The sequence below is a fragment of the Anas platyrhynchos genome, chromosome 4 (assembly GCF_047663525.1).
Source record: "Anas platyrhynchos isolate ZD024472 breed Pekin duck chromosome 4, IASCAAS_PekinDuck_T2T, whole genome shotgun sequence".
In the NCBI taxonomy this organism is placed as follows: Eukaryota; Metazoa; Chordata; class Aves; order Anseriformes; family Anatidae; genus Anas; species Anas platyrhynchos.
This window is the reverse complement of record NC_092590.1, coordinates 656,467-727,978: the sequence shown is the minus strand read 5'-3', so window position 1 is coordinate 727,978 and position 71,512 is coordinate 656,467.

Below are 71,512 nucleotides of genomic sequence, written 5' to 3'. Positions count from 1 at the left end.
ATTGCTGATGTCCTGTTTCTCAGGTCACAATTCTGAGGTCACTATGATGCGGTCACAATCCTTAGGTCCTATTTCTGAGGTCCTATTGCTGAGGTCACAATGCTGAGGTCCTATTGCTGAGGTCCTATTGCTGAGGTCCTATTTCTGAGGTCCTATTTGTGAGGTAACAATGCTGAGGTCCAATTGCTGAGGTCCTATTGCTGATGTGCTATTGCTGAGGTCCTACTGCTGAGGTCGTATTGCTGAGATCACAATGCTGAGGTCCTATTGCTGAGGTCCTATTTCTGATGTCACAATGCTGAGGTCCAATTGCTGAGGTCCTATTGCTGAGGTCACAATGCTGAGGTCCTATTGCTGAGGTCGTATTGCTGAGATCACAATGCTGAGGTCCTATTGCTGAGGTCCTATTGCTGAGGTCCAATTGCTGAGGTCCTATTGCTGAGGTCACAATGCTGAGGTCCTATTGCTGAGGTCCTATTGCTGAGGTCCTATTCCTGAGGTCCTATTGCTGAGGTCACAGTGCTGAGGTCCTATTGCTGAGGTCCTACTGCTGAGGTCACTATGCGGAGGTCCTGTTGCTGAGGTCACAATGCTGAGGTCACAATGCTGATGTCCTATTGCTGATGTCCTATTGCTGAGGTCACAGTTTTGAGTTCCTATTGCTGAGGTCACAATGCTGAGGTCACAATGCTGAGGTCACAATGCTGAGGTCCTATTGCTGAGGTCCTATTGCTGAGGTCACAATGCTGAGGTCCTATTGCTGAGGTCCTATTGCTGACGTCCTATTGCTGAGGTCCTATTGCTGAGGTCAAAATGCTGAGGTCACAATGCTGAGGTCCTGTTGCTGAGGTCACAATGCTGAGGTCACAATGCTGAGGTCCCATTGCTGAGGTCCTACTGCTGATGTCCTATTCCTGAGGTCACAATGCTGAGGTCCTCTTGCTGAGGTCCTATTGCTGAGGTCACAATTCTGAGGTGACAATGCTGAGGTCCCATTGCTGAGGTCCTATTGCTGATGTCCTATTTCTTCTGTCCTATTGCTGAGGTCACAATGTTGAGGTCACAATGATGAGGTCCTATTGCTGAGGTCCTATTGCTGAGGTCCTATTGCTGAGATCCTATTTCTGAGGTCACAGTGCTGAGATCCTATTGCTGAGGTCACAATGCTGAGGTCCTATTGCTGAGGTCACAATGCTGAGGTCACAATGCTGAGGTCATATTACTGAGGTCCTATTGCTAAGGTCACAATGCTGAGGTCCTATGGCTGAGGTCTTTTTGCTGAGGTCACAATGCTGAGGTCCTATTGCTGAGGTCCCAATGCTGAGGTCTTATTGCTGAGGTCCTATTGCTGAGGTCAGAATTCGGAGGTAAAATTTCTGTGGTGCTAGTGCTGAGGTACTATTGCTGAGGTCACAAAGCTGAGGTCCTCTTGCTGAGGTCCTATTCCTGAGGTCACAATGCGGAGGTCCTGTTGCTGAGGTCCTGTTGCTGAGGTCCTGTTGCTGAGGTCCTATTGCTGAGGTCACAATGCTGAGGTCACAATGCTGAGGTCCTATTGCTGAGGTCACATTTCTGAGGTCACAATGCTGAGGTCCTATTGCTGAGGTCACAATGCTGAGGTCACAATGCTGAGGTCCTATTGCTGAGGTCACATTGCTGAGGTCACAATGCTGAGGTCCTATTGCTGAGGTCACAATGCTGAGGTCACAATGCTGCGGTCACAATGCTGAGGTCACTATGCTGAGGTCCTATTGCTGAGGTCACAATGCTGAGGTCACAATGTTGCGGTCACAATGCTGAGGTCACTATGCTGAGGTCCTATTGCTGAGGTCACAGTGCTGAGGTCCTATTGCTGAGGTCACAGTGCTGAGGTCACAATGCTGAGGTCACAATGCTGAGGTCCTATAGTTGAGGTCCTCTTGCTTAGGTCATAGTGCTGAGGTTCTATTACTGAGATCACAATGCTGAGGTCCTATTGCTGAGGTCAAAATGCTGAGGTCCTATTGCTGAGGTCACTATGCGGAAGTCCTGTTGCTGAGGTCACAATGCTGAGGTCACAATGCTGATGTCCTATTGCTGAGGTCACAATGCTGAGGTCCTATTGCTGAGGTCCTATTGCTGAGGTCCTATTGCTGAGGTCAAAATGCTGAGGTCACAATGCTGAGGTCACAATGCTGAGGTCCTGTTGCTGAGGTCACAATGCTGAGGTCACAATGCTGAGGTCACAATGCTGAGGTCCTATTGCTGAGGTCACAATGCTGAGGTCACAATGCTGAGGTCACAATGCTGAGGTCCTATTGCTGAGGTCACAATGCTGAGGTCCTATTGCTGAGGTCCTATTGCTGAGGTCCTATTGCTGAGGTCAAAATGCTGAGGTCACAATGCTGAGGTCACAATGCTGAGGTCCTGTTGCTGAGGTCACAATGCTGAGGTCACAATGCTGATGTCCCATTGCTGAGGTCCTACTACTGATGTCCTATTGCTTCTGTCCTTTTGCTGACGTCACAATGCTGAGGTCACAATGCTGAGATCCTATTGCTCAGGTCCTATTGCAGAGGTCACAATGCTGAGGTCCTATTGCTGAGGTCCTATTGCTGAGATCACAATGCTGAGGTCCTATTGCTGACGTCCTACTGCTTAGGTCCTATTGCTGAGGTCAGAATGCTGAGGTCCTATTGCTGAGGTCCTATTGCTGAGGTCCTATTGCTGAGGTCACAGTGCTGAGGTCCTACTGCTGAGGTCACAATGTGGAGGTCCTTTTGCTGAGGTCCTATTGCTGAGGTCACAATGCTGAGATCCTATTGCTGAGGTCACAGTGCTGAGGTCCTATTGCTGAGGTCACAGTGCTGAGGTCCTATTGCTGAGGTCCTATTGCTGAGGTCTCAATGCTGAGGTCACAATGCTGAGGTCCTATTGCTGAGGTCCTATTGCTGAGGTCAAAATACTGAGGTCACAATGCTGAGGACCTATTGCTGAGGTCTCAATGCTGAGGTCACAATGCTGAGGTCCTATTGCTGAGGTCCTATTGCTGAGGTCAAAATGCTGAGGTCACAATGCTGAGGTCACAATGCTGAGGTCCTGTTGCTGAGGTCACAATGCTGAGGTCACAATGCTGAGGTCACAATGCTGAGGTCCTATTGCTGAGGTCCTACTGCTGAGGTCCTATTGCTGAGGTCCCAATGCTGAGGTCCTATTGCTGAGGTCCTATTGCTGAGGTCACAATGCTGAGGTCCTATTGCTGAGGTCACAATGTTGAGGTCCTTTTGCTGAGGTCCTATTGCTCAGGTCATATTGCTGAGGTCCTATTGCTGATGTCCTGTTTCTCAGGTCACAATTCTGAGGTCACTATGATGCGGTCACAATCCTTAGGTCCTATTTCTGAGGTCCTATTGCTGAGGTCACAATGCTGAGGTCACAATGCTGAGGTCCTATTGCTGAGGTCACAATGCTCAGGTCACAATGCTCAGGTCACAATGCTGAGGTCCTATTGCTGAGGCCCTATTGCTAAGGTCCTATTGCTGAGGTCACAATGCTGAGGTCCTATTGCTGATGTCCTATTGCTGAGGTCACAATGCTGAGGTCCTATTGCTGATGTCACAATGTTGACGTCCTATTGCTGAGCTCCTTTTGCTGAGGTCACAATGCTGAGGTCCTATTGCTGAGGTCACAATGCTGAGGTCCTATTGCTCAGGTCCTATTGCTGAGGTCACAGTTTTGAGGTCCTATTGCTGAGGTCACAATGCTGAGGTCACAATACTGAGGTCAAAATGCTGAGGTCCTGTTTCTGAGGTCCTATTGCTGTGGTCTTATTTCTGAGGTCCTATTTCTGAGGTCCTATTGCTGAGGTCAAAATGCTGAGGTCCTATTACTGAGGTCACAATGCTGAGGTACTATAGTTGAGCTCCTATTGCTGAGGTCACAATGCTTAGGCCTTATTGCTGAGGTCACAATGCTGAGGTCCTATTGCTGAGGTCAAAATGCTGAGGTCACAATGCTGAGGTCACAATGCTGAGGTCCTATTGCTGAGGTCCTACAGCTGAGGTCACTATGCGGAGGTCCTGTTGCTGAGGTCCCAATGCTGAGGTCACAATGCTGATGTCCTATTACTGATGTCCTATTGCTGAGGTCACAGTTTTGAGGTCCTATTGCTGAGGTCCTATTGCTGAGGTCCTCTTGCTGAGGTCCCAATGCTGAGGTCCTATTGCTGAGGTCCTGTTTCTGAGGTCACAATACTGAGGTCCTATTGCTGAGGTCCTGTTGCTGAGGTCCTGTTGCTGAGGTCCTATTGCTGAGGTCCTATTGCTGAGGTCACAATGCTGAGGTCCTATTGCTGAGGTCCTATTGCTGAGGTCCTATTTCTGAGGTACTATTTGTGAGGTAACAATGCTGAGGTCCAATTGCTGAGGTCCTATTGCTGATGTGCTATTGCTGAGGTCCTACTGCTGAGGTCGTATTGCTGAGATCACAATGCTGAGGTCCTACTTCCTAGGTCCTATTTCTGAGGTCACAATGCTGTGGTCCAATTGCTGAGGTCCTATTGCTGAGGTCACAATGCTGAGGTCCTATTGCTGAGGTCGTATTGCTGAGATCACAATGCTGAGGTCCTACTGCATAGGTCCTATTGCTGAGGTCACAATGCTGAGGTCACAATGCTGAGGTCCTATTGCTGAGGTCCTATTGCTGAGGTCCTATTGCTGAGGTCACAGTGCTGAGGTCCTATTGCTGAGGTCCTACTGCTGAGGTCACTATGCGGAGGTCCTGTTGCTGAGGTCACAATGCTGAGGTCACAATGCTGATGTCCTATTGCTGATGTCCTATTGCTGAGGTCACAGTTTTGAGGTCCTATTGCTGAGGTCCTATTGCTGAGGTCAAAATGCTGAGGTCACAATGCTGAGGTCACAATGCTGAGGTCCTGTTGCTGAGGTCACAATGCTGAGGTCACAATGCTGAGGTCCCATTGCTGAGGTCACAATGCTGAGGTCCTATTGCTGAGGTCCCAATGCTGAGGTCCTATTGCTGAGGTCCTATTGCTGAGGTCACAATGCTGAGGTCCTATTGCTGAGGTCACAATGTTGAGGTCCTTTTGCTGAGGTCCTATTGCTCAGGTCATATTTCTGAGGTCCTATTGCTGAGGTCCTGTTTCTCAGGTCACAATGCTGAGGTCACTATGCTGCGGTCACAATCCTTAGGTCCTACTTCTGAGGTCCTATTGCTGAGGTCACAATGCTGAGGTCACAATGCTGAGGTCCTATTGCTGAGGTCCTATTGCTGAGGTCACAATGCTCAGGTCACAATGCTGAGGTCCTATTGCTGAGGTCCAATTGCTGAGGTCCTATTGCCGATGTGCTATTGCTGAGGTCCTACTGCTGAGGTCGTATTGCTGAGATCACAATGCTGAGGTCCTATTGCTGAGGTCCTATTTCTGAGGTCACAATGCTGAGGTCCAATTGCTGACGTCCTATTGCTGAGGTCACAATGCTGAGGTCCTATTGCTGAGGTCGTATTGCTGAGATCACAATGCTGAGGTCCTACTGCATAGGTCCTATTGCTGAGGTCACAATGCTGAGGTCACAATGCTGAGGTCCTATTGCTGAGGTCCTATTGCTGAGGTCCTATTGCTGAGGTCCTATTGCTGAGGTCACAGTGCTGAGGTCCTATTGCTGAGGTCCTACTGCTGAGGTCACTATGCGGAGGTCCTGTTGCTGAGGTCACAATGCTGAGGTCACAATGCTGATGTCCTATTGCTGAGGTCCTATTGCTGAGGTCACAGTTTTGAGGCCCTATTGCTGAGGTCACAATGCTGAGGTCACAATGCTGAGGTCCTATTGCTGAGGTCCTATTGCTGAGGTCCTATTGCTGAGGTCACAATGCTGAGGTCCTATTGCTGAGGTCCTATTGCTGAGGTCAAAATGCTGAGGTCACAATGCTGAGGTCACAATGCTGAGGTTCTGTTGCTGAGGTCACAATGCTGAGGTCCCAATGCTGAGGTCCTACTGCTGATGTCCTATTGCTTCTGTCCTTTTGCTGACGTCACAATGCTGAGGTCACAATGCTGAGGTCCTATTGCTCAGGTCCTATTCCTGAGGTCACAATGCTGAGGTCCTATTGCTGAGGTCTTATTGCTGAGGTCACAATGCTGAGGTCCTCTTGCTGACGTCCTACTGCTTAGGTCCTATTGCTGAGGTCAGAATGCTGAGGTCCTATTGCTGAGGTCCTATTGCTGAGGTCCTAATGCTGAGATCACAGTGCTGAGGTCCTATTGCTGAGGTCCTACTGCTGAGGTCACAATGCGGAGGTCCTGTTGCTGAGGTCCTATTGCTGATGTCACAATGCTGAGGTCCTATTGCTGAGGTCACAGTGCTGAGGTCCTATTGCTGAGGTCACAGTTTTGAGGTCCTATTGCTGAGGTCCTATTGCTGAGGTCACAATGCTGAGGTCACAATGCTGAGGTCCTATTGCTGAGGTCCTATTGCTGAGGTCCTATTGCTGAGGTCAAAATGCGGAGGTCCTTTTGCTGACGTCACAATGCTGAGTTCCTATTGCTCAGGTCCTATTGCTGAGGTCCCAATGCTGAGGTCCCAATGCTGAGGTCCTATTGCTGAGGTCCTATTGCTGAGGTCACAATGCTGAGGTCCTATTGCTGAGGTCACAATGTTGAGGTCCTTTTGCTGAGGTCCTATTGCTCAGGTCATATTGCTGAGGTCCTATTGCTGAGGTCCTGTTTCTCAGGTCACAATGCTGAGGTCACTATGCTGCGGTCACAATCCTTAGGTCCTATTTCTGAGGTCCTATTGCTGAGGTCACAATGCTGAGGTCACAATGCTGAGGTCCTATTGCTGAGGTCCTATTGCTGAGGTCCTGTTTCTCAGGTCACAATGCTGAGGTCACTATGCTGCGGTCACAATCCTTAGGTCCTATTTCTGAGGTCCTATTGCTGAGGTCACAATGCTGAGGTCACAATGCTGAGGTCCTATTGCTGAGGTCCTATTGCTGAGGTCACAATGCTGAGGTCCTATTGCTGAGGTCACAATGTTGACGTCCTATTGCTCAGGTCCTATTGCTGAGGTCACAGTTTTGAGGTCCTATTGCTGAGGTCAAAATGCTGAGGTCACAATGCTGAGGTCACAATGGTGAGGTCCTGTTGCTGAGGTCACAATGCTGAGGTCACAATGCTGAGGTCCCATTGCTGAGGTCCTACTGCTGATGTCCTATTGCTTCTGTCCTTTTGCTGACGTCACAATGCTGAGGTCACAATGCTGAGCTCCTACTGCTCAGGTCCTATTCCTGAGGTCACAATACTGAGGTCCTATTGCTGAGGTCACAATGTTGAGGTCCTTTTGCTGAGGTCGTATTGCTGAGCTCCTAATGCTAAGGTCCTATTGCTGAGGTCCTACTGCTGATGTCACAATGCTGAGGTCCTATTGCTGAGGTCTTGTTTCTGAGGTCACAATGCTGAGGTCCTACTGCTTAGGTCCTATTGCTGAGGTCACAATGCTGAGGTCACAATGCTGAGGTCCTATTGCTCAGGTCCAATTGCTGAGGTCCTATTGCTGAGGTCCTATTGCTGAGGTCACAATGGTGAGGTCCTATTGCTGAGGTCACAGTGCTGAGGTCACAGTGCTGAGGTCCTATTGCTGAGGTCCTACTGCTGAGGTCCTACTGCTGAGGTCACAATGCGGAGGTCCTGTTGCTGAGGTCCTGTTGCTGAGGTCCTATTGCTGAGGTCACAATGCTGAGGTCCTATTGCTGATGTCCTATTGCTGAGGTCACAGTTTTGAGGTCCTATTGCTGAGGTCACAATGCTGAGGTCACAATGCTGAGGTCAGAATGCTGAGGTCCTATTTCTGAGGTCCTATTTCTGAGGTCCTATTGCTGAGGTCCTATTGCTGAGGTCCTATTGCTGAGGTCACAATGCTGAGGTCCTATTGCTGAGGTCACAGTGCTGAGGTCCTATTGCTGAAGTCACAATGCTGAGGTCACAATGCTGAGGTCCTATTGCTGAGGTCAGAATTCGGAGGTATAATTGCTTAGGTGCTAGTGCTGAGGTACTATTGCTGAGGTCACAATGCTTAGGTCTCAATGCTGAGGTCCTATTGCTGAGGTTACAATGCTGAGTTCTCAATGCTGAGGTCCTATTGCAGAGGTCGTATTGCTGAGGTCACAATGTTGAGGTCCTATTGCTGAGGTCCTAATGCTGAAGTCCTATTGCTGAGGTCACAATGCTGAGGTCCTATTGCTGATGTCCTATTGCTGAGGTCACAGTTTTGAGGTCCTATTGCTGAGGTCACAATGCTGAGGTCACAATGCTGAGGTCAGAATGCTGAGGTCCTATTTCTGAGGTCCTATTTCTGAGGTCCTATTGCTGAGGTCCTATTGCTGAGGTCCTATTGCTGAGGTCACAATGCTGAGGTCCTATTGCTGAGGTCACAGTGCTGAGGTCCTATTGCTGAAGTCACAATGCTGAGGTCACAATGCTGAGGTCCTATTGCTGAGGTCAGAATTCGGAGGTATAATTGCTTAGGTGCTAGTGCTGAGGTACTATTGCTGAGGTCACAATGCTTAGGTCTCAATGCTGAGGTCCTATTGCTGAGGTCCTATTGCTGAGGTTACAGTGCTGAGTTCTCAATGCTGAGGTCCTATTGCAGAGGTCGTATTGCTGAGGTCACAATGTTGAGGTCCTATTGCTGAGGTCCTAATGCTGAGGTCCTATTGCTGAGGTCACAATGCTGAGGTCCTATTGCTGAGGTCCTATTGCTGAGGTCAGAATGCTGAGGTCCCATTGTTGAGGTCCTATTGCTCAGGTCACAATACTGAGGTCCTAAATCTGAGGTCCTATTGCTGAGGTCCTATTGCTGATGTCACAATGCTGAGGTCCTATTTCTGAGTTCCTATTGCTGAGATCCTATTGCTGAGGTCACAGTGCTGAGGTCCTATTGCTAAGGTCACAATGCTGAGGTCACAATGCTGAGGTCCTATTGCTGAGGTCAGAATTCGGCGGTATAATAGCTGAGGTGCTAGTACTGAGGTACTATTGCTGAGGTCACAATGCTGAGGTCACAATGCTGAGGTCCTATTGCTGAGGTCACAATACTGAGGTCCTATTGCTGAGGTCACAATGCTGAGGTCCTATTGCTGAGGTCCTATTGCTGAGGTCACAATGCTGAGGTCCTTTTGCTGAGGTCCTATTGCTCAGGTCACAATGCTGAGGTCCTATTGCTGAGGTCCTATTGCTGATGTCACAATGCTGAGGTCCTATTTCTGAGTTCCTATTGCTGAGGTCCTATTGCTGAGGTCACAGTGCTGAGGTCCTATTGCTGAGGTCACAATGCTGAGGTCACAATGCTGAGGTCCTATTGCTGAGGTCAGAGTTCGGAGGTATAATTGCTGAGGTGCTAGTGCTGAGGTACTATTGCTGAGGTCACAATGCTGAGGTCACAATGCTGAGGTCACAATGCTGAGGTCCTATTGCTGAGGTCCTATTGCTGAGGTTACAATGCTGAGTTCTCAATGCTGAGGTCCTATTGCAGAGGTCGTATTACTGAGGTCACAATGTTGAGGTCCTGTTGCTGAGGTCCTATTTCTGAGGTTACAATGCTGAGGTCCTATTGCTGAGTTCACAATTCTGAGGTCACAATTCTGAAGTCCTATTGCTGAGGTCCTATTGCTGAGGTCCTATTGCTGAGGTCCTTTTGCTGAGGTCCTATTGCTGAGGTCACAATGCTGAGGTCACAATGCTGAGGTCCTATTGCTAATGTCCTATATCTTAGGTCCTATTTCTGAGGTCCTATTTCTGAGGTCACAATGCTGAGGTCCAATTGCTGAGGTCCTATTGCTGATGTCCTATTGCTGAGGTCCTACTGCTGAGGTTGTATTGCTGAGATCACAATGCTGAGGTCCTATTGCTGAGGTCCTATTTCTTAGGTCACAATGCTGAGGTCCAATTGCTGAGGTCCTATTGCTGATGTCCTATTGCTGAGGTCCTATTGCTGAGGTCGTATTGCTGAGATCACAATGCTGAGGTCCTATTGCTGAGGTCCTATTGCTGATGTCCTATTGCTGAGGTCCTATTGCTGAGGTCGTATTGCTGAGATCACAATGCTGAGGTCCTATTGCTGAGGTCCTATTGCTGAGGTCCTATTGCTGAGGTCCTACTGCTTAGGTCCTATTGCTGAGATCACAATGCTGAGGTCCTATTGCTGAGGTCACAATGCTGAGGTCCTATTGCTGAGGTCCTACTGCTTAAGTCGTATTGCTGAGGTCATAATGCTGAGGTCACAATGCTGAGGTCCTATTGCTGATGTCCTATTGCTGAGGTCCTATTGCTGAGGTCACAGTGCTGAGGTCCTATTGCTGAGGTCCTACTGCTGAGGTCCTACTGCTGAGGTCACAATGCGAAGGTCCTGTTGCTGAGGTCCTCTTACTGAGGTCCTACTGCTGAGGTCACAATGCTGAGGTCCTATTGCTGAGGTCCTACTGCTTAAGTCGTATTGCTGAGGTCATAATGCTGAGGTCACAATGCTGAGGTCCTATTGCTGATGTCCTATTGCTGAGGTCCTATTGCTGAGGTCACAATGCTGAGGTCCTATTGCTGATGTCCTATTGCTGAGGTCCTATTGCTGAGGTCACAGTGCTGAGGTCCTATTGCTGAGGTCCTATTGCTGAGGTCCTACTGCTGAGGTCCTATTGCTGAGGTCACAGTGCTGAGGTCCTATTGCTGAGGTCCTACTGCTGAGGTCCTATTGCTGAGGTCACAATGCTGAGGTCCTATTGCTGATGTCCTATTGCTGAGGTCACAGTTTTGAGGTCCTATTGCTGAGGTCACAATGCTGAGGTCACAATGCTGAGGTCCCATTGCTGAGGTCCTATTGCTGAGTTCCTATTGCTGAGGTCACAATGCTGAGGTCCTATTGCTGAGGTCCTATTGCTGAGGTCACAATGATGAGGTCCTATTGCTGAGGTCCTATTGCTGAGGTAACAGTGCTGAGGTCACAATGCTGAGGTCACAATACTGAGGTCCTATTGCTGAGGTCACAATGCTGAGGTCCTATTGCTGATGTCCTATTGCTGAGGTCCTATTGCTGAGGTCACAATGCTGAGGTCCTATTGCTGATGTCCTATTGCTGAGGTCCTATTGCTGAGGTCACAGTGCTGAGGTCCTATTGCTGAGGTCCTATTGCTGAGGTCCTACTGCTGAGGTCCTATTGCTGAGGTCACAGTGCTGAGGTCCTATTGCTGAGGTCCTACTGCTGAGGTCCTATTGCTGAGGTCACAATGCTGAGGTCCTATTGCTGATGTCCTATTGCTGAGGTCACAGTTTTGAGGTCCTATTGCTGAGGTCACAATGCTGAGGTCACAATGCTGAGGTCCCATTGCTGAGGTCCTATTGCTGAGTTCCTATTGCTGAGGTCACAATGCTGAGGTCCTATTGCTGAGGTCCTATTGCTGAGGTCACAATGATGAGGTCCTATTGCTGAGGTCCTATTGCTGAGGTCACAGTGCTGAGGTCACAATGCTGAGGTCACAATACTGAGGTCCTATTGCTGAGGTCACAATGCTGAGGTCAAAATGTTGCGGTCACAATGCTGAGGTCACAATGCTGAGGTCCTATTGCTGAGGTCACAATGCTGAGGTCACAGTGCTGAGGTCAGAATGCTGAGGTCACAATGTTGCGGTCACAATGCTGAGGTCACAATGCTGAGGTCACAATGTTGCGGTCACAATGCAGAGGTCACAGTGCTGAGGTCCTATTGCTGATGTCCCAATGCTGAGGTCTTACTGCTGAGGTCACAATGCTGAGGTCCTATTGCTGAGGTCCTATTGCTGAGGTCCTACTGCTTAGGTCCTATTTCTGAGGTTCCTATTTCTGAGGTCACAATGCTGAGGTCCTATTGCTGAGGTCACAATTCTGAGGTGACAATGCTGAGGTCCCATTGCTGAGGTCCTATTGCTGATGTCCTATTCCTTCTGTCCTATTGCTGAGGTCACAATGTTGAGGTCACAATGCTGAGGTCCTATTGCTGAGGTCCTATTGCTGAGATCCTATTGCTGAGGTCACGGTGCTGAGATCCTATTTCTGAGGTCACAATGCTGAGGTCCTATTGCTGAGGTCACAATGCTGAGGTCACAATGCTGAGGTCACAATGCTGAGGTCCTATTACTGAGGTCCTATTGCTAAGGTCACAATGCTGAGGTCCTATGGCTGAGGTCTTTTTGCTGAGGTCACTATGCTGAGGTCCTATTGCTGAGGTCACAGTGCTGACGTCCTATTGCTGAGGTCACAGTGCTGAGGTCACAATGCTGAGGTCCTATTGCTGAGGTCCCAAAGCTGAGGTCTTATTGCTGAGGTCCTATTGCTGAGGTCAGAATTCGGAGGTAAAATTTCTGTGGTGCTAGTGCTGAGGTACTATTGCTGAGGTCACAATGCTGAGGTCACAATGCTGAGGTCCTATTACTGAGGTCCTATTGCTGAGGTCCTATTCCTGAGGTCACAATGCTGAGGTCCTCTTGCTGAGGTCCTATTGCTGAGGTCACAATGCGGAGGTCCTGTTGCTGACGTCCTGTTGATGAGGTCCTGTTGCTGAGGTCACAATGCTGAGGTCCTATTGCTGAGGTCCTATTGCTGAGGTCACAATGCTGAGGTCACAATGCTGAGGTCCTATTGCTGAGGTCACAATGCTGAGGTCACAATGCTGCGGTCACAATGCTGAGGTCACTATGCTGAGGTCCTATTGCTGAGGTCACAATGCTGAGGTCACAATGTTGCGGTCACAATGCTGAGGTCACTATGCTGAGGTCCTATTGCTGAGGTCACAGTGCTGAGGTCCTATTGCTGAGGTCACAGTGCTGAGGTCACAATGCTGAGGTCACAATGCTGAGGTCCTATAGTTGAGGTCCTCTTGCTGAGGTCACAGTGGTGAGGTTCTATTACTGAGATCACAATGCTGAGGTCCTATTGCTGAGGTCAAAATGCTGAGGTCCTATTGCTGAGGTCACTATGCGGAGGTCCTGTTGCTGAGGTCACAATGCTGAGGTCACAATGCTGATGTCCTATTGCTGAGGTCACAGTTTTGAGGTCCTATTGCTGAGGTCACAATGCAGAGGTCACAATGCTGAGGTAACAATGCTGAGGTCCTATTGCTGAGGTCACAATGCTGAGGTCACAATGCTGAGGTCCTATTGCTGAGGTCCTATTGCTGAGGTCAAAATGCTGAGGTCACAATGCAGAGGTCCTGTTGCTGAGGTCACAATGCTGAGGTCACAATGCTGAGGTCCCATTGCTGAGGTCCTACTGCTGATGTCCTATTGCTTCTGTCCTTTTGCTGACGTCACAATGCTGAGGTCACAATGCTGAGGTCCTATTGCTCAGGTCCTATTCCTGAGGTCACAATGCTGAGGTCCTATTGCTGAGGTCTTATTGCTGAGGTCACAATGCTGAGGTCCTATTGCTGAGGTCCTATTGCTGAGATCACAATGCTGAGGTCCTATTGCTGACGTCCTACTGCTTAGGTCCTATTGCTGAGGTCAGAATGCTGAGGTCCTATTGCTGAGGTCCTATTGCTGAGGTCCTATTGCTGAGGTCACAGTGCTGAGGTCCTACTGCTGAGGTCACAATGTGGAGGTCCTGTTGCTGAAGTCCTATTTCTGAGGTCACAATGCTGAGGTCCTATTGCTGAGGTCACAGTGCTGAGGTCCTATTGCTGAGGTCACAGTTTTGAGGTCCTATTGCTGAGGTCTTATTGCTGAGGTCACAATGCTGAGGTCACAATGCTGAGGTCCTATTGCTGAGGTCCTATTGCTGAGGTTAAAATGCTGAGGTCACAATGCTGAGGTCACAATGCTGAGGTCCTTTTGCTGAGGTCACAATGCTGAGGTCACAATGCTGAGGTCACAATGCTGAGGTCCCATTGCTGAGGTCCTACTGCTGAGGTCCTATTGCTGAGGTCCCAAAGCTGAGGTCCTATTGCTGAGGTCCTATTGCTGAGGTCACAATGCTGAGGTCCTATTGCTGAGGTCACAATGTTGAGGTCCTTTTGCTGAGGTCCTATTGCTCAGGTCATATTGCTGAGGTCCTATTGCTGAGGTCCTGTTTCTCAGGTCACAATGCTGAGGTCACTATGCTGCGGTCACAATCCTTAGGTCCTATTTCTGAGGTCCTATTGCTGAGGTCACAATGCTGAAGTCCTATTGCTGAGGTCCTATTGCTGAGGTCACAATGCTCAGGTCACAATGCTGAGGTCCTATTGCTGAGGTCCTATTGCTAAGGTCCTATTGCTGAGGTCACAATGCTGAGGTCACAATGCTGAGGTCCTATTGCTGATGTCCTATTGCTGAGGTCACAATGCTGAGTTCCTATTGCTGAGGTCACAATGTTGACGTCCTATTGCTGAGCTCCTATTGCTGAGGTCACAATGCTGAGGTCCTATTGCTGAGGTCACAATGCTGAGGTCCTATTGCTCAGGTCCTATTGCTGAGGTCACAGTTTTGAGGTCCTATTGCTGAGGTCACAATGCTGAGGTCACAATACTGAGGTCAAAATGCTGAGGTCCTGTTTCTGAGGTCCTATTGCTGTGGTCTTATTTCTGAGGTCCTATTTCTGAGGTCCTATTGCTGAGGTCAAAATGCTGAGGTCCTATTACTGAGGTCACAATGCTGAGGTACTATTGTTGAGCTCCTGTTGCTGAGGTCACAATGCTTAGGTCCTATTGCTGAGGTCACAATGCTGAGGTCCTATTGCTGAGGTCAAAATGCTGAGGTCACAATGCTGAGGTCACAATGCTGAGGTCCTATTGCTGAGGTCCTCTTGCTGAGGTCCCAATGCTGAGGTCCTATTGCTGAGGTCCTGTTTCTGAGGTCACAATACTGAGGTCCTATTGCTGAGGTCCTGTTGCTGAGGTCCTATTGCTGAGGTCACAATGCTGAGGTCACAATGCTGAGGTCACAATGCTGAGGTCACAATGCTGAGGTCCTGTTACTGAGGTCCTATTGCTGAGGTCAAAATGCTGAGGTCCTATTGCTGAGGTCACAATGCTGAGGTCACAATGCTGAGGTCACAATGCTGAGGTCCTATTGCTGAGGTCACAATGCGGAGGTCCTGTTGCTGAGGTCCTGTTGCTGAGGTCCTGTTTCTGAGGTCACAATAGTGAGGTCCTATTGCTGAGGTCCTCTTTCTGAGGTCACAATACTGAGGTCAACATGCTGAGGTCCTGTTTCTGAGGTCCTGTTTCTGAGGTCCTATTGCTGTGGTCTTATTTCTGATGTCCTATTGCTTCTGTCCTTTTGCTGACGTCACAATGCTGAGGTCACAATTCTGAGGTCCTATTGCTGAGGTCCTATAGCTGAGGTCCTATTGCTGAGGTCCTATTGCTGAGGTCACAATGCTGAGGTCACAATGCTGAGGTCACAATGCTGAGGTCCTATTTCTGAGGTCCTCTTGCTGAGGTCCCAATGCTGAGGTCCTATTGCTGAGGTCCTGTTTCTGAGGTCACAATACTGAGGTCACAATGCTGAGGTTCTGTTTCTGAGGTCCTATTGCTGAGGTCCTATTGCTGAGGTCCTATTGCTGAGGTCACAATGCTGAGGTCACAATGCTGAGGTCACAATGCTGAGGTCCTATTGCTGAGGTCCTCTTGCTGAGGTCCCAATGCTGAGGTCCTATTGCTGAGGTCCTGTTTCTGAGGTCACAATACTGAGGTCACAATGCTGAGGTCCTGTTTCTGAGGTCCTATTGCTGAGGTCCTATTGCTGAGGTCCTATTGCTGAGGTCACAATGCTGAGGTCACAATGCTGAGGTCACAATGCTGAGGTCCTATTCCTGAGGTCACAATGCGGAGGTCCTGTTTCTGAGGTCCTGTTGCTGAGGTCCTATTGCTGAGGTCACAATGCTGAGGTCACAATGCTGAGGTCCTATTGCTGAGGTCCTATTGCTGAGGTCACAATGCTGAGGTCACAATGCTGAGGTCCTATTGCTGAGGTCCTATTGCTGAGGTCACAATGCTGAGGTCACAATGCTGAGGTCACAATGCTGAGGTCACAATGCTGAGGTCCTATTACTGAGGTCCTATTGCTGAGTTCTCAATGCTGAGGTCCTATTGCTGAGGTCACAATGTTGAGGTCACAATGTTGAGGTCCTACTGCTGAGGTCCTATTGCTGAGGTCACAATGCTCAGGTCACAATGTTGAGGTCCTATTGCTTTGGTCCTATTGCTGAGGTCCTATTTCTGAGGTCCTATTTCTGAGGTCACAATGCTGAGGTCCTATTGCTGAGGTCACAATGCTGAGGTCCTATTGCTGAGGTCCTATTGCTGAGGTCTTTTTGCTGAGGTCCCAATGCTGAGGTCCTATTGCTGAGGTCCTACTACTGAGGTAACAATGCTGACGTCACAATGCTCAGGTCCTAATGCTGAGGTCCTATTGCTGAGGTCCTATTGCTGAAGTCACAATGCTGAGGTCCTATTGCTGAGGTCCTAGTGCTGAGGTCTTTTTGCTGAGGTCCCAATGCTGAGGTCCTATTGCTGAGGTCCTACTACTGAGGTAACAATGCTGAGGTCACAATGCTCAGGTCCTATTGCTGAGGTCCTATTGCTGAGGCCCTATTGCTGAGGTCAGAATTCGGAGGTATAATTGCTTAGGTGCTAGTGCTGAGGTACTATTGCTGAGGTCACAATGCTTAGGTCTCAATGCTGAGGTCCTATTGCTGAGGTCCTATTGCTGAGGTTACAATGCTGAGTTCTCAATGCTGAGGTCCTATTGCAGAGGTCGTATTGCTGAGGTCACAATGTTGAGGTCCTATTGCTGAGGTCCTAATGCTGAGGTCCTATTGCTGAGGTCACAATGCTGAGGTCCTATTGCTGAGGTCCTATTGCTGAGGTCAGAATGCTGAGGTCCCATTGTTGAGGTCCTATTGCTCAGGTCACAATACTGAGGTCCTAATGCTGAGGTCCTATTGCTGAGGTCCTATTGCTGATGTCACAATGCTGAGGTCCTATTTCTGAGTTCCTATTGCTGATGTCACAATGCTGAGGTCCTATTTCTGAGTTCCTATTGCTGAGGTCCTATTGCTGAGGTCACAGTGCTGAGGTCCTATTTCTGAGGTCACAATGCTGAGGTCACAATGCTGAGGTCCTATTGCTGAGGTCAGAGTTCGGAGGTATAATTGCTGAGGTGCTAGTGCTGAGGTACTATTGCTGAGGTCACAATGCTGAGGTCACAATGCTGAGGTCACAAAGTTGATGTCCTATTAGTGAGGTCCTATTGCTGAGGTCCTGTTCCTGAGGTAACAATGCTGAGGTCCTCTTCCTGAGGTCCTATTGCTGAGGTCACAATGCGGAGGTCCTGTTGCTGAGGTCCTGTTGCTGAGGTCCTATTGCTGAGGTCACAATGCTGAGGTCACAATGCTGAGGTCCTATTGCTGAGGTCCTATTGCTGAGGTCCTATTGCTGAGGTCCTACCGCTGAGGTCACAATGCTGAGGTCACAATGCTGAGGTCACGAAGCTGAGGTCCTATTGCTGAGGTCCTATTGCTGAGGTCGTATTGCTGAGGTCACAATGCAGAGGTCCTATTGCTGAGGTCCTCTTGCTGAGGTCACAATGCAGAGGTCACAATTCTGAGGTCCTATTGCTGAGGTCCTACTGCGGAGGTCACAATGCTGAGGTCCTATTGCTGAGGTCCTATTGCTGAGGTCCTATTGCTGCGGTCCTATTGCTGAGGTCAGAATGCTGAAGTCCTATTGCTAATGTCCTATATCTGAGGTCCTATTTCTGAGGTCCTATTTATGAGGTCACAATGCTGCGGTCCAATTGCTGAGGTCCTATTGCTGATGTCCTATTGCTGAGGTCCTACTGCTGAGGTCGTATTGCTGAGATCACAATGCTGAGGTCCTATTGCTGAGGTCCTATTTCTTAGGTCACAATGCTGAGGTCCAATTGCTGAGGTCCTATTGCTGATGTCCTATTGCTGAGGTCCTATTGCTGAGGTCGTATTGCTGAGATCACAATGCTGAGGTTCTATTGCTGAGGTCACAATTCTGAGGTCCTATTGCTGAGGTCCTACTGCTTAAGTCGTATTGCTGAGGTCACAATGCTGAGGTCACAATGCTGAGGTCCTATTGCTGAGGTCCTATTGCTGAGGTCACAGTGCTGAGGTCCTATTGCTGAGGTCCTGTTGCTGAGGTCCTACTGCTGAGGTCACAATGCAAAGGTCCTGTTGCTGAGGTCCTATTACTGAGGTCCTATTGCTGAGGTCACAATGCTGAGGTCCTATTGCTGATGTCCTATTGCTGAGGTCACAATGCTGAGGTCCTATTGCTGATGTCCTATTGCTGAGGTCACAGTTATGAGGTCCTATTGCTGAGGTCACAATGCTGAGGTCACAATGCTGAGGTCCCATTGCTGAGGTCCTACTGCTGATGTCCTATTGCTTCTGTCCTTTACTGACGTCACAATGCTGAGGTCACAATGCTGAGGTCCTATTGCTGAGGTCCTATTGCTGAGGTCACAATGCTGAGGTCCTATTGCTGAGGTCGTCTTGCTGAGGTCACAATGCTGAGGTCCTATTGCTGAGGTCTTATTGCTGAGGTCACAATGCTGAGGTCCTATTGCTGAGGTCCTATTGCTGAGATCACAATGCTGAGTTCCTATTGCTGACGTCCTACTGCTTAGGTCCTATTGCTGAGGTCAGAATGCTGAGGTCCTATTGCTGAGGTCCTATTGCTGAGGTCCTATTGCTGAGGTCACAGTGCTGAGGTCCTACTGCTGAGGTCACAATGTGGAGGTCCTGTTGCTGAGGTCCTACTGCTGAGGTCACAATGCTGAGGTCCTATTGCTGAGGTCACAGTGCTGAGGTCCTATTGCTGAGGTCACAGTTTTGAGGTCCTATTGCTGAGGTCTTATTGCTGAGGTCACAATGCTGAGGTCACAATGCTGAGGTCCTATTGCTGAGGTCAAAATGCTGAGGTCACAATGCTGAGGTCACAATGCTGAGGTCCTGTTGCTGAGGTCACAATGCTGAGGTCACAATGCTGAGGTCCCATTGCTGAGGTCCTACTGCTGAGGTCCTATTGCTGAGGTCCCAATGCTAAGGTCCTATTGCTGAGGTCCTATTGCTGAGGTCACAATGCTGAGGTCCTATTGCTGAGGTCACAATGTTGAGGTCCTTTTGCTGAGGTCCTATTGCTCAGGTAATATTGCTGAGGTCCTATTGCTGAGGTCCTGTTTCTCAGGTCACAATGCTGAGGTCACAATGCTGCGGTCACAATCCTTAGGTCCTATTTCTGAGGTCCTATTGCTGAGGTCACAATGCTGAGGTCACAATGCTGAGGTCCTATTGCTGAGGTCCTATTGCTGAGGTCACAATGCTCAGGTCACAATGCTGAGGTCCTATTGCTGAGGTCCTATTGCTGAGGTCACAATGCTGAGGTCACAATGCTGAGGTCACAATGCTGAGGTCCTATTGCTGATGTCCTATTGCTGAGGTTACAATGCTGAGGTCCTATTGCTGAGGTCACAATGTTGACGTCCTATTGCTGAGCTCCTATTGCTGAGGTCACAATGCTGAGGTCCTATTGCTGAGGTCACAATGCTGAGGTCCTATTGCTCAGGTCCTATTGCTGAGGTCACAGTTTTGAGGTCCTATTGCTGAGGTCACAATGCTGAGGTCACAATACTGAGGTCAAAATGCTGAGGTCCTGTTTCTGAGGTCCTATAGCTGTGGTCTTATTTCTGAGGTCCTATTTCTGAGGTCCTATTGCTGAGGTCAAAATGCTGAGGTCCTATTACTGAGGTCACAATGCTGAGGTACTATTGTTGAGCTCCTGTTGCTGAGGTCACAATGCTTAGGTCCTATTGCTGAGGTCACAATGCTGAGGTCCTATTGCTGAGGTCAAAATGCTGAGGTCACAATGCTGAGGTCACAATGCTGAGGTCCTATTGCTGAGGTCCTCTTGCTGAGGTCCCAATGCTGAGGTCCTATTGCTGAGGTCCTGTTTCTGAGGTCACAATACTGAGGTCCTATTGCTGAGGTCCTGTTGCTGAGGTCCTATTGCTGAGGTCCTATTGCTGAGGTCCTATTGCTGAGGTCACAATGCTGAGGTCCTATTGCTGAGGTCCTATTGCTGAGGTCCTATTTCTGAGGTCCTATTTGTGAGGTAACAATGCTGAGGTCCAATTGCTGAGGTCCTATTCCTGATGTGCTATTGCTGAGGTCCTACTGCTGAGGTCGTATTGCTGAGATCACAATGCTGAGGTCCTATTGCTGAGGTCCTATTTCTGAGGTCACAATGCTGAGGTCCAATTGCTGAGGTCCTATTGCTGAGGTCACAATGCTGAGGTCCTATTGCTGAGGTCGTATTGCTGAGATCACAATGCTGAGGTCCTATTGCTGAGGTCCTATTGCTGAGGTCCAATTGCTGAGGTCCTATTGCTGAGGTCACAATGCTGAGGTCCTATTGCTGAGGTCCTATTGCTGAGGTCCTATTGCTGAGGTCACAGTGCTGAGGTCCTACTGCTGAGGTCACTATGCGGAGGTCCTGTTGCTGAGGTCACAATGCTGAGGTCACAATGCTGATGTCCTATTGCTGAGGTCACAGTTTTGAGTTCCTATTGCTGAGGTCACAATGCTGAGGTCACAATGCTGAGGTCCTATTGCTGAGGTCCTATTGCTGAGGTCACAATGCTGAGGTCCTATTGCTGAGGTCCTATTGCTGAGGTCCTATTGCTGAGGTCCTATTGCTGAGGTCAAAATGCTGAGGTCACAATGCTGAGGTCCTGTTGCTGAGGTCACAATGCTGAGGTCACAATGCTGAGGTCCCATTGCTGAGGTCCTACTGCTGATGTCCTATTCCTGAGGTCACAATGCTGAGGTCCTCTTGCTGAGGTCCTATTGCTGAGGTCACAATGCGGAGGTCCTATTGCTGAGGTCCTGTTGCTGAGGTCCTGTTGCTGAGGTCGTATTGCTGAGGTCACAATGCTGAGGTCACAATGCTGAGGTCCTATTGCTGAGGTCACAATGCTGAGGTCCTATTGCTGAGGTCCTATTGCTGAGGTCACAATGCTGAGGTCCTATTGCTGAGGTCCTATTGCTGAGGTCAAAATGCGGAGGTCCTATTGCTGAGGTGCTATTACTGAGGTCCTATTGCTGAGGTCACAATGCTGAGGTCCTATTGCTGAGGTCCTATTGCTGAGGTCCTACTGCTGAGGTCCTATTGCTGAGGTCACAATTCTGAGGTCCTATTGCTTAGGTCCTATTGCTGAGGTCCTTTTGCTGAGGTCCTTTTGCTGAGGTCCTATTGCTGAGGTCCTATTTCTGAGGTTCCTATTTCTGAGGTCACAATGCTGAGGTCCTATTGCTGAGGTCCTATTGCTGAGGTCACAATTCTGAGGTGACAATGCTGAGGTCCCATTGCTGAGGTCCTATTGCTGATATCCTATTGCTTCTGTCCTATTGCTGAGGTCACAATGTTGAGGTCACAATGCTGAGGTCCTATTGCTGAGGTCCTATTGCTGAGGTCCTATTGCTGAGATCCTATTGCTGAGGTCACAGTGCTGAGATCCTATTGCTGAGGTCACAATGCTGAGGTCACAATGCTGAGGTCCTATTTCTGAGGTCACAATGCTGAGGTCACAATGCTGAGGTCCTATTACTGAGGTCCTATTGCTAAGGTCACAATGCTGAGGTCCTATGGCTGAGGTCTTTTTGCTGAGGTCACAATGCTGAGGTCCTATTGCTGAGGTCCCAATGCTGAGGTCTTATTGCTGAGGTCCTATTGCTGAGGTCAGAATTCGGAGGTAAAATTTCTGTGGTGCTAGTGCTGAGGTACTATTGCTGAGGTCACAAAGCTGAGGTCCTATTACTGAGGTCCTATTGCTGAGGTCCTATTCCTGAGGTCACAATGCTGAGGTCCTCTTGCTGAGGTCCTATTCCTGAGGTCACAATGCGGAGGTCCTGTTGCTGAGGTCCTGTTGATGAGGTCCTGTTGCTGAGGTCCTATTGCTGAGGTCACAAAGCTGAGGTCACAATGCTGAGGTCCTATTGCTAAGGTCACAAAGCTGAGGTCACAATGCTGAGGTCCTATTGCTGAGGTCACAATGCTGAGGTCCTATTGCTCAGGTCCTATTGCTGAGGTCACAGTTTTGAGGTCCTATTGCTGAGGTCACAATGCTGAGGTCACAATACTGAGGTCAAAATGCTGCGGTCCTTTTTCTGAGGTCCTATTGCTGTGGTCTTATTTCTGAGGTCCTATTTCTGAGGTCCTATTGCTGAGGTCAAAATGCTGAGGTCCTATTACTGAGGTCACAATGCTGAGGTACTATTGTTGAGCTCCTATTGCTGAGGTCACAATGCTTAGGCCTTATTGCTGAGGTCACAATGCTGAGGTCCTATTGCTGAGGTCAAAATGCTGAGGTCACAATGCTGAGGTCACAATGCTGAGGTCCTATTGCTGAGGTCCTACTGCTGAGGTCACTATGCGGAGGTCCTGTTGCTGAGGTCACAATGCTGAGGTCACAATGCTGATGTCCTATTGCTGATGTCCTATTGCTGAGGTCACAGTTTTGAGGTCCTATTGCTGAGGTCCTATTGCTGAGGTCCTCTTGCTGAGGTGCCAATGCTGAGGTCCTATTGCTGAGGTCCTGTTTCTGAGGTCACAATACTGAGGTCCTGTTGCTGAGGTCCTGTTGCTGAGGTCCTGTTGCTGAGGTCCTATTGCTGAGGTCCTATTGCTGAGGTCACAATGCTGAGGTCCTATTGCTGAGGTCCTATTGCTGAGGTCCTATTTCTGAGGTCCTATTTGTGAGGTAACAATGCTGAGGTCCAATTGCTGAGGTCCTATTGCTGATGTGCTATTGCTGAGGTCCTACTGCTGAGGTCGTATTGCTGAGATCACAATGCTGAGGTCCTACTGCCTAGGTCCTATTTCTGAGGTCACAATGCTGTGGTCCAATTGCTGAGGTCCTATTTCTGAGGTCACAATGCTGAGGTCCTATTGCTGAGGTCGTATTGCTGAGATCACAATGCTGAGGTGCTACTGCATAGGTCCTATTGCTGAGGTCACAATGCTGAGGTCACAATGCTGAGGTCCTATTGCTGATGTCACAATGCTGAGGTCCTATTGCTGAGGTCACAGTGCTGAGGTCCTATTGCTGAGGTCCTACTGCTGAGGTCACTATGCGGAGGTCCTGTTGCTGAGGTCACAATGCTGAGGTCACAATGCTGATGTCCTATTGCTGATGTCCTATTGCTGAGGTCACAGTTTTGAGGTCCTATTGCTGAGGTCCTATTGCTGAGGTCAAAATGCTGAGGTCACAATGCTGAGGTCACAATGCTGAGGTCCTGTTGCTGAGGTCACAATGCTGAGGTCACAATGCTGAGGTCCCATTGCTGAGGTCCTACTGCTGAGGTCCTATTGCTGAGGTCCCAATGCTGAGGTCCTATTGCTGAGGTCCTATTGCTGAGGTCACAATGCTGAGGTCCTATTGCTGAGGTCACAATGTTGAGGTCCTTTTGCTGAGGTCCTATTGCTCAGGTCATATTTCTGAGGTCCTATTGCTGAGGTCCTGTTTCTCAGGTCACAATGCTGAGGTCACTATGCTGCGGTCACAATCCTTAGGTCCTATTTCTGAGGTCCTATTGCTGAGGTCACAATGCTGAGGTCACAATGCTGAGGTCCTATTGCTGAGGTCCTATTGCTGAGGTCACAATGCTCAGGTCACAATGCTGAGGTCCTATTGCTGAGGTCCTATTGCTAAGGTCCTATTGCTGAGGTCACAATGCTGAGATCCTATTGCTGATGTCCTATTGCTGAGGTCACAATGCTGAGGTCCTATTGCTGAGGTCACAATGTTGACGTCCTATTGCTGAGCTCCTATTGCTGAGGTCACAATGCTGAGGTCCTATTGCTGAGGTCACAATGCTGAGGTCCTATTGCTCAGGTCCTATTGCTGAGGTCACAGTTTTGAGGTCCTATTGCTGAGGTCACAATGCTGAGGTCACAATACTGAGGTCAAAATGCTGAGGTCCAGTTTTTGAGGTCCTATTGCTGTGGTCTTATTTCTGAGGTCCTATTGCTGAGGTCACAATGCTGAGGTCCTATTGCTGAGGTCCTATTGCTGAGGTCCTATTTCTGAGGTCCTATTTGTGAGGTAACAATGCTGAGGTCCAATTCCTGAGGTCCTATTGCTGATGTGCTATTGCTGAGGTCCTACTGCTGAGGTCGTATTGCTGAGATCACAATGCTGAGGTCCTACTGCCTAGGTCCTATTTCTGAGGTCACAATGCTGTGGTCCAATTGCTGAGGTCCTATTTCTGAGGTCACAATGCTGAGGTCCTATTGCTGAGGTCGTATTGCTGAGATCACAATGCTGAGGTCCTACTGCATAGGTCCTATTGCTGAGGTCACAATGCTGAGGTCACAATGCTGAGGTCCTATTGCTGAGGTCCTATTGCTGAGGTCCTATTGCTGAGGTCACAGTGCTGAGGTCCTATTGCTGAGGTCCTACTGCTGAGGTCACTATGCGGAGGTCCTGTTGCTGAGGTCACAATGCTGAGGTCACAATGCTGATGTCCTATTGCTGATGTCCTATTGCTGAGGTCACAGTTTTGAGGTCCTATTGCTGAGGTCCTATTGCTGAGGTCAAAATACTGAGGTCACAATGCTGAGGTCACAATGCTGAGGTCCTGTTGCTGAGGTCACAATGCTGAGGTCACCATGCTGAGGTCCCATTGCTGAGGTCCTACTGCTGAGGTCCTATTGCTGAGGTCCCAATGCTGAGGTCCTATTGCTGAGGTCCTATTGCTGAGGTCACAATGCTGAGGTCCTATTGCTGAGGTCACAATGTTGAGGTCCTTTTGCTGAGGTCCTATTGCTCAGGTCATATTTCTGAGGTCCTATTGCTGAGGTCCTGTTTCTCAGGTCACAATGCTGAGGTCACTATGCTGCGGTCACAATCCTTAGGTCCAATTTCTGAGGTCCTATTGCTGAGGTCACAATGCTGAGGTCACAATGCTGAGGTCCTATTGCTGAGGTCCTATTGCTGAGGTCACAATGCTCAGGTCACAATGCTGAGGTCCTATTGCTGAGGTCCTATTGCTAAGGTCCTATTGCTGAGGTCACAATGCTGAGATCCTATTGCTGATGTCCTATTGCTGAGGTCACAATGCTGAGGTCCTATTGCTGAGGTCACAATGTTGACGTCCTATTGCTGAGCTCCTATTGCTGAGGTCACAATGCTGAGGTCCTATTGCTGAGGTCACAATGCTGAGGTCCTATTGCTTAGGTCCTATTGCTGAGGTCACAGTTTTGAGGTCCTATTGCTGAGGTCACAATGCTGAGGTCACAATACTGAGGTCAAAATGCTGAGGTCCAGTTTTTGAGGTCCTATTGCTGTGGTCTTATTTCTGAGGTCCTATTTCTGAGGTCCTATTGCTGAGGTCAAAATGCTGAGGTCCTATTACTGAGGTCACAATGCTGAGGTACTATTGTTGAGCTCCTATTGCTGAGGTCACAATGCTTAGGTCCTATTGCGGAGGTCACAATGCTGAGGTCCTATTGCTGAGGTCAAAATGCTGAGGTCACAATGCTGAGGTCACAATGCTGAGGTGCTATTGCTGAGGTCCTCTTGCTGAGGTCCCAATGCTGAGGTCCTATTGCTGAGGTCCTGTTTCTGAGGTCACAATACTGAGGTCCTATTGCTGAGGTCCTGTTGCTGAGGTCCTGTTGCTGAGGTCCTGTTGCTGAGGTCCTATTGCTGAGGTCCTATTGCTGAGGTCCTGTTTCTGAGGTCACAATACTGAGGTCCTATTGCTGAGGTCCTGTTGCTGAGGTCCTGTTGCTGAGGTCCTGTTGCTGAGGTCCTATTGCTGAGGTCCTATTGCTGAGGTCCTATTGCTGAGGTCACAATGCTGAGGTCCTATTTCTGAGGTCCTATTGCTGAGGTCCTATTTCTGAGGTCCTATTTGTGAGGTAACAATGCTGAGGTCCAGTTGCTGAGGTCCTATTGCCGATGTGCTATTGCTGAGGTCCTACTGCTGAGGTCGTATTGCTGAGATCACAATGCTGAGGTCCTATTGCTGAGGTCCTATTTCTGAGGTCACAATGCTGAGGTCCAATTGCTGAGGTCCTATTGCTGAGGTCACAATGCTGAGGTCCTATTGCTGAGGTCGTATTGCTGAGATCACAATGCTGAGGTCCTACTGCATAGGTCCTATTGCTGAGGTCACAATGCTGAGGTCACAATGCTGAGGTCCTATTGCTGAGGTCCTATTGCTGAGGTCCTATTGCTGAGGTCCTATTGCTGAGGTCACAGTGCTGAGGTCCTATTGCTGAGGTCCTACTGCTCAGGTCACTATGCGGAGGTCCTGTTGCTGAGGTCACAATGCTGAGGTCACAATGCTGATGTCCTATTGCTGATGTCCTATTGCTGAGGTCACAGTTTTGAGGTCCTATTGCTGAGGTCACAATGCTGAGGTCACAATGCTGAGGTCCTATTGCTGAGGTCCTATTGCTGAGGTCCTATTGCTGAGGTCAAAATGCTGAGGTCACAATGCTGAGGTCACAATGCTGAGGTTCTGTTGCTGAGGTCACAATGCTGAGGTCCCAATGCTGAGGTCCTACTGCTGATGTCCTATTGCTTCTATCCTTTTGCTGACGTCACAATGCTGAGGTCACAATGCTGAGGTCCTATTGCTCAGGTCCTATTCCTGAGGTCACAATGCTGAGGTCCTATTGCTGAGGTCTTATTGCTGAGGTCACAATGCTGAGGTCCTATTGCTGACGTCCTACTGCTTAGGTCCTATTGCTGAGGTCAGAATGCTGAGGTCCTATTGCTGAGGTCCTATTGCTGAGGTCCTAATGCTGAGATCACAGTGCTGAGGTCCTATTGCTGAGGTCCTACTGCTGAGGTCACAATGCGGAGGTCCTGTTGCTGAGGTCCTATTGCTGATGTCACAATGCTGAGGTCCTATTGCTGAGGTCACAGTGCTGAGGTCCTATTGCTGAGGTCACAGTTTTGAGGTCGTATTGCTGAGGTCCTATTGCTGAGGTCACAATGCTGAGGTCACAATGCTGAGGTCCTATTGCTGAGGTCCTATTGCTGAGGTCCTATTGCTGAGGTCAAAATGCTGAGGTCCTGTTGCTGAGGTCACAATGCTGAGGTCACAATGCTGAGGTCCCATTGCTGAGGTCCTACTGCTGATGTCCTATTGCTTCTGTCCTTTTGATGACGTCACAATGCTGAGGTCACAATGCTGAGGTCCTATTGCTCAGGTCCTATTGCTGAGGTCCCAATGCTGAGGTCCCAATGCTGAGGTCCTATTGCTGAGGTCCTATTGCTGAGGTCCCAATTCTGAGGTCCTATTGCTGAGGTCACAATGCTGAGGTCACAATGCTGAGGTCCTATTGCTGAGGTCCTATTGCTGAGGTCACAATGCTCAGGTCACAATGCTCAGGTCACAATGCTGAGGTCCTATTGCTGAGGTCCTATTGCTGAGGTCCTATTGCTGAGGTCACAATGCTGAGGTCACAATGCTGAGGTCCTATTGCTGAGGTCCTATTGCTGAGGTCACAATGCTGAGGTCCTATTGCTGAGGTCACAATGTTGACGTCCTATTGCTGAGCTCCTATTGCTGAGGTCACAATGCTGAGGTCCTATTGCTGAGGTCACAATGCTGAGGTCCTATTGCTCAGGTCCTATTGCTGAGGTCACAGTTTTGAGGTCCTATTGCTGAGGTCACAATGCTGAGGTCACAATGCTGAGGTCCTATTTCTGAGGTCCTATTTCTGAGGTCCTATTTCTGAGGTCCTATTGCTGAGGTCACAATGCTGAGGTCCTATTGCTGAGGTCAAAATGCTGAGGTCACAATGCTGAGGTCACAATGGTGAGGTCCTGTTGCTGAGGTCACAATGCTGAGGTCCCATTGCTGAGGTCCTACTGCTGATGTCCTATTGCTTCTGTCCTTTTGCTGACGTCACAATGCTGAGGTCACAATGCTGAGGTCCTACTGCTCAGGTCCTATTCCTGAGGTCACAATACTGAGGTCCTATTGCTGAGGTCACAATGTTGAGGTCCTTTTCCTGAGGTCGTATTGCTGAGGTCCTAATGCTGAGGTCCTATTGCTGAGGTCCTACTGCTGATGTCACAATGCTGAGGTCCTATTGCTGAGGTCCTGTTTCTGAGGTCAAAATGCTGAGGTCCTATTGCTGAGGTCCTATTGCTGAGGTCACAATGCTGAGGTCCTATTGCTGAGGTCACAATGCTGAGGTCCTATTGCTGAGGTCCAATTGCTGAGGTCCTATTGCTGAGGTCCTATTGCTGAGGTCACAATGGTGAGGTCCTATTGCTGAGGTCCTATTGCTGAGGTCACAGTGCTGAGGTCCTATTGCTGAGGTCCTACTGCTGAGGTCCTACTGCTGAGGTCCTACTGCTGAGGTCACAATGCGGAGGTCCTGTTGCTGAGGTCCTGTTGCTGAGGTCCTATTGCTGAGGTCACAATGCTGAGGTCCTATTGCTGATGTCCTATTGCTGAGGTCACAGTTTTGAGGTCCTATTGCTGAGGTCACAATGCTGAGGTCACAATGCTGAGGTCAGAATGCTGAGGTCCTATTTCTGAGGTCCTATTTCTGAGGTCCTATTGCTGAGGTCCTATTGCTGAGGTCCTATTGCTGAGGTCACAATGCTGAGGTCCTATTGCTGATGTCCTATTGCTGAGGTCCTATTGCTGAAGTCACAATGCTGAGGTCACAATGCTGAGGTCCAATTGCTGAGGTCAGAATTCGGAGGTATAATTGCTTAGGTGCTAGTGCTGAGGTACTATTGCTGAGGTCTCAATGCTTAGGTCTCAATGCTGAGGTCCTATTGCTGAGGTCCTATTGCTGAGGTTACAATGCTGAGTTCTCAATGCTGAGGTCCTATTGAAGAGGTCGTATTGCTGAGGTCACAATGTTGAGGTCCTATTGCTGAGGTCCTAATGCTGAGGTCCTATTGCTGAGGTCACAATGCTGAGGTCCTATTGCTGAGGTCCTATTGCTGAGGTCAGAATGCTGAGGTCCCATTGTTGAGGTCCTATTGCTCAGGTCACAATACTGAGGTCCTAAATCTGAGGTCCTATTGCTGAGGTCCTATTGCTGATGTCACAATGCTGAGGTCCTATTTCTGAGTTCCTATTGCTGAGATCCTATTGCTGAGGTCACAGTGCTGAGGTCCTATTGCTGAGGTCACAATGCTGAGGTCACAATGCTGAGGTCCTATTGCTGAGGTCAGAATTCGGCGGTATAATAGCTGAGGTGCTAGTACTGAGGTACTATTGCTGAGGTCACAATGCTGAGGTCACAATGCTGAGGTCCTATTGCTGAGGTCACAATACTGAGGTCCTATTGCTGAGGTCACAATGCTGAGGTCCTATTGCTGAGGTCCTATTGCTGAGGTCACAATGCTGAGGTCCTATTGCTGAGGTCCTATTGCTGAGGTCACAATGCTGAGGTCCTTTTGCTGAGGTCCTATTGCTGAGGTCACAATGCTGAGGTCCTATTGCTGAGGTCCTATTGCTGATGTCACAATGCTGAGGTCCTATTTCTGAGTTCCTATTGCTGAGGTCCTATTGCTGAGGTCACAGTGCTGAGGTCCTATTGCTGAGGTCACAATGCTGAGGTCACAATGCTGAGGTCCTATTGCTGAGGTCACAGTGCTGAGATATTATTGCTGAGGTCACAATGCTGAGGTCACAATGCTGAGGTCCTATTGCTGAGGTCCTATTGCTGAGGTTACAATGTTGAGGTCCTGTTGCTGAGGTCCTATTTCTGAGGTTACAATGCTGAGGTCCTATTGCTGAGTTCACAATTCTGAGGTCACAATTCTGAGGTCCTATTGCTGAGGTCCTATTGCTGAGCTCCTATTGCTGAGGTCCTTTTGCTGAGGTCCTATTGCTGAGGTCCTATTACTGAGGTCACAATGCTGAGGTCCTATTGCTAATGTCCTATATCTTAGGTCCTATTTCTGAGGTCCTATTTCTGAGGTCACAATGCTGAGGTCCAATTGCTGAGGTCCTATTGCTGATGTCCTATTGCTGAGGTCCTACTGCTGAGGTTGTATTGCTGAGATCACAATGCTGAGGTCCTATTGCTGAGGTCCTATTTCTTAGGTCACAATGCTGAGGTCCAATTGCTGAGGTCCTATTGCTGATGTCCTATTGCTGAGGTCCTATTGCTGAGGTCGTATTGCTGAGATCACAATGCTGAGGTCCTATTGCTGAGGTCCTATTGCTGAGGTCCTATTGCTGAGGTCCTACTGCTTAGGTCCTATTGCTGAGATCACAAAGCTCAGGTCCAATTGCTGAGGTCCTATTGCTGATGTCCTATTGCTGAGGTCCTATTGCTGAGGTCGTATTGCTGAGATCACAATGCTGAGGTCCTATTGCTGAGGTCACAATGCTGAGGTCCTATTGCTGAGGTCCTACTGCTTAAGTCGTATTGCTGAGGTCACAATGCTGAGGTCACAATGCTGAGGTCCTATTGCTGAGGTCCTATTGCTGAGGTCCTATTGCTGAGGTCACAGTGCTGAGGTCCTACTGCTGAGGTCCTACTGCTGAGGTCACAATGCGAAGGTCCTGTTGCTGAGGTCCTATTACTGAGGTCCTATTGCTGAGGTCACAATGCTGAGGTCCTATTGCTGATGTCCTATTGCTGAGGTCACAGCTTTGAGGTCCTATTGCTGAGGTCACAATGCTGAGGTCACAATGCTGAGGTCCCATTGCTGAGGTCCTATTGCTGAGTTCCTATTGCTGAGGTCACAATGCTGAGGTCCTATTGCTGAGGTCCTATTGCTGAGGTCACAATGATGAGGTCCTATTGCTGAGGTCCTATTGCTGAGGTCCTATTGCTGAGGTCCTACTGCTTAGGTCCTATTGCTGAGGTCCTTTTGCTGAGGTCCTTTTGCTGAGGTCCTATTGCTGAGGTCCTATTTCTGAGGTTCCTATTTCTGAGGTCACAATGCTGAGGTCCTATTGCTGAGGTCCTATTGCTGAGGTCACAATTCTGAGGTGACAATGCTGAGGTCCCATTGCTGAGGTCCTATTGCTGATGTCCTATTCCTTCTGTCCTATTGCTGAGGTCACAATGTTGAGGTCACAATGCTGAGGTCCTATTGCTGAGGTCCTATTGCTGAGGTCCTATTGCTGAGATCCTATTGCTGAGGTCACGTTGCTGAGATCCTATTGCTGAGGTCACAATGCTGAGGTCCTATTGCTGAGGTCACAATGCTGAGGTCACAATGCTGAGGTCCTATTACTGAGGTCCTATTGCTAAGGTCACAATGCTGAGGTCCTATGGCTGAGGTCTTTTTGCTGAGGTCACTATGCTGAGGTCCTATTGCTGAGGTCACAGTGCTGAGGTCCTATTGCTGAGGTAACAGTGCTGAGGTCACAATGCTGAGGTCCTATTGCTGAGGTCCCAAAGCTGAGGTCTTATTGCTGAGGTCCTATTGCTGAGGTCAGAATTCGGAGGTAAAATTTCTGTGGTGCTAGTGCTGAGGTACTATTGCTGAGGTCACAATGCTGAGGTCACAAAGCTGAGGTCCTATTACTGAGGTCCTATTGCTGAGGTCCTATTCCTGAGGTCACAATGCTGAGGTCCTCTTGCTGAGGTCCTATTGCTGAGGTCACAATGCGGAGGTCCTGTTGCTGAGGTCCTGTTGATGAGGTCCTGTTGCTGAGGTCCTAATGCTGAGGTCACAATGCTGAGGTCCTATTGCTGAGGTCACAATGCTGAGGTCACAATGCTGAGGTCCTATTGCTGAGGTCACAATGCTGAGGTCACAATGCTGCGGTCACAATGCTGAGGTCACTATGCTGAGGTCCTATTGCTGAGGTCACAATGCTGAGGTCACAATGTTGCGGTCACAATGCTGAGGTCACTAAGCTGAGGTCCTATTGCTGAGGTCACAGTGCTGAGGTCCTATTGCTGAGGTCACAGTGCTGAGGTCACAATGCTGAGGTCACAATGCTGAGGTCCTATAGTTGAGGTCCTCTTGCTGAGGTCACAGTGGTGAGGTTCTATTACTGAGATCACAATGCTGAGGTCCTATTGCTGAGGTCAAAATGCTGAGGTCCTATTGCTGAGGTCACTATGCGGAGGTCCTGTTGCTGAGGTCACAATGCTGAGGTCACAATGCTGATGTCCTATTGCTGATGTCCTATTGCTGAGGTCACAGTTTTGAGATCCTATTGCTGAGGTCACGTTGCTGAGATCCTATTGCTGAGGTCACAATGCTGAGGTCCTATTGCTGAGGTCACAATGCTGAGGTCACAATGCTGAGGTCCTATTACTGAGGTCCTATTGCTAAGGTCACAATGCTGAGGTCCTATGGCTGAGGTCTTTTTGCTGAGGTCACTATGCTGAGGTCCTATTGCTGAGGTCACAGTGCTGAGGTCCTATTGCTGAGGTCCTATTGCTGAGGTCAGAATTCGGAGGTAAAATTTCTGTGGTGCTAGTGCTGAGGTACTATTGCTGAGGTCACAATGCTGAGGTCACAAAGCTGAGGTCCTATTACTGAGGTCCTATTGCTGAGGTCCTATTCCTGAGGTCACAATGCTGAGGTCCTCTTGCTGAGGTCCTATTGCTGAGGTCAAAATGCGGAGGTCCTGTTGCTGAGGTCCTGTTGATGAGGTCCTGTTGCTGAGGTCCTAATGCTGAGGTCACAATGCTGAGGTCCTATTGCTGAGGTCACAATGCTGAGGTCACAATGCTGAGGTCCTATTGCTGAGGTCACAATGCTGAGGTCACAATGCTGCGGTCACAATGCTGAGGTCACTATGCTGAGGTCCTATTGCTGAGGTCACAATGCTGAGGTCACAATGTTGCGGTCACAATGCTGAGGTCACTAAGCTGAGGTCCTATTGCTGAGGTCACAGTGCTGAGGTCCTATTGCTGAGGTCACAGTGCTGAGGTCACAATGCTGAGGTCACAATGCTGAGGTCCTATAGTTGAGGTCCTCTTGCTGAGGTCACAGTGGTGAGGTTCTATTACTGAGATCACAATGCTGAGGTCCTATTGCTGAGGTCAAAATGCTGAGGTCCTATTGCTGAGGTCACTATGCGGAGGTCCTGTTGCTGAGGTCACAATGCTGAGGTCACAATGCTGATGTCCTATTGCTGATGTCCTATTGCTGAGGTCAAAGTTTTGAGGTCCTATTGCTGAGGTCACAATGCAGAGGTCACAATGCTGAGGTCACAATGCTGAGGTCCTATTGCTGAGGTCACAATGCTGAGGTCCTGTTTCTCAGGTCACAATGCTGAGGTCACTATGCTGCGGTCACAATCCTTAGGTCCTATTTCTGAGGTCCTATTGCTGAGGTCACAATGCTGAGGTCCTATTGCTGAGGTCCTATTGCTGAGGTCACAATGCTCAGGTCACAATGCTGAGGTCCTATTGCTGAGGTCCTATTGCTAAGGTCCTATTGCTGAGGTCACAATGCTGAGGTCACAATGCTGAGGTCCTATTGCTGATGTCCTATTGCTGAGGTCACAATGCTGAGGTCCTATTGCTGAGGTCACAATGTTGACGTCCTATTGCTGAGCTCCTATTGCTGAGGTCACAATGCTGAGGTCCTATTGCTGAGGTCACAATGCTGAGGTCCTATTGCTCAGGTCCTATTGCTGAGGTCACAGTTTTGAGGTCCTATTGCTGAGGTCACAATGCTGAGGTCACAATACTGAGGTCAAAATGCTGAGGTCCTGTTTCTGAGGTCCTATTGCTGTGGTCTTATTTCTGAGGTCCTATTTCTGAGGTCCTATTGCTGAGGTCAAAATGCTGAGGTCCTATTACTGAGGTCACAATGCTGAGGTACTATTGTTGAGCTCCTGTTGCTGAGGTCACAATGCTTAGGTCCTATTGCTGAGGTCACAATGCTGAGGTCCTATTGCTGAGGTCAAAATGCTGAGGTCACAATGCTGAGGTTACAATGCTGAGGTCCTATTGCTGAGGTCCTCTTGCTGAGGTCCCAATGCTGAGGTCCTATTGCTGAGGTCCTGTTTCTGAGGTCACAATACTGAGGTCCTATTGCTGAGGTCCTGTTGCTGAGGTCCTATTGCTGAGGTCACAATGCTGAGGTCACAATGCTGAGGTCACAATGCTGAGGTCACAATGCTGAGGTCCTCTTACTGAGGTCCTATTGCTGAGGTCAAAATGCTGAGGTCCTATTGCTGAGGTCACAATGCTCAGGTCGCAATGCTGAGGTCACAATGCTGAGGTCCTATTGCTGAGGTCACAATGCGGAGGTCCTGTTGCTGAGGTCCTGTTGCTGAGGTCCTGTTTCTGAGGTCACAATAGTGAGGTCCTATTGCTGAGGTCCTCTTTCTGAGGTCACAATACTGAGGTCACAATGCTGAGGTCCTGTTTCTGAGGTCCTGTTTCTGAGGTCCTATTGCTGTGGTCTTATTTCTGATGTTCTATTGCTTCTGTCCTTTTGCTGACGTCACAATGCTGAGGTCACAATGCTGAGGTCCTATTGCTGAGGTCCTATAGCTGAGGTCCTATTGCTGAGGTCCTATTGCTGAGGTCACAATGCTGAGGTCACAATGCTGAGGTCACAATGCTGAGGTCCTATTTCTGAGGTCCTCTTGCTGAGGTCCCAATGCTGAGGTCATATTGCTGAGGTCCTGTTTCTGAGGTCACAATACTGAGGTCACAATGCTGAGGTTCTGTTTCTGAGGTCCTATTGCTGAGGTCCTATTTCTGAGGTCCTATTGCTGAGGTCCTATTGCTGAGGTCACAATGCTGAGGTCACAATGCTGAGGTCCTATTTCTGAGGTCCTCTTGCTGAGGTCCCAATGCTGAGGACCTATTGCTGAGGTCCTGTTTCTGAGGTCACAATACTGAGGTCACAATGCTGAGGTCCTGTTTCTGAGGTCCTATTGCTCAGGTCCTATTGCTGAGGTCCTATTGCTGAGGTCACAATGCTGAGGTCACAATGCTGAGGTCACAATGCTGAGGTCCTATTGCTGAGGTCACAATGCGGAGGTCCTGTTTCTGAGGTCCTATTGCTGAGGTCACAATGCTGAGGTCACAATGCTGAGGTCCTATTGCTGAGGTCCTATTGCTGAGTTCTCAATGCTGAGGTCCTATTGCTGAGGTCACAATATTGAGGTCACAATGTTGAGGTCCTATTGCTGAGGTCCTAATGCTGAGGTCCTATTGCTGAGGTCCTATTGCTGAGGTCCTATTGCTGAGGTCACAATGCTCAGGTCACAATGTTGAGGTCCTATTGCTGTGGTCCTATTGCTGAGGTCCTATTTCTGAGGTCCTATTTCTGAGGTCCTATTGCTGAGGTCCTATTGCTGAGTTCACCATGCTGAGGTCCTATTGCTGAGGTCCTATTGCTGAGGTCTTTTTGCTGAGGTCCCAATGCTGAGGTCCTATTGCTGAGGTCCTACTCCTGAGGTAACAATGCTGAGGTCACAATACTCAGGTCCTATTGCTGAGGTCCTATTGCTGAGGTCCTATTGCTGAAGTCACAATGCTGAGGTCACAATGCTGAGGCCCTATTGCTGAGTTCAGAATTCGGAGGTATAATTGCTTAGGTGCTAGTGCTGAGGTACTATTGCTGAGGTCACAATGCTTAGGTCTCAATGCTGAGGTCCTATTGCTGAGGTCCTATTGCTGAGGTTACAATGCTGAGTTCTCAATGCTGAGGTCCTATTGCAGAGGTCGTATTGCTGAGGTCACAATGTTGAGGTCCTATTGCTGAGGTCCTAATGCTGAGGTCCTATTGCTGAGGTCACAATGCTGAGGTCCTATTGCTGAGGTCCTATTGCTGAGGTCAGAATGCTGAGGTCCCATTGTTGAGGTCCTATTGCTCAGGTCACAATACTGAGGTCCTAATGCTGAGGTCCTATTGCTGAGGTCCTATTGCTGATGTCACAATGCTGAGGTCCTATTTCTGAGTTCCTATTGCTGAGATCCTATTGCTGAGGTCACAGTGCTGAGGTCCTATTGCTGAGGTCACAATGCTGAGGTCACAATGCTGAGGTCCTATTGCTGAGGTCAGAATTCGGCGGTATAATAGCTGAGGTGCTAGTACTGAGGTACTATTGCTGAGGTCACAATGATGAGGTCACAATGCTGAGGTCCTATTGCTGAGGTCACAATGCTGAGGTCATATTGCTGAGGTCACAATGCTGAGGTCCTATTGCTGAGGTCCTATTGCTGAGGTCACAATGCTGAGGTCCTATTGCTGAGGTCCTATTGCTGAGGTCCTTTTGCTGAGGTCCTATTGCTCAGGTCACAATGCTGAGGTCCTATTGCTGAGGTCCTATTGCTGATGTCACAATGCTGAGGTCCTATTTCTGAGTTCCTATTGCTGAGGTCCTATTGCTGAGGTCACAGTGCTGAGGTCCTATTTCTGAGGTCACAATGCTGAGGTCACAATGCTGAGGTCCTATTGCTGAGGTCAGAGTTCGGAGGTATAATTGCTGAGGTGCTAGTGCTGAGGTACTATTGCTGAGGTCACAATGCTGAGGTCACAATGCTGAGGTCACAAAGTTGATGTCCTATTACTGAGGTCCTATTGCTGAGGTCCTGTTCCTGAGGTAACAATGCTGAGGTCCTCTTCCTGAGGTCCTATTGCTGAGGTCACAATGCGGAGGTCCTGTTGCTGAGGTCCTGTTGCTGAGGTCCTATTGCTGAGGTCACAATGCTGAGGTCACAATGCTGAGGTCCTATTGCTGAGGTCCTATTGCTGAGGTCCTATTGCTGAGGTCCTACCGCTGAGGTCCTTTTGCTGAGGTCCTATTGCTGAGGTCACAATGCTGAGGTCACAATGCTGATGTCCTATTGCAGAGGTCGTATTGCTGAGGTCACAATGTTGAGGTCCTGTTGCTGAGGTCCTATTTCTGAGGTTACAATGCTGAGGTCCTATTGCTGAGTTCACAATTCTGAGGTCACAATGCTGAGGTCCTATTGCTAATGTCCTATATCTGAGGTCCTATTTCTGAGGTCCTATTTCTGAGGTCACAATGCTGAGGTCCAATTGCTGAGGTCCTATTGCTGATGTCCTATTGCTGAGGTCCTACTGCTGAGGTCGTATTGCTGAGATCACAATGCTGAGGTCCCATTGCTGAGGTCCTATTTCTTAGGTCACAATGCTGAGGTCCAATTGCTGAGGTCCTATTGCTGATGTCCTATTGCTGAGGTCCTATTGCTGAGGTCGTATTGCTGAGATCACAATGCTGAGGTCCTATTGCTGAGGTCCTATTGCTGAGGTCCTATTGCTGAGGTCCTATTGCTGAGGTCCTACTGCTTAGGTCCTATTGCTGAGGTCACAAAGCTCAGGTCCAATTGCTGAGGTCCTATTGCTGATGTCCTATTGCTGAGGTCCTATTGCTGAGGTCGTATTGCTGAGATCACAATGCTGAGGTTCTATTGCTGAGGTCACAATGCTGAGGTCCTATTGCTGAGGTCCTACTGCTTAAGTCGTATTGCTGAGGTCACAATGCTGAGGTCACAATGCTGAGGTCCTATTGCTGAGGTCCTATTGCTGAGGTCACAGTGCTGAGGTCCTATTGCTGAGGTCCTACTGCTGAGGTCCTACTGCTGAGGTCACAATGCAAAGGTCCTGTTGCTGAGGTCCTATTACTGAGGTCCTATTGCTGAGGTCACAATGCTGAGGTCCTATTGCTGATGTCCTATTGCTGAGGTCACAGTTTTGAGGTCCTATTGCTGAGGTCACAATGCTGAGGTCACAATGCTGAGGTCCCATTGCTGAGGTCCTACTGCTGATGTCCTATTGCTTCTGTCCTTTTGCTGACGTCACAATTCTGAGGTCACAATGCTGAGGTCCTATTGCTGAGGTCCTATTGCTGAGGTCACAATGCTGAGGTCCTATTGCTGAGGTCCTCTTGCTGAGGTCACAATGCTGAGGTCCTATTGCTGAGGTCTCAAAGTTGAGGTCCTTTTGCTGAGGTCCTATTGCTGAGGTCATATTGCTGAGGTCCTATTGCTGAGGTCCTGTTGCTGAGGTCACAATGCTGAGGTCACTATGCTGCGGTCACAATCCTTAGGTCCTATTTCTGATGTCCTATTGCTGAGGTCACAATGCTGAGGTCACAATGCTGAGGTCCTCTTGCTGAGGTCACAATGCTGACGTCACAATGGTGAGGTCACAATGCTGAGGTCCTATTGCTGAGGTCACAATGCTGAGGTCACAATGATGAGGTCACAATGCTGAGGCACTATTGCGGAGGTGCTATTGCTGAGGGCCGATTGCTGAGGTCCTATTGCTGAGTTCACAATGCTGAGGTCACAATGCTGAGGTCCTCTTGCTGAGGTCCTATTGCTGAGGTCACAATGCTGAGGTTACTATGCTGAATTCTTTTTGCTGAGGTCCTATAGCTGAGGTCCTATTCCTGAGGTCTATTGCTGAGGTTACAATGCTTAGGTCCTATTGCTGAGGTTCTTTTGCTGAGGTCACAATGCTGAGGTCACAATGCTGATGTCCTATTGCTGAGGTCCTACTGCTGAGGTCACAATGCTGAGGTCAATATGCTGAGGTCCTATTGCTGAGGTCCTTTTCCTGAGGTCACAATGCTGAGGTCACAATGCTGAAATCATTTTGCTGAGGTCCTATTGCTGAGGTCCCTATGCTGAGGTCCTATTGCTGAGGTAACAATGCTGAGGTCCTATTGCTAAGGTCCTATTGCTGAGGTCACAATGCTGAAGTCCTATTGCTGAGGTCACAATGCTGAGGTCCTATTGCTGAGGTCCTATTGCTGAGGTAACAATGCTGAGGTCCTATTGCTAAGGTCCTATTGCTGAGGTCACAATGCTGAAGTCCTATTGCTGAGGTCACAATGCTGAGGTCCTATTGCTGAGGTCCTATTGCTGAGGTCACAATTCTGAAGTCCTATTGCTGATGTCACAATGCTGAGGTCACAATGCTGAGGTCCTATTGCTGAGGGCCGATTGCTGAGGTCCTATTGCTGAGTTCACAATGCTGAGGTCCTCTTGCTGAGGTCCTATTGCTGAGGTCCTATTGCTGAGGTCACAATGCTGAGGTCCTATTACTGAGGTCACAATGCTGAGGTCACAATGCTGAGGTCCTATTGCTGGTGTCCTGTTGCTGAGGTCCTATTGCTGAGGTCCTATTCCTGAGGTCACAATGCTGAGGTCCTAATGCTGAGGTCCTTTTGCTGACAGGTCACAATGCTGAGGTCCTATTGCTGAGGTCCTATTGCTGAGGTCACAATCCTGATGTCACAATGCTGAGGTCCTATTACTGAGGTCCTATTGCTGAGGTCACAATGCTTAGGTCCTATTGCTGGGGTCCCATTGCTGAGGTCACAATGTTGAGGTCACAATGCTGTGGTCCTATTACTGAGGTCACAAGGCTGAGGTCCTATTGCTGAGGTTCTATAGCGGAGGTCCTATTGCTGAGGTCACAATTCTCAGGTCCTATTGCTGAGGTCACAATGCTGAGGTCCTATTGCTGAGGTCCTATTGCTGAGGTCCTATTGCTGAGGTCAAAATGTTAAGGTCAAAATGCTTAGGTCCTATTGCCGAGGTCCTATTGCCGAGGTGCTATTGCTGATGTCCTATTGCTGAGGTCCTATTGCTGAGGTCACAATGCTGAGGTCCTATTGCTGAGGTCCTATTGCTGAGGTCCTATTGCTGAGGTCCTATTGCTGACAGGTCACAATGCTGAGGTCCTATTGCTGACGTCCTATTGCTGAGGTCACAATGCTGAGGTCCTATTGCTGAGGTCACAGTGCTGAGGTCCTATTGCAAACGTCCTATTGCGGGGGTCACAATGCTGAGGTCCTATTGCTGATGTCACAATGCTGAGGTCCTTTTGTTGAGGTCCCAATGCTGAGGTCACAATGCTGAGGTCCTGTTTCTGAGGTCCTATTGCTGAGGTCCTATTGCTGAGGTCCTATTGCTGAGGTCCTATTGCAGAGGTCCTATTGCTGAGGTCCTATGGCTGAGATCTCAATGCTGAGGTCCTATTGCTGAGGTCCTATTGCTGAGATCCTATTGCTGAGGGCCCAATGCTGAGGTACTACTGCTGAGGACACAATGCTGAGGTCCTATTGATGAGGTCCTATTGCTGAGGTCCTACTGCTGATATCACAATGCTGAGGTGACAATGCTGAGGTCCCATTGCTGAGGTCCTATTGCTGATGTCCTATTGCCTCTGTCCTAATTCTGAGGTCACAATGCTGAGGTCCTATTGATGAGATCCTATTGATGAGGTCCTATTAACGTCCTGCCTAACTAACCTGATTTCCTTTTATGATAAGATCACCCGTATGGTGGACCAAGGGAAACCAGCTGATGTGATTTTTTTGGACTTCAGCAAGGCTTTTGACACGGTTTCCCATAGGATCCTACTGGACAAAATGTCCAGCATACAGCTAAATAAAAACATCATACGATGGGTGAGCAATTGGCTAACGGGCAGGGCCCAAAGGGTTATGGTGAATGGGGCTGCGTCAGGCTGGCGGGCGGTCACTAGTGGGGTCCCTCAAGGCTCCATTTTAGGGCCGGTACTTTTCAATATTTTTATAAACGATCTGGATGTAGGAATAGAAGGCATTTTGAGCAAGTTTGCTGATGACACCAAACTTGGAGGAGTTGTGGACTCGAATGAGGGTGGAAAGGCCTTGCAGAGGGATCTGGATAGGTTGGAGAGCTGGGCGATCGCCAACCGCATGAAGTTCAATAAGAGCAAGTGCCGGGTCCTGCACCTGGGACGGGGAAACCCTGGCTGCACATACAGACTGGGCGATGAGACGCTGGAGAGCAGCCTAGAAGAGAGGGATCTGGGGGTCGTGGTAGACAACAAGTTGAATATGAGCCGGCAGTGTGCCCTGGCAGCCAGGAGGGCCAACCGTGTCCTGGGGTGCATCAAGCACGGCATCGCTAGTAGGTCGAGGGAGGTGATTGTCCCGCTCTACTCTGCGCTGGTGCGGCCTCACCTCGAGTACTGTGTGCAGTTCTGGGCACCACAGTATAAAAAGGACATGAAACTGTTGGAGAGTGTCCAGAGGAGGGCTACGAAGATGGTGAAAGGCCTGGAGGGGAAGACGTATGAGGAACGGCTGAGGGCACTGGGCCTGTTCAGCCTGGAGAAGAGGAGGCTGAGGGGAGACCTCATCGCAGTCTACAACTTCCTCGTAAGGGGGTGTCGAGAGGCAGGAGACCTTTTCTCCATTAACACCAGCGGCAGGACCCGCGGGAATGGAGTTAAGCTGAGGCAGGGGAAGTTTAGGCTGGACATCAGGAAGGGGTTCTTCACAGAGAGAGTAGTTGCACACTGGAACAGGCTCCCCAGGGAAGTGGTCACTGCACCGAGCCTGACTGAATTTAAGAAGAGATTGGACTATGCACTTAGTCACATGGTCTGAACTTGGGTAGACCTGTGCGGTGTCAAGAGTTGGACTTGATGATCCTTAAGGGTCCCTTCCAACTCAGGATATTCTATGATTCTATGATTCTATTGCTGAGTTCCTATTCCTGAGGTCACAATGCTGAGGTCACAATGCTGAGGTCCTACTGCTGAGGTCACAATGCTGAGGTAACAATGCTGAGGTCCTGTTGCTGAGGTCCTATTGCTGAGGTCACAGTGCTGAGGTCACAATACTGAGGTCCTCTTGCTGAGGTCACAATGCTGAGGTCCTATTGCTGAGGTCACAATGCTGAGGTCACAATGTTGCGGTCACAATGCTGTGGTCAGTATGCTGAGGTCCTATTGCTAGGGTCACAGTGCTGAGGTCCTATTGCTGAGGTCACAGTGCTGAGGTCACAATGCTGAGGTCACAATGCTGAGGTCACAATGCTGAGGTCCTATAGTTGAGGTCCTCTTGCTGAGGTCACAGATCCTAGGTCCTATTGCTGAGGTCACAATGCTGAGGTCACAATGCTGAGGTCCTATTCATGAGGGCACAATGCTGAGGTCACAATGCTGAGGTCCTGTTGCTGAGGTCCTATTGCTGAGGTCCCATTGCTGAGGTTCTATAGCTGAGGTCCTATTGCTGAGGTCACAATGATGAGGTCACAATGTTGAGGTACTATTGCTGAGGTCACAATGCTGAGGTCACAATGCTGAAATCCTTTGCTGAGGTCCTATTGCTGAGGTCACAATGCTGAGGTCCTATTGCTGAGGTCACAATGCTGAGGTCACAATGCTGAGGTCCTGTTGCTGAGGTCACAATGCTGAGGTCCTATTGCTGAGGTCCTATTGCTGAAGTCACAATGCTGAGGTCCTACTGCTGAGGTCACAATGCTGAGGTCACAATGCTGATGTCCTGTTGCTGAGGTCACAATGCGGAGGTCCTATTGCTGAGGTGCTATTACTGAGGTCCTATTGCTGAGGTCACAATGCTGAGGTCCTATTGCTGAGGTCCTATTGCTGAGGTCCTATTGCTGAGGTCCTACTGTTTAGGTCCTATTGCTGAGGTCCTATTGCTGAGGTCACAATGCTGAGGTCCTATTGCTGAGGTCCTATTGCTGAGGTCGTATTGCTGAGCTTCTATTGCTGAGGTCCTATTGCTGAGGTCCTATTGCTGAGGTCACAATGCTGAGGTCCTATTGCTGAGGTCCTCTTGCTGAGGTCACAATGCTGAGGTCCTATTGCTGAGGTCTCAAAGTTGAGGTCCTTTTCCTGAGGTCCTATTGCTGAGGTCATATTGCTGAGGTCCTATTGCTGAGGTCCTGTTGCTGAGGTCACAATGCTGAGGTCACTATGCTGCGGTCACAATCCTTAGGTCCTATTTCTGATGTCCTATTGCTGAGGTCACAATGCTGAGGTCACAATGCTGAGGTCCTCTTGCTGAGGTCACAATGCTGACGTCACAATGGTGAGGTCACAATGCTGAGGTCCTATTGCTGAGGTCACAATGCTGAGGTCACAATGATGAGGTCACAATGCTGAGGCACTATTGCGGAGGTGCTATTGCTGAGGGCCGATTGCTGAGGTCCTATTGCTGAGTTCACAATGCTGAGGTCACAATGCTGAGGTCCTCTTGCTGAGGTCCTATTGCTGAGGTCACAATGCTGAGGTTACTATGCTGAATTCTTTTTGCTGAGGTCCTATAGCTGAGGTCCTATTCCTGAGGTCTATTGCTGAGGTCACAATGCTTAGGTCCTATTGCTGAGGTTCTTTTGCTGAGGTCACAATGCTGAGGTCACAATGCTGACGTCCTACTGCTGAGGTCCTACTGCTGAGGTCACAATGCTGAGGTCAATAGGCTGAGGTCCTATTGCTGAGGTCCTTTTGCTGAGGTCACAATGCTGAGGTCACAATGCTGAAATCATTTTGCTGAGGTCCTATTGCTGAGGTCCCTATGCTGAGGTCTTATTGCTGAGGTCACAATGCTGAGGTCCTATTGCTGAGGTAACAATGCTGAGGTCCTATTGCTAAGGTCCTATTGCTGAGGTCACAATGCTGAAGTCCTATTGCTGAGGTCACAATGCTGAGGTCCTATTGCTGAGGTCCTATTGCTGAGGTCACAATGCTGAGGTCCTATTACTGAGGTCACAATGCTGAGGTCACAATGCTGAGGTCCTATTGCTGAGGGCCGATTGCTGAGGTCCTATTGCTGAGTTCACAATGCTGAGGTCCTCTTGCTGAGGTCCTATTGCTGAGGTCCTATTGCTGAGGTCACAATGCTGAGGTCCTATTACTGAGGTCACAATGCTGAGGTCACAATGCTGAGGTCCTATTGCTGAGGTCCTGTTGCTGAGGTCCTATTGCTGAGGTCCTATTCCTGAGGTCACAATGCTGAGGTCCTAATGCTGAGGTCCTTTTGCTGGCAGGTCACAATGCTGAGGTCCTATTGCTGAGGTCCTATTGCTGAGGTCACAATCCTGATGTCACAATGCTGAGGTCCTATTACTGAGGTCCTATTGCTGAGGTCACAATGCTTAGGTCCTATTGCTGGGGTCCCATTGCTGAGGTCACAATGTTGAGGTCACAATGCTGTGGTCCTATTACTGAGGTCACAAGGCTGAGGTCCTATTGCTGAGGTTCTATAGCGGAGGTCCTATTGCTGAGGTCACAATTCTCAGGTCCTATTGCTGAGGTCACAATGCTGAGGTCCTATTGCTGAGGTCCTATTGCTGAGGTCCTATTGCTGAGGTCCTATTGCTGAGGTCAAAATATTAAGGTCAAAATGCTTAGGTCCTATTGCCGAGGTCCTATTGCCGAGGTGCTATTGCTGATGTCCTATTGCTGAGGTCCTATTGCTGAGGTCACAATGCTGAGGTCCTATTCCTGAGGTCCTATTGCTGAGGTCCTATTGCTGAGGTCCTATTGCTGAGGTCCTATTGCTGAGGTCCTATTGCTGACAGGTCACAATGCTGAGGTCCTATTGCTGAGGTCCTATTGCTGAGGTCCTATTGCTGAGGTCACAATGCTGAGGTCCTATTGCTGATGTCACAATGCTGAGGTCCTTTTGTTGAGGTCCCAATGCTGAGGTCACAATGCTGAGGTCCTGTTTCTGAGGTCCTATTCCTGAGGTCCTATTGCTGAGGTCCTATTGCTGAGGTCCTATTGCAGAGGTCCTATTGCTGAGGTCCTATGGCTGAGATCTCAATGCTGAGGTCCTATTGCTGAGGTCCTATTGCTGAGATCCTATTGCTGAGGGCCCAATGCTGAGGTACTACTGCTGAGGACACAATGCTGAGGTCCTATTGATGAGGTCCTATTGCTGAGGTCCTACTGCTGATATCACAATGCTGAGGTGACAATGCTGAGGTCCCATTGCTGAGGTCCTATTGCTGATGTCCTATTGCCTCTGTCCTAATTCTGAGGTCACAATGCTGAGGTCCTATTGATGAGATCCTATTGCTGAGGTCACAGTGCTGAGGTCACAATACTGAGGTCCTCTTGCTGAGGTCACAATGCTGAGGTCCTATTGCTGAGGTCACAATGCTGAGGTCACAATGTTGCGGTCACAATGCTGAGGTCACTATGCTGAGGTCCTATTGCTGAGGTCACAGTGCTGAGGTCATATTGCTGAGGTCACAGTGCTGAGGTCCTATTGCTGAGGTCACAGTGCTGAGGTGACAATGCTGAGGTCCTATTCATGAGGGCAGAATGCTGAGGTCACAATGCTGAGGTCCTGTTGCTGAGGTCCTATTGCTGAGGTCCCATTGCTGAGGTTCTATAGCTGAGGTCCTATTGCTGAGGTCACAATGATGAGGTCACAATGTTGAGGTACTATTGCTGAGGTCACAATGCTGAGGTCACAATGCTGAAATCCTTTTGCTGAGGTCCTATTGCTGAGGTCACAATGCTGAGGTCCTATTGCTGAGGTCACAATGCTGAGGTCACAATGCTGAGGTCCTGTTGCTGAGGTCACAATGCTGAGGTCCTATTGCTGAGGTCCTATTGCTGAAGTCACAATGCTGAGGTCCTACTGCTGAGGTCACAATGCTGAGGTCACAATGCTGATGTCCTGTTGCTGAGGTCACAATGCGGAGGTCCTATTGCTGAGGTGCTATTACTGAGGTCCTATTGCTGAGGTCACAATGCTGAGGTCCTATTGCTGAGGTCCTATTGCTGAGGTCCTATTGCTGAGGTCCTATTGCTGAGGTCCTACTGTTTAGGTCCTATTGCTGAGGTCCTATTGCTGAGGTCACAATGCTGAAGTCACAATGCTGAGGTCCTATTGCTGAGGTCCTATTGCTGAGGTCACAATGCTGAAGTCACAATGCTGAGGTCCTATTGCTGAGGTCCTATTGCTGAGGTGACAATGCTGAGGTTACAATGCTGAGGTCCTATTGCTGATGACCTATTCCTTCTGTCCTATTGCTGAGGTCACAATGCTGAGGTCCTATTGCTGATGTCCTGTTGCTGAGGTCACAATGCGGAGGTCCTATTGCTGAGGTGCTATTACTGAGGTCCTATTGCTGAGGTCACAATGCTGAGGTCCTATTGCTGAGGTCCTATTGCTGAGGTCCTATTGCTGAGGTCCTATTGCTGAGCTTCTATTGCTGAGGTCCTATTGCTGAGGTCCTATTGCTGAGGTCACAATGCTGAAGTCACAATGCTGATGTCCTATTGCTGAGGTCCTATTGCTGAGGTCACAATGCTGAAGTCACAATGCTGAGGTCCTATTGCTGAGGTCCTATTGCTGAGGTGACAATGCTGAGGTTACAATGCTGAGGTCCTATTGCTGATGACCTATTCCTTCTGTCCTATTGCTGAGGTCACAATGTTGAGGTCACAATGCTGAGGTCCTATTGCTGAGGTCCTATTGCTGAGATTCTATTGCTGAGGTCCTATTGCTGAGGTCACAATGCTGAGGTCCTATTGCAGAGGTCCTACTGCTAAAGTCACAATGTTGAGGTCAAAATGCTGAGGTCCTATTGCTGAGGTCCTATTGCTGAGGTTCTATAGCTGAGGTCCTATTGCTGAGGTCACAATGCTGTGGTCCTATTGCTGAGGTCCTATTGCTGAGGTCACAATACTGAGGTCCCAATGCTGAGGTCCTATTGCTGAGGTCCTTTTGCTGAGGTCCTCTTGCTGAGGTCCTATTGCTGAGGTCGTATTGCTGAGGTCACAATGCTGAAGTCACAATGCTGAGGTCCTATTGCTGTGGTCTTATTGCTGAGGTCCTATTGCTGAGGTCACAATGCTGAAGTCACAATGCTGAGGTCCTAATGCTGAGGTCCTTTTGCTGACAGGTCACAATGCTGAGGTCCTATTGCTGAGGTCCTATTGCTGATGTCCTATTGCTGAGGTCACAATGCTTAGGTCCTATTGCTGGGGTCCTATTGCTGAGGTCCTATTGCTGAGGTGACAATGCTGAGGTCACAATGCTGAGGTCCTATTGCTGAGGTCCTATTGCTGAGGTCCTATTGCTGAGGTCCTATTGCTGAGGTCACAATGCTGAGGCCCTATTGCGGAGGTGCTATTGCTGAGGTCCTATTGCTGAGGTCACAATTCTGAGGTCACAATGCTGAGGTCCTATTGCTGAGGTCACAAGGCTGAGGTCCTATTGCTGAGGTTCTATTGCGGAGGTCCTATTGCTGAGGTCACAATTCTCAGGTCCTATTGCTGAGGTCACAATGCTGAGTTCACAATGCTGAGGTCCTATTACTGAGGTCACAAGGCTGAGGTCCTATTGCTGAGGTTCTATTGCGGAGGTCCTATTGCTGAGGTCACAATTCTCAGGTCCTATTGCTGAGGTCACAATGCTGAGGTCCTATTGCTTAGGTCACAATGCTGAGGTCACAATGCTGAGGTCCCATTGCTGAGGTCCTACTGCTGATGTCCTATTGCTTCTGTCCTTTTGCTGACGTCACAATGCTGAGGTCACAATGCTGAGGTCCTATTGCTCAGGTCCTATTGCTGAGGTCACAATGCTGAGGTCCTATTGCTGAAGTCCTCTTGCTGAGGTCACAATGCTGAGGTCCTATTGCTGAGGTCTCAATGTTGAGATACTTTTGCTGAGGTCATATTGCTGAGGTCCTATTGCTGAGGTCCTGTTTCTGAGGTCACAATGCTGAGGTCACTATGCTGCGGTCACAATCCTTAGGTCCTATTTCTGATGTCCTATTGCTGAGTTCACAATGCTGAGGTCACAATGCTGAGGTCCTCTTGCTGAGGTCACAATGCTGACGTCACAATGGTGAGGTCACAATGCTGAGGTCCTGTTGCTGAGGTCACAATGCTGAGGCACTATTGCGGAGGTGCTATTGCTGAGGACCGATTGCTGAGGTCCTATTGCTGAGTTCACAATGCTGAGGTCACAATGCTGAGGTCCTCTTGCTGAGGTCCTCTTGCTGAGGTCCTATTGCTGAGGTCACAATGCTGAGGTTACAATGCTGAATTACTTTTGCTGAGGTCCTATAGCTGAGGTCCTATTCCTGAGGTCTATTGCTGAGGTCACAATGCTTAGGTCCTATTGCTGAGATTCTTTTGCTGAGGTCACAATGCTGAGGTAACAATGCTGACGTCCTATTGCTGAGGTCCTACTGCTGAGGTCACAATGCTGAGGTCAATATGCTGAGGTCCTATTGCTGAGGTCCTTTTGCTGAGGTCCTATTGCAGAGGTCACAATGCTGAGGTCACAATGTTGAAATCATTTTGCTGAGGTCCTATTGCTGAGGTCCCTATACTGAGGTCCTATTGCTGAGGTCCTATTGCTGAGGTCACAATGCTGAGGTCCTATTGCTAAGGTCCTATTGCTGAGCTCACAATGCTGAGGTCCTATTGCTGAGGTCCTATTGCTGAGGTCACAATGCTGAAGTCCTATTGCTGAGGTCACAATGCTGAGGTCACAATGCTGAGGTCCTATTGCTGAGGTCCTATTGCTGAGGTCCTATTGCTGAGGTTACAATGCTGAGGTCACAATGCTGAGGTCCTATTGCTGAGGGCCGATTGCTGAGGTCCTATTGCTGAGTTCACAATGCTGAGGTCCTCTTGCTGAGGTCCTATTGCTGAGGTCCTATTGCTGAGGTCACAATGCTGAGGTCCTATTACTGAGGTCACAATGCTGAGGTCACAATGCTGAGGTCCTATTGCTGGTGTCCTATTGCTGAGGTCCTATTGCTCAGGTCCTATTCCTGAGGTCACAATGCTGAGGTCCTAATGCTGAGGTCCTTTTGCTGACAGGTCACAATGCTGAGGTCCTATTGCTGAGGTCCTATTGCTGAGGTCACAATGCTGAGGTCCTATTGCTGAGGTCCTATTGCTGAGGTCACAAGGCTGAGGTCACAATGCTGAGGTCCTATTACTGAGGTCACAAGGCTGAGGTCCTATTGCTGAGGTTCTATTGCGGAGGTCCTATTGCTGAGGTCACAATTCTCAGGTCCTATTGCTGAGGTCACAATGCTGAGGTCCTATTGCTGAGGTCCTATTTCTGAGGTCCTATTGCTGAGGTCCTATTGCTGAGGTCAAAATGTTAAGGTCAAAATGCTTAGGTCCTATTGCCGAGGTCCTATTGCCGAGGTGCTGTTGCTGATGTCCTATTGCTGAGGTCCTATTGCTGAGGTCACAATGCTGAGGTCCTATTCCTGAGGTCCTATTGCTGAGGTCACAATGCTGAGGTCACAATGCTGAGGTCCTATTGCTGAGGTCCTATTGCTGAGGTCACAATGCTGAGGTCCTATTGCTGAGGTCCTATTGCTGACAGGTCACAATGCTGCGGTCTTATTGCTGAGGTCCTATTGCTGACGTCCTATTGCTGAGGTCACAATGCTGAGGTCCTATTGCTGACGTCCTATTGCGGGGGTCACAATGCTGAGGTCCTATTGCTCATGTCACAATGCTGAGGTCCTTTTGCTGAGGTCCCAATGCTGAGGTCACAATGCTGAGGTCCTGTTTCTGAGGTCCTATTTCTGAGGTCCTATTGCTAAGGTCTTATTACTGTGGTCCTATTGCTGAGGTCCTATTGCTGAGGTCGTATTGCTGAAGTCCTATGGCTGAGGTCTCAATGCTGAGGTCCTATTGCTGAGGTCCTATTGCTGAGGTCCTATTGCTGAGGGCCGAATGCTGAGGTCCTACTGCTGAGGACACAATGCTGAGGTCCTATTGATGACGTCCTATTGCTGAGGTCCTACTGCTGATATCACAATGCTGAGGTCACAATGCTGAGGTCCCATTGCTGAGGTCCTATTGCTGATGTCCTATTGCCTCTGTCCTAATGCTGAGGTCACAATGCTGAGGTCCTATTGATGAGATCCTATTGCTGAGGTCCTATTGCTGAGTTCCTATTCCTGAGGTCACAATGCTGAGGTCACAATGATGAGGTCCTACTGCTGAGGTCACAATGATGAGGTAACAATGCTGAGGTCCTGTTGCTGAGGTCCTATTGCTGAGGTCACAGTGCTGAGGTCACAATAGTGAGGTCCTCTTGCTGAGGTCACAATGCTGAGGTCCTATTGCTGAGGTCACAATTCTGAGGTCACAATGTTGCGGTCACAATGCTGAGGTCACTATGCTGAGGTCCTATTGCTGAGGTCACAGTGCTGAGGTCCTATTGCTGAGGTCACAGTGCTGAGGTCACAATGCTGAGGTCACAATGCTGAGGTCCTATTCATGAGGGCAAAATGCTGAGGTCACAATGCTGAGGTCCTATTGCTGAGGTCCCATTGCTGAGGTCCTATTTCTGAGGTCCTATTGCTGAGGTCACAATGCTGAGGTCACAATGTTGCGGTCACAATGCTGAGGTCACTATGCTGAGGTCCTATTGCTGAGGTCACAGTGCTGAGGTCATATTGCTGAGGTCACAGTGCTGAGGTCCTATTGCTGAGGTCACAGTGCTGAGGTGACAATGCTGAGGTCCTATTCATGAGGGCAGAATGCTGAGGTCACAATGCTGAGGTCCTGTTGCTGAGGTCCTATTGCTGAGGTCCCATTGCTGAGGTTCTATAGCTGAGGTCCTATTGCTGAGGTCACAATGATGAGGTCACAATGTTGAGGTACTATTGCTGAGGTCACAATGCTGAGGTCACAATGCTGAAATCCTTTTGCTGAGGTCCTATTGCTGAGGTCACAATGCTGAGGTCCTATTGCTGAGGTCACAATGCTGAGGTCACAATGCTGAGGTCCTGTTGCTGAGGTCACAATGCTGAGGTCCTATTGCTGAGGTCCTATTGCTGAAGTCACAATGCTGAGGTCCTACTGCTGAGGTCACAATGCTGAGGTCACAATGCTGATGTCCTGTTGCTGAGGTCACAATGCGGAGGTCCTATTGCTGAGGTGCTATTACTGAGGTCCTATTGCTGAGGTCACAATGCTGAGGTCCTATTGCTGAGGTCCTATTGCTGAGGTCCTATTGCTGAGGTCCTATTGCTGAGGTCCTACTGTTTAGGTCCTATTGCTGAGGTCCTATTGCTGAGGTCACAATGCTGAAGTCACAATGCTGAGGTCCTATTGCTGAGGTCCTATTGCTGAGGTCACAATGCTGAAGTCACAATGCTGAGGTCCTATTGCTGAGGTCCTATTGCTGAGGTGACAATGCTGAGGTTACAATGCTGAGGTCCTATTGCTGATGACCTATTCCTTCTGTCCTATTGCTGAGGTCACAATGCTGAGGTCCTATTGCTGATGTCCTGTTGCTGAGGTCACAATGCGGAGGTCCTATTGCTGAGGTGCTATTACTGAGGTCCTATTGCTGAGGTCACAATGCTGAGGTCCTATTGCTGAGGTCCTATTGCTGAGGTCCTATTGCTGAGGTCCTATTGCTGAGCTTCTATTGCTGAGGTCCTATTGCTGAGGTCCTATTGCTGAGGTCACAATGCTGAAGTCACAATGCTGATGTCCTATTGCTGAGGTCCTATTGCTGAGGTCACAATGCTGAAGTCACAATGCTGAGGTCCTATTGCTGAGGTCCTATTGCTGAGGTGACAATGCTGAGGTTACAATGCTGAGGTCCTATTGCTGATGACCTATTCCTTCTGTCCTATTGCTGAGGTCACAATGTTGAGGTCACAATGCTGAGGTCCTATTGCTGAGGTCCTATTGCTGAGATTCTATTGCTGAGGTCCTATTGCTGAGGTCACAATGCTGAGGTCCTATTGCAGAGGTCCTACTGCTAAAGTCACAATGTTGAGGTCAAAATGCTGAGGTCCTATTGCTGAGGTCCTATTGCTGAGGTTCTATAGCTGAGGTCCTATTGCTGAGGTCACAATGCTGTGGTCCTATTGCTGAGGTCCTATTGCTGAGGTCACAATACTGAGGTCCCAATGCTGAGGTCCTATTGCTGAGGTCCTTTTGCTGAGGTCCTCTTGCTGAGGTCCTATTGCTGAGGTCGTATTGCTGAGGTCACAATGCTGAAGTCACAATGCTGAGGTCCTATTGCTGTGGTCTTATTGCTGAGGTCCTATTGCTGAGGTCACAATGCTGAAGTCACAATGCTGAGGTCCTAATGCTGAGGTCCTTTTGCTGACAGGTCACAATGCTGAGGTCCTATTGCTGAGGTCCTATTGCTGATGTCCTATTGCTGAGGTCACAATGCTTAGGTCCTATTGCTGGGGTCCTATTGCTGAGGTCCTATTGCTGAGGTGACAATGCTGAGGTCACAATGCTGAGGTCCTATTGCTGAGGTCCTATTGCTGAGGTCCTATTGCTGAGGTCCTATTGCTGAGGTCACAATGCTGAGGCCCTATTGCGGAGGTGCTATTGCTGAGGTCCTATTGCTGAGGTCACAATTCTGAGGTCACAATGCTGAGGTCCTATTGCTGAGGTCACAAGGCTGAGGTCCTATTGCTGAGGTTCTATTGCGGAGGTCCTATTGCTGAGGTCACAATTCTCAGGTCCTATTGCTGAGGTCACAATGCTGAGTTCACAATGCTGAGGTCCTATTACTGAGGTCACAAGGCTGAGGTCCTATTGCTGAGGTTCTATTGCGGAGGTCCTATTGCTGAGGTCACAATTCTCAGGTCCTATTGCTGAGGTCACAATGCTGAGGTCCTATTGCTTAGGTCACAATGCTGAGGTCACAATGCTGAGGTCCCATTGCTGAGGTCCTACTGCTGATGTCCTATTGCTTCTGTCCTTTTGCTGACGTCACAATGCTGAGGTCACAATGCTGAGGTCCTATTGCTCAGGTCCTATTGCTGAGGTCACAATGCTGAGGTCCTATTGCTGAAGTCCTCTTGCTGAGGTCACAATGCTGAGGTCCTATTGCTGAGGTCTCAATGTTGAGATACTTTTGCTGAGGTCATATTGCTGAGGTCCTATTGCTGAGGTCCTGTTTCTGAGGTCACAATGCTGAGGTCACTATGCTGCGGTCACAATCCTTAGGTCCTATTTCTGATGTCCTATTGCTGAGTTCACAATGCTGAGGTCACAATGCTGAGGTCCTCTTGCTGAGGTCACAATGCTGACGTCACAATGGTGAGGTCACAATGCTGAGGTCCTGTTGCTGAGGTCACAATGCTGAGGCACTATTGCGGAGGTGCTATTGCTGAGGACCGATTGCTGAGGTCCTATTGCTGAGTTCACAATGCTGAGGTCACAATGCTGAGGTCCTCTTGCTGAGGTCCTCTTGCTGAGGTCCTATTGCTGAGGTCACAATGCTGAGGTTACAATGCTGAATTACTTTTGCTGAGGTCCTATAGCTGAGGTCCTATTCCTGAGGTCTATTGCTGAGGTCACAATGCTTAGGTCCTATTGCTGAGATTCTTTTGCTGAGGTCACAATGCTGAGGTAACAATGCTGACGTCCTATTGCTGAGGTCCTACTGCTGAGGTCACAATGCTGAGGTCAATATGCTGAGGTCCTATTGCTGAGGTCCTTTTGCTGAGGTCCTATTGCAGAGGTCACAATGCTGAGGTCACAATGTTGAAATCATTTTGCTGAGGTCCTATTGCTGAGGTCCCTATACTGAGGTCCTATTGCTGAGGTCCTATTGCTGAGGTCACAATGCTGAGGTCCTATTGCTAAGGTCCTATTGCTGAGCTCACAATGCTGAGGTCCTATTGCTGAGGTCCTATTGCTGAGGTCACAATGCTGAAGTCCTATTGCTGAGGTCACAATGCTGAGGTCACAATGCTGAGGTCCTATTGCTGAGGTCCTATTGCTGAGGTCCTATTGCTGAGGTTACAATGCTGAGGTCACAATGCTGAGGTCCTATTGCTGAGGGCCGATTGCTGAGGTCCTATTGCTGAGTTCACAATGCTGAGGTCCTCTTGCTGAGGTCCTATTGCTGAGGTCCTATTGCTGAGGTCACAATGCTGAGGTCCTATTACTGAGGTCACAATGCTGAGGTCACAATGCTGAGGTCCTATTGCTGGTGTCCTATTGCTGAGGTCCTATTGCTCAGGTCCTATTCCTGAGGTCACAATGCTGAGGTCCTAATGCTGAGGTCCTTTTGCTGACAGGTCACAATGCTGAGGTCCTATTGCTGAGGTCCTATTGCTGAGGTCACAATGCTGAGGTCCTATTGCTGAGGTCCTATTGCTGAGGTCACAAGGCTGAGGTCACAATGCTGAGGTCCTATTACTGAGGTCACAAGGCTGAGGTCCTATTGCTGAGGTTCTATTGCGGAGGTCCTATTGCTGAGGTCACAATTCTCAGGTCCTATTGCTGAGGTCACAATGCTGAGGTCCTATTGCTGAGGTCCTATTTCTGAGGTCCTATTGCTGAGGTCCTATTGCTGAGGTCAAAATGTTAAGGTCAAAATGCTTAGGTCCTATTGCCGAGGTCCTATTGCCGAGGTGCTGTTGCTGATGTCCTATTGCTGAGGTCCTATTGCTGAGGTCACAATGCTGAGGTCCTATTCCTGAGGTCCTATTGCTGAGGTCACAATGCTGAGGTCACAATGCTGAGGTCCTATTGCTGAGGTCCTATTGCTGAGGTCACAATGCTGAGGTCCTATTGCTGAGGTCCTATTGCTGACAGGTCACAATGCTGCGGTCTTATTGCTGAGGTCCTATTGCTGACGTCCTATTGCTGAGGTCACAATGCTGAGGTCCTATTGCTGACGTCCTATTGCGGGGGTCACAATGCTGAGGTCCTATTGCTCATGTCACAATGCTGAGGTCCTTTTGCTGAGGTCCCAATGCTGAGGTCACAATGCTGAGGTCCTGTTTCTGAGGTCCTATTTCTGAGGTCCTATTGCTAAGGTCTTATTACTGTGGTCCTATTGCTGAGGTCCTATTGCTGAGGTCGTATTGCTGAAGTCCTATGGCTGAGGTCTCAATGCTGAGGTCCTATTGCTGAGGTCCTATTGCTGAGGTCCTATTGCTGAGGGCCGAATGCTGAGGTCCTACTGCTGAGGACACAATGCTGAGGTCCTATTGATGACGTCCTATTGCTGAGGTCCTACTGCTGATATCACAATGCTGAGGTCACAATGCTGAGGTCCCATTGCTGAGGTCCTATTGCTGATGTCCTATTGCCTCTGTCCTAATGCTGAGGTCACAATGCTGAGGTCCTATTGATGAGATCCTATTGCTGAGGTCCTATTGCTGAGTTCCTATTCCTGAGGTCACAATGCTGAGGTCACAATGATGAGGTCCTACTGCTGAGGTCACAATGATGAGGTAACAATGCTGAGGTCCTGTTGCTGAGGTCCTATTGCTGAGGTCACAGTGCTGAGGTCACAATAGTGAGGTCCTCTTGCTGAGGTCACAATGCTGAGGTCCTATTGCTGAGGTCACAATTCTGAGGTCACAATGTTGCGGTCACAATGCTGAGGTCACTATGCTGAGGTCCTATTGCTGAGGTCACAGTGCTGAGGTCCTATTGCTGAGGTCACAGTGCTGAGGTCACAATGCTGAGGTCACAATGCTGAGGTCCTATTCATGAGGGCAAAATGCTGAGGTCACAATGCTGAGGTCCTATTGCTGAGGTCCCATTGCTGAGGTCCTATTTCTGAGGTCCTATTGCTGAGGTCACAATGATGAGGTCACAATGCTGAGGTACTATTGCTGAGGTCACAATGCTGAGGTCACAATGCTGAAATCCTTTTGCTGAGGTCCTATTGCTGAGGTCACAATGCTGAGGTCACAATGCTGAGGTCACAATGCTGAGGTCCTGTTGCTGAGGTCACAATGCTGAGGTCCTATTGCTGAGGTCCTATTGCTGAAGTCACAATGCTGAGGTCCTACTGCTGAGGTCACAATGCTGAGGTCCTATTGCTGAGGTCACAATGCGGAGGTCCTATTGCTGAGGTGCTATTACTGAGGTCCTATTGCTGTGGTCACAATGCTGAGGTCCTATTGCTGAGGTCCTATTGCTGAGGTCCTATTGCTGAGGTCCTACTGTTTAGGTCCTATTGCTGAGGTCCTATTGCTGAGGTCACAATGCTGAGATCCTATTGCTGAGGTCCTATTGCTGAGGTCCTATTGCTGAGGTTCTATTGCTGAGGTCCTATTGCTGAGGTCCTATTGCTGAGGTCACAATGCTGAAGTCACAATGCTGAGGTCCTATTGCTGAGGTCACAATGCTGAAGTCACAATGCTGAGGTCATATTGCTGAGGTCCTATTGCTGAGGTGACAATGCTGAGGTCCTATTGCTGATGACCTATTCCTTCTGTCCTATTGCTGAGGTCACAATGCTGAGGTCCTATTGCTGAGGTCCTATTGCTGAGGTTCTATTGCGGAGGTCCTATTGCTGAGGTCACAATGCTGAGGTCCTCTTGCTGAGGTCCTACTGCTAAATTCACAATGTTGAGGTCAAAATGCTGAGGTCCTATTGCTGAGGTCCTATTGCTGAGGTTCTATAGCTGAGGTCCTATTGCTGAGGTCACAATGCTGTGGTCCTATTGCTGAGGTCCTATTGCTGAGGTCACAATACTGAGGTCCCAATGCTGAGGTCCTATTGCTGAGGTCCTATTGCTGAGGTCCTTTTGCTGAGGTCCTTTTGCTGAGGTCCTATTGCTGAGGTCCTATTGCTGAGGTCCTATTGCTGAGGTCCTATTGCTGAGGTCACAATGCTGAGGTCCTATTGCTGAGGTCCTATTGCTGAGGTCCTATTGCTGAGGTCACAATGCTGAAGTCACAATGCTGAGGTCCTATTGCTGAGGTCCTATTGCTGAGGTGACAATGCTGAGGTGACAATGCTGAGGTCCTATTGTTGATGACCTATTCCTTCTGTCCTATTGCTGAGGTCACAATGTTGAGGTCACAATGCTGAGGTCCTATTGCTGAGGTCCTATTGCTGAGGTTCTATTGCTGAGGTCCTATTGCTGAGGTCACAATGCTGAGGTCCTATTGCTGAGGTCCTAGGGCTAAAATCACAATGTTGAGGTCAAAATGCTGAGGTCCTATTGCTGAGGTCCTATTGCTGAGGTTCTATATCTGAGGTCCTATTGCTGAGGTCACAATGCTGAGGTTCTATATCTGAGGTCCTACTGCTGAGGTCACAATGATGAGGTCACAATGCTGAGGTCCTATTGCTGAGGTCACAATGCTGAGGTCACAGTGGTGAGGTCCTATTGCTGAGGACCTATGGCTGAGGTCCTATTGCTGATGTCCCAATGCTGAGGTCCTACTGCTGAGGTCCTATTTCTGAGGTCCTAATGATGAGGTCCTATTGCTGAGGACCTATGGCTGAGGTCCTATTGCTGAGGTCCCAATGCTGAGGTCCTACTGCTGAGGTCCTATTTCTGAGGTCCTAATGATGAGATCCTATTGCTGAGGTCCTATTGCTGAGGTCACAATGCTGATGTCCTATTGCTGAGGTCCTAATGGTGAGGTCACAATGCTGAGGTCTCAATGCTGAGGTCACAAAGCTTAGGTCCTATTGGTGAGGTCCTATTCCTGAGGTCCTATTGCTGAGGTCCTATTGCTGAGGTCCTATTGCTGAGGTCACAATTCGGAGGTCACAATGCTGAGGTCCTATTGCTGAGGTCCTATTCCTGAGGTCCTATTGCTGAGGTCACAATGCTGAGGTCCTATTGCTGAGGTCCTATTGCTGAGGTCCTTTTGCTGAGGTTACAATGCTGAGTTCACAATGCTGAGGTCCTATTGCTGAGGTCCTATTGCTGAGGTCCTATTTCGTAGGTCTCAATGCTGAGGTCCTATTGCTGAGGTCACAATGCTGAGGTCACAATGCTGAGGTCCTATTGCTGACGTCGTTTTGCTACGGTCACAATGCTGAGGTCACAATGCTGAGGTCCTATTGCTGAGGTCCTATTGCGGAGGTCCTATTGCGGAGATCACAATGCTGAGGTCCTCTTGCTGAGGTCCTACTGCTAAAGTCACAATGTTGAGGTCAAAATGCTGAGGTCCTATTGCTGAGGTCCTATAGCTGAGGTTCTATAGCTGAGGTCCTATTGCTGAGGTCACAATGCTGGGGTCCTGTTGCTGAGGTCCTATTGCTGAGGTCACAATGCTGAAGTCCCAATGCTGAGGTCCTATTGATGAGGTCCTATTGCTGAGGTCCTATTGCTGAGGTTCTATAGCTGAGGTCCTGTTGCTGAGGTCACAATGCTGAGGTTCTATAGCTGAGGTCCTATTGCTGAGGTCACAATGATGAGGTCACAATGCTGAGGTCCTATTGCTGAGGTCCTATTGCTGAGGTCCTATTGCTGAGGACCTATGGCTGAGGTCCCAATTCTGAGGTCCCAATGCTGAGGTCCTATTTCTGAGGTCCTATTGCTGAGGTCCTATTGCTGAGGTCACAATGCTGAGGTCCTATTCCTGAGGTCCTACTTTTTAGGTCCTATTGCTGAGGTCCTATTGCTGAGGTCACAATGATGAGGTCACAATGCTGAGGTCCTATTGCTGAGGTCACAATGCTGAGGTCCTATTGCTGAGGTCCTATTGCTGAGGTCCTATTGCTGAGGTCACAATGCTGAAGTCACAATGCTGAGGTCCTATTGCTGAGGTCCTATTGCTGAGGTCACAATGCTGAAGTCACAATGCTGAGGTCCTATTGCTGAGGTCCTATTACTGAGGTCCTATTGCTGAGGTGACAATGCTGAGGTGACAATGCTGAGGTCCTATTGCTGATGACCTATTCCTTCTGTCCTATTGCTGAGGTCACAATGTTGAGGTCACAATGCTGAGGTCCTATTGCTGAGGTCCTATTGCTGAGATTCTATTGCTGAGGTCCTATTGCTGAGGTCACAATGCTGAGGTCCTATTGCTGAGGTCATACTGCTAAGTCACAATGTTGAGGTCAAAATGCTGAGGTCCTATTGCTGAGGTTCTATAGCTGAGGTCCTATTGCTGAGGTCACAATGCTGTGGTCCTATTGCTGAGGTCACAATGCTGAGGTCCCAATGCTGAGGTCCTATTGCTGAGGTCCTTTTGCTGAGGTCCTATTGCTGAGGTCCTATTGCTGAGGTCACAATGCTGAAGTCACAATGCTGAGGTCCTATTGCTGAGGTCCTATTGCTGAGGTCCTATTGCTGAGGTCACAATGCTGAAGTCACAATGCTAAGGTCCTACTGCTGAGGTCCTATTGCTGAGGTCTTATTGCTGAGGTCCTATTGCTGAGGTTACAATGCTGAGTTCTCAATGCTGAGGTCCTATTTCTGAGGTCGTATTGCTGAGGTCACAATATTGAGGTCCTATTGCTGAGGTCCTACTGCTGATGTCACAATGCTTAGGTGAAAATGCTGAGGTCCCATTGCTAAGGTCCTATTACTGATTTCCTATTGCTTCTGTCGTATTGCTGAGGTCACAATTCTGAGGTCCTATTACTGAGGTCGTATTGCTGAGGTCCTATTGCTGAGTTCCTATTGCTGACGTCACAATGCTGACGTCACAATGCTGAGGTCCTACTGCTGAGGTCACGATGCTGAGGTCACAATGCTGAGGTCACAATGCTGAGGTCCTATTGCTGAGGTCACAATGCTGAGGTCCTGTTGCTGAGGTCCTGTTGCTGAGGTCCTATTGCTGAGGTCCTATTGCTGAGGTTCTATAGCTGAGGTCCTATTGCTGAGGTCACAATGCTGTGGTCCTATTGCTGAGGTCCTATTGCTGAGGTCACAATACTGAGGTCCCAATGCTGAGGTCCTATTGCTGAGGTCCTATTGCTGAGGTCCTTTTGCTGAGGTCCTTTTGCTGAGGTCCTATTGCTGAGGTCCTATTGCTGAGGTCCTATTGCTGAGGTCCTATTGCTGAGGTCACAATGCTGAGGTCCTATTGCTGAGGTCCTATTGCTGAGGTCCTATTGCTGAGGTCACAATGCTGAAGTCACAATGCTGAGGTCCTATTGCTGAGGTCCTATTGCTGAGGTGACAATGCTGAGGTGACAATGCTGAGGTCCTATTGTTGATGATCTATTCCTTCTGTCCTATTGCTGAGGTCACAATGTTGAGGTCACAATGCTGAGGTCCTATTGCTGAGGTCCTATTGCTGAGGTTCTATTGCTGAGGTCCTATTGCTGAGGTCACAATGCTGAGGTCCTATTGCTGAGGTCCTAGGGCTAAAATCACAATGTTGAGGTCAAAATGCTGAGGTCCTATTGCTGAGGTCCTATTGCTGAGGTTCTATATCTGAGGTCCTATTGCTGAGGTCACAATGCTGAGGTTCTATATCTGAGGTCCTACTGCTGAGGTCACAATGATGAGGTCACAATGCTGAGGTCCTATTGCTGAGGTCACAATGCTGAGGTCACAGTGGTGAGGTCCTATTGCTGAGGACCTATGGCTGAGGTCCTATTGCTGATGTCCCAATGCTGAGGTCCTACTGCTGAGGTCCTATTTCTGAGGTCCTAATGATGAGGTCCTATTGCTGAGGACCTATGGCTGAGGTCCTATTGCTGAGGTCCCAATGCTGAGGTCCTACTGCTGAGGTCCTATTTCTGAGGTCCTAATGATGAGATCCTATTGCTGAGGTCCTATTGCTGAGGTCACAATGCTGATGTCCTATTGCTGAGGTCCTAATGGTGAGGTCACAATGCTGAGGTCTCAATGCTGAGGTCACAAAGCTTAGGTCCTATTGGTGAGGTCCTATTCCTGAGGTCCTATTGCTGAGGTCCTATTGCTGAGGTCCTATTGCTGAGGTCACAATTCGGAGGTCACAATGCTGAGGTCCTATTGCTGAGGTCCTATTCCTGAGGTCCTATTGCTGAGGTCACAATGCTGAGGTCCTATTGCTGAGGTCCTATTGCTGAGGTCCTTTTGCTGAGGTTACAATGCTGAGTTCACAATGCTGAGGTCCTATTGCTGAGGTCCTATTGCTGAGGTCCTATTTCGTAGGTCTCAATGCTGAGGTCCTATTGCTGAGGTCACAATGCTGAGGTCACAATGCTGAGGTCCTATTGCTGACGTCGTTTTGCTACGGTCACAATGCTGAGGTCACAATGCTGAGGTCCTATTGCTGAGGTCCTATTGCGGAGGTCCTATTGCGGAGATCACAATGCTGAGGTCCTCTTGCTGAGGTCCTACTGCTAAAGTCACAATGTTGAGGTCAAAATGCTGAGGTCCTATTGCTGAGGTCCTATAGCTGAGGTTCTATAGCTGAGGTCCTATTGCTGAGGTCACAATGCTGGGGTCCTGTTGCTGAGGTCCTATTGCTGAGGTCACAATGCTGAAGTCCCAATGCTGAGGTCCTATTGATGAGGTCCTATTGCTGAGGTCCTATTGCTGAGGTTCTATAGCTGAGGTCCTATTGCTGAGGTCACAATGCTGAGGTTCTATAGCTGAGGTCCTATTGCTGAGGTCACAATGATGAGGTCACAATGCTGAGGTCCTATTGCTGAGGTCCTATTGCTGAGGTCCTATTGCTGAGGACCTATGGCTGAGGTCCCAATTCTGAGGTCCCAATGCTGAGGTCCTATTTCTGAGGTCCTATTGCTGAGGTCCTATTGCTGAGGTCACAATGCTGAGGTCCTATTCCTGAGGTCCTACTTTTTAGGTCCTATTGCTGAGGTCCTATTGCTGAGGTCACAATGATGAGGTCACAATGCTGAGGTCCTATTGCTGAGGTCACAATGCTGAGGTCCTATTGCTGAGGTCCTATTGCTGAGGTCCTATTGCTGAGGTCACAATGCTGAAGTCACAATGCTGAGGTCCTATTGCTGAGGTCCTATTGCTGAGGTCACAATGCTGAAGTCACAATGCTGAGGTCCTATTGCTGAGGTCCTATTACTGAGGTCCTATTGCTGAGGTGACAATGCTGAGGTGACAATGCTGAGGTCCTATTGCTGATGACCTATTCCTTCTGTCCTATTGCTGAGGTCACAATGTTGAGGTCACAATGCTGAGGTCCTATTGCTGAGGTCCTATTGCTGAGATTCTATTGCTGAGGTCCTATTGCTGAGGTCACAATGCTGAGGTCCTATTGCTGAGGTCATACTGCTAAGTCACAATGTTGAGGTCAAAATGCTGAGGTCCTATTGCTGAGGTTCTATAGCTGAGGTCCTATTGCTGAGGTCACAATGCTGTGGTCCTATTGCTGAGGTCACAATGCTGAGGTCCCAATGCTGAGGTCCTATTGCTGAGGTCCTTTTGCTGAGGTCCTATTGCTGAGGTCCTATTGCTGAGGTCACAATGCTGAAGTCACAATGCTGAGGTCCTATTGCTGAGGTCCTATTGCTGAGGTCCTATTGCTGAGGTCACAATGCTGAAGTCACAATGCTAAGGTCCTACTGCTGAGGTCCTATTGCTGAGGTCTTATTGCTGAGGTCCTATTGCTGAGGTTACAATGCTGAGTTCTCAATGCTGAGGTCCTATTTCTGAGGTCGTATTGCTGAGGTCACAATATTGAGGTCCTATTGCTGAGGTCCTACTGCTGATGTCACAATGCTTAGGTGAAAATGCTGAGGTCCCATTGCTAAGGTCCTATTACTGATTTCCTATTGCTTCTGTCGTATTGCTGAGGTCACAATTCTGAGGTCCTATTGCTGAGGTCGTATTGCTGAGGTCCTATTGCTGAGTTCCTATTGCTGACGTCACAATGCTGACGTCACAATGCTGAGGTCCTACTGCTGAGGTCACGATGCTGAGGTCACAATGCTGAGGTCACAATGCTGAGGTCCTATTGCTGAGGTCACAATGCTGAGGTCCTGTTGCTGAGGTCCTGTTGCTGAGGTCCTATTGCTGAGGTCACAGTGCTGAGGTCCTATTGCTTACGTCACAATGCTGAGGTCACAATGCTGAGGTCCTATTGCTGAGGTCTTATTGCTGAGGTCACAATGCTGAGGTCACAATGCTGAGGTCACAATGCTGAGGTCACAATACTGAGGTCCTCTTGCTGAGGTCACAATGCTGAGGTCCTATTGCTGAGGTCACAATGCTGAGGTCACAGTGTTGCTGTCACAATGCTGAGGTCACTATGCTGAGGTCCTATTGCTGAGGTCACAGTGTTGAGGTCCTATTGTTGAGGTCACAATGCTGAGGTCCTATTGCTGAGAGCCTATTGCTGAGATCCTATTGCTGAGGTCACAGTGCTGAGATCCTCTTGCTGAGGTCACAATGCTGAGGTCCTATTGCTGAGGTCCTATTGCTGAGGTCAGAATGCTGAGGTCACAATGCTGAGGTCTTATTGCTGAGGTCACAATGCTGAGGTCCTATTGCTGAGGTCCTATTGCTGACGTCACAATTCTTAGGTCCTATTGCTGAGGTCACAATATTGAGGTCCTATTGCTGAGGTCCTATTGCTGAGGTCCTATTGTTGAGGTTCTATTACTGAGATCACAATGCTGAGGTCCATTTGCTGAGGTCAAAATGCTGAGGTCCTATTGCTGAGGTCACAATGCTGAGGTACGATTGTTGAGCTCCTTTTGCTGAGGTCACAATGCTTAGGTCCTATTGCTGAGGTCACAATGCTGAGGTCCTATTGCTGAGGTCACAATGCTGAGGTCACAATGCTGAGGTCCTATTGCTGAGGTCCTCTTGCTGAGGTCCCAATGCTGAGGTCCTATTGCTGAGGTACTGTTTCTGAAATCACAATACTGAGGTCCTATTGCTGAGGTCCTATTGCTGAGGTCACAATGCTGAGGTCCTATTGCTGAGGTCCTATTTGTGAGGTAACAATGCTGAGGTCCAATTGCTGAGGTCCTATTGCTGATGTGCTATTGCTGAGGTCCTACTGCTGAGGTCGTATTGCTGAGATCACAATGCTCAGGTCCTATTGCTGAGGTCCTATTTCTGAGGTCACATTGCTGAGGTCCAATTGCTGAGGTCCTATTGTTGAGGTCACAATGCTGAGGTCCTATTGCTGAGGTCGTATTGCTGAGATCACAATGCTGAGGTCCTACTGCATAGGTCCTATTGCTGAGGTCACAATGCTGAGGTCACAATGCTGAGGTCCTATTGCTGAGGTCCTATTGCTGAGGTCCTATTGCTGAGGTCACAGTGCTGAGGTCCTATTGCTGAGTTCCTACTGCTGAGGTCACTATGCGGAGGTCCTGTTGCTGAGGTCCTATTGCTGAGGTCCTATTGCTGAGGTCACAATGCTGATGTCCTATTGCTGATGTCCTATTGCTGAGGTCACAGTTTTGAGGTCCTATTGCTGAGGTCACAATGCTGAGGTCACAATGCTGAGGTCACAATGCTGAGGTCGTATTGCTGAGGTCCTATTGCTGAGGTCCTATTGCTGAGGTCACAATGCTGACGTCCTATTGCTGAGGTCCTACTGCTGAGGTCCTATTGCTGAGGTCGTATTGCTGAGGTCCTATTGCTGAGGTCCTATTGCTGAGGTCACAATGCTGACGTCCTATTGCTGAGGTCCTACTGCTGAGGTCCTATTGCTGAGGTCCTATTGCTGAGGTCCTATTGCTGAGGTCACAATGCTGAGGTCACAATGCTGAGGTCCTATTGCTGATGTCCTATTGCTTCTGTCCTTTTGCTGACGTCACAATGTTGAGGTCCTATTGCTGAGGTCCCAATGCTGAGGTCCTATTGCTGAGGTCACAATGCTGAGGTCACAATGCTGAGGTCACAATGTTGAGGTCCTTTTGCTGAGGTCACAATGTTGAGGTCCTTTTGCTGAGGTCCTATTGCTGAGGTCACAATGCTGAGGTCCTATTGCTGAGGTCACAATGCTGAGGTCCTATTGCTGAGGTCACAATGTTGAGGTCCTTTTGCTGAGGTCCTATTGCTGAGGTCATATTGCTGAGGTCCTATTGCTGAGGTCCTGTTTCTCAGGTCACAATGCTGAGGTCACTATGCTGCGGTCCCAATCCTTAGGTCCTATTTCTGAGGTCCTATTTCTGAGGTCCTATTGCTGAGGTCACAATGCTGAGGTCACAATGCTGAGGTCCTATTGCTGAGGTCCCATTGCTGAGGTCACAATGCTCAGGTCACAATGCTCAGGTCACAATGCTAGGTCCTATTGCTGAGGTCCTATTGCTGAGGTCACAATGCTGAGGTCACAATGCTGAGGTCCTATTGCTGAGGTCCTATTGCTGAGGTCACAATATTGAGGTCCTATTGCTCAGGTCCTACTGCTGATGTCACAATGCTTAGGTGAAAATGCTGAGGTCCCATTGCTAAGGTCCTATTACTGATTTCCTATTGCTTCTGTCCTATTGCTGAGGTCACAATTCTGAGGTCCTATTGCTGAGGTCCTATTGCTGAGGTCCTATTGCTGAGTTCCTATTGCTGACGTCACAATGCTGAGGTCACAATGCTGAGGTCCTACTGCTGAGGTCCTATTGCTGAGGTCACAATGCTGAGGTCCTGTTGCTGAGGTCCTGTTGCTGAGGTCCTATTGCTGAGGTCACAATGCTGAGGTCACAATACTGAGGTCCTCTTGCTGAGGTCACAATGCTGAGGTCCTATTGCTGAGGTCACAATGCTGAGGTCACAATGCTGAGGTCCTATTGCTGAGGTCACAATGCTGAGGTCACAATGTTGCTGTCACAATGCTGAGGTCCTATTGCTGAGGTCACAATGCTAAGGTCAGAATGTTGCGGTCACAATGCTGAGGTCATAATTCTGAGGTCCTATTGCTGAGGTCCTATTGCTGATGTCACAATACTGAGGTCCTATTGCTGAGAGCCTATTGCTGAGATCCTATTGCTGAGGTCACAGTGCTGAGATCCTCTTGCTGAGGTCACAATGCTGAGGTCCTATTGCTGAGGTCAGAATGCTGAGGTCACAATGCTGAGGTCTTATTGCTGAGGTCACAATGCTGAGGTCCTATTGCTGAGGTCCTATTGCTGACGTCACAATTCTTAGGTCCTATTGCTGAGGTCACAATATTGAGGTCCTATTGCTGAGGTCCTATTGCTGAGGTCCTATTGTTGAGGTTCTATTACTGAGATCACAATGCTGATGTCCTTTTGCTGAGGTCAAAATGCTGAGGTCCTATTGCTGAGGTCACAATGCTGAGGTACTATTGTTGAGCTCCTATTGCTGAGGTCACAATGCTTAGGTCCTATTGCTGAGGTCACAATGCTGAGGTCCTATTGCTGAGGTCACAATGCTGAGGTCACAATGCTGAGGTCCTATTGCTGAGGTCCTACTGCTGAGGTCACAATGCGGAGGTCCTGTTGCTGAGGTCCTATTGCTGAGGTCACAGTTTTGAGGTCCTATTGCTGAGTTCACAATGCTGAGGTCACAATGCTGAGGTCACAATGCTGAGGTCACAATGCTGAGGTCCTTTTTCTGAGGTCCTACTGCTGAGGTGACAATGCTGAGGTCCTATTGCTGATGTCCTGTTGCTGAGGTCACAGTTTTGAGGTCCTATTGCTGAGGTCACAATGCTGAGGTCACAATGCTGAGGTCCTATTGCTGAGGTCCTACTGCTGAGGTGACAATGCTGAGGTCCTATTGCTGATGTCCTATTGCTGAGGTCACAGTTTTGAGGTCCTATTGCTGAGGTCACAATGCTGAGGTCACAATGCTGAGGTCACAATGCTGAGGTCACAATGCTGAGGTCCTATTTCTGAGGTCCTATTCCTGAGGTCCTATTGCTGAGGTCACAATGCTGAGGTCCTATTGCTGAGGTCCTATTGCTGAGGTCAAAATGCTGAGGTCACAATGCTGAGGTCACAATGCTGAGGTCCTGTTGCTGAGGTCACAATGCTGAGGTCAAAATGCTGAGGTCACAATGCTGAGGTCCCATTCCTGAGGTCCTACTGCAGATGTCCTATTGCGTCTGTCCTTTTGCTGACGTCACAATGCTGAGGTCACAATGCTGAGGTCCTATTGCTCAGGTCCTATTGGTGAGGTTACAATGCTGAGGTCCTATTGCTGAGGTCCTATTGCTGAGGTCACAATGCTGAGGTCCTATTGCTGAGGTCACAATGTTGAGGTCCTTTTGCTGAGGTCGTATTGCTGAGATCACAATGCTGAGGTCCTATTGCTGAGGTCCTGTTTCTGAGGTCACAATGCTGAGGTCCTATTGCTGACGTCCTACTGCTTAGGTCCTATTGCTGAGGTCACAATGCTGAGGTCACAATGCTGAGGTCCTATTGCTGAGGTCCTATTGCTGAGGTCCTATTGCTGAGGTCTTATTGCTGAGGTCACAGTGCTGAGGTCCTATTGCTGAGGTCCTACTGCTGAGGTCACAATGCGGAGGTCCTGTTGCTGAGGTCCTATTGCTGAGGTCACAATGCTGAGGTCCTATTGCTGATGTCCTATTGCTGATGTCCTATTGCTGAGGTCACAATTTTGAGGTCCTATTGCTGAGGTCCTATTGCTGAGGTCACAATGCTGAGGTCACAATGCTGAGGTCCTATTTCTGAGGTCCTATTGCTGAGGTCACAATGCTGAGGTCCTATTGCTGAGGTCCTATTGCTGAGGTCAAAATGCTGAGGTCACAATGCTGAGGTCACAATGCTGAGGTCACAATGCTGAGGTCCCATTGCTGAGGTCCTACTGCTGATGTCCTATTGCTTCTGTCCTTTTGCTGAGGTCACAATGCTTAGGTCACAATGCTGAGGTCCTATTGCTGAGGTCCTATTGCTGACGTCCCAATGCTGAGGTCCTATTGCTGAGGTCACAATGCTGAGGTCCTATTGCTGAGGTCACAATGTTGAGGTCCTTTTGCTGAGGTCCTATTGCTGAGGTCATATTGCTGAGGTCCTATTGCTGAGGTCCTGTTTCTCAGGTCACAATGCTGAGGTCACTATGCTGCGGTCCCAATCCTTAGGTCCTATTTCTGAGGTCCTATTTCTGAGGTCCTATTGCTGAGGTCACAATGCTGAGGTCACAATGCTGAGGTCCTATTGCTGAGGTCCTATTGCTGAGGTCACAATGCTCAGGTCACAATGCTCAGGTCACAATGCTAGGTCCTATTGCTGAGGTCCTATTGCTGAGGTCACAATGCTGAGGTCACAATGCTGAGGTCCTATTGCTGAGGTCCTATTGCTGAGGTCACAATATTGAGGTCCTATTGCTGAGGTCACAGTGTTGAGGTCCTATTCTTGAGGTCACAATGCTGAGGTCCTATTGCTGAGGTCACAATGCTAAGGTCAGAATGTTGCGGTCACAATGCTGAGGTCATAATGCTGAGGTCCTATTGCTGAGGTCCTATTGCTGATGTCACAATACTGAGGTCCTATTGCTGAGAGCCTATTGCTGAGATCCTATTGCTGAGGTCACAGTGCTGAGATCCTCTTGCTGAGGTCACAATGCTGAGGTCCTATTGCTGAGGTCAGAATGCTGAGGTCACAATGCTGAGGTCTTATTGCTGAGGTCACAATGCTGAGGTCCTATTGCTGAGGTCCTATCGCTGACGTCACAATTCTTAGGTCCTATTGCTGAGGTCACAATATTGAGGTCCTATTGCTGAGGTCCTATTTTTGAGGTTCTATTACTGAGATCACAATGCTGAGGTTCTTTTGCTGAGGTCAAAATGCTGAGGTCCTATTGCTGAGGTCACAATGCTGAGGTACTATTGTTGAGCTCCTATTCCTGAGGTCACAATGCTTAGGTCCTATTGCTGAGGTCACAGTGCTGAGGTCCTATTGCTGAAGTCACAATGCTGAGGTCACAATGCTGAGGTCCTATTGCTGAGGTCCTATTGCTGAGGTCCCAATGCTGAGGTCCTATTGCTGAGGTCCTGTTTCTGAAATCACAATACTGAGGTCCTATTGCTGAGGTCCTATTGCTGAGGTCCTATTGCTGAGGTCCTATTGCTGAGGTCACAATGCTGAGGTCCTATTGCTGAGGTCCTATTTGTGAGGTAACAATGCTGAGGTCCAATTGCTGAGGTCCTATTGCTGATGTGCTATTGCTGAGGTCCTACTGCTGAGGTCGTATTGCTGAGATCACAATGCTGAGGTCCTATTGCTGAGGTCCTATTTCTGAGGTCACAGTGCTGAGGTGCAATTGCTGAGGTCCTATTGTTGAGGTCACAATGCTGAGGTCCTATTGCTGAGGTCGTATTGCTGAGATCACAATGCTGAGGTCCTACTGCATAGGTCCTATTGCTGAGGTCACAATGCTGAGGTCACAATGCTGTGGTCCTATTGCTGAGGTCCTATTGCTGAGGTCCTATTGCTGAGGTCACAGTGCTGAGGTCCTATTGCTGAGTTCCTACTGCTGAGGTCACTATGCGGAGGTCCTGTTGCTGAGGTCCTATTGCTGAGGTCCTATTGCTGAGGTCACAATGCTGATGTCCTATTGCTGATGTCCTATTGCTGAGGTCACAGTTTTGAGGTCCTATTGCTGAGGTCACAATACTGAGGTCACAATGCTGAGGTCACAATGCTGAGGTCGTATTGCTGAGGTCCTATTGCTGAGGTCCTATTGCTGAGGTCACAATGCTGACGTCCTATTGCTGAAGTCCTATTGCTGAGGTCCTATTGCTGAGGTCACAATGCTGAGGTCAAAATGCTGAGGTCACAATGCTGAGGTCACAATGCTGAGGTCCTGTTGCTGAGGTCACAATGCTGAGGTCACAATGCTGAGGTCCCATTGCTGAGGTCCTATTGCTTAGGTCCTATTGCTGAGGTCACAATGCTGAGGTCACAATGCTAAGGTCCTATTGCTGAGGTCCTACTGCTGAGGTCACAATGCGGAGGTCCTGTTGCTGAGGTCCTATTGCTGAGGTCACAGTTTTGAGGTCCTATTGCTGAGTTCACAATGCTGAGGTCACAATGCTGAGGTCACAATGCTGAGGTCACAATGCTGAGGTCCTATTTCTGAGGTCCTACTGCTGAGGTGACAATGCTGAGGTCCTATTGCTGATGTCCTGTTGCTGAGGTCACAGTTATGAGGTCCTATTGCTGAGGTCACAATGCTGAGGTCACAATGCTGAGGTCCTATTGCTGAGGACCTACTGCTGAGGTGACAATGCTGAGGTCCTATTGCTGATGTCCTATTGCTGAGGTCACAGGTTTGAGGTCCTATTGCTGAGGTCACAATGCTGAGGTCACAATGCTGAGGTCACAATTCTGAGGTCCTATTTCTGAGGTCCTATTCCTGAGGTCCTATTGCTGAGGTCACAATGCTGAGGTCCTATTGCTGAGGTCCTATTGCTGAGGTCAAAATGCTGAGGTCACAATGCTGAGGTCACAATGCTGAGGTCCTGTTGCTGAGGTCACAATGCTGAGGTCAAAATGCTGAGGTCACAATGCTGAGGTCCCATTGCTGAGGTCCTACTGCTGATGTCCTATTGCTTCTGTCCTTTTGCTGACGTCACAATGCTGAGGTCACAATGCTGAGGTCCTATTGCTCAGGTCCTATTGGTGAGGTTACAATGCTGAGGTCCTATTGCTGAGGTCCTATTGCTGAGGTCACAATGCTGAGGTCCTATTGCTGAGGTCACAATGTTGAGGTCCTTTTGCTGAGGTCGTATTGCTGAGATCACAATGCTGAGGTCCTATTGCTGAGGTCCTGTTTCTGAGGTCACAATGCTGAGGTCCTATTGCTGACGTCCTACTGCTTAGGTCCTATTGCTGAGGTCACAATGCTGAGGTCACAATGCTGAGGTCCTATTGCTGAGGTCCTATTGCTGAGGTCCTATTGCTGAGGTCTTATTGCTGAGGTCACAGTGCTGAGGTCCTATTGCTGAGGTCCTACTGCTGAGGTCACAATGCGGAGGTCCTGTTGCTGAGGTCCTATTGCTGAGGTCACAATGCTTAGGTCCTATTGCTGATGTCCTATTGCTGATGTCCTATTGCTGAGGTCACAGTTTTGAGGTCCTATTGCTGAGGTCCTATTGCTGAGGTCACAATGCTGAGGTCACAATGCTGAGGTCCTATTTCTGAGGTCCTATTTCTGAGGTCCTATTGCTGAGGTCACAATGCTGAGGTCCTATTGCTGAGGTCCTATTGCTGAGGTAAAAATGCTGAGGTCACATAGCTGAGGTCACAATGCTGAGGTCACAATGCTGAGGTCCCATTGCTGAGGTCCTACTGCTGATGTCCTATTGCTTCTGTCCTTTTGCTGACGTCACAATGCTTAGGTCACAATGCTGAGGTCCTATTGCTGAGGTCCCAATGCTGAGGTCCTATTGCTGAGGTCACAATGCTGAGGTCCTATTGCTGAGGTCACAATGTTGAGGTCCTTTTGCTGAGGTCCTATTGCTGAGGTCATATTGCTGAGGTCCTATTGCTGAGGTCCTGTTTCTCAGGTCACAATGCTGAGGTCACTATGCTGCGGTCCCAATCCTTAGGTCCTATTTCTGAGGTCCTATTTCTGAGGTCCTATTGCTGAGGTCACAATGCTGAGGTCACAATGCTGAGGTCCTATTGCTGAGGTCCTATTGCTGAGGTCACAATGCTCAGGTCACAATGCTCAGGTCACAATGCTAGGTCCTATTGCTGAGGTCCTATTGCTGAGGTCACAATGCTGAGGTCACAATGCTGAGGTCCTATTGCTGAGGTCCTATTGTTGAGGTCACAATGCTGAGGTCCTATTGCTGAGGTCACAATGTTGACGTCCTATTGCTGAGCTCCTATTGCTGAGGTCACAATGCTGAGGTCCTATTGCTGAGGTTACAATGCTGAGGTCCTATTGCTGAGTTCACAATTCTGAGGTCACAATGCTGAGGTCCTATTGCTGAGGTCCTTTTGCTGAGGTCACAATGCTCAGGTCACAATGCTCAGGTCACAATGCTGAGGTCCTATTGCTGTGGTCCTATTGCTGAGGTCCTATTTCTGAGGTCCTATTTCTGAGGTCACAATGCTGAGGTCCTATTGCTGAGGTCAAAATGCTGAGGTCACAATGCTAAGGTCACAATGGTGAGGTCCTGTTGCTGAGGTCACAATGCTGAGGTCACAATGCTG